This window comes from Petromyzon marinus, chromosome 8 (genome assembly GCF_048934315.1).
Source record: "Petromyzon marinus isolate PM22_M1 ecotype Great Lakes invasive population chromosome 8, UKy_Petmar_22M1.pri1.0, whole genome shotgun sequence".
Lineage (NCBI taxonomy): Eukaryota > Metazoa > Chordata > Hyperoartia > Petromyzontiformes > Petromyzontidae > Petromyzon > Petromyzon marinus.
The window spans coordinates 1,432,492-1,504,580 of NC_133674.1; the positions used below are offsets into that span (position 1 = coordinate 1,432,492).

At 45.8% G+C, this 72,089-nt stretch overlaps 1 protein-coding gene across 1 annotated transcript; it reads left to right on the forward strand.

Annotated features, from left to right (window-relative positions):
- The first annotated feature begins 10,905 nt into the window (after positions 1-10,905).
- LOC142924053 (fructosamine-3-kinase-like) lies at positions 10,906-54,535 on the forward strand. The gene is made up of 8 exons (XM_076065500.1): positions 10,906-10,911; positions 32,207-32,354; positions 42,654-42,745; positions 45,853-45,975; positions 46,833-46,990; positions 47,731-47,919; positions 50,685-50,813; positions 53,132-54,535. Exons 1-6 carry the CDS (start codon positions 10,906-10,908, stop codon positions 47,747-47,749), a joined length of 546 nt encoding a protein of 181 aa, XP_075921615.1. The 3' UTR covers positions 47,750-47,919; positions 50,685-50,813; positions 53,132-54,535.
- Positions 54,536-72,089: the final 17,554 nt, after the last annotated feature.

Below are 72,089 nucleotides of genomic sequence, written 5' to 3' on the forward strand. Positions count from 1 at the left end.
TGAGTTCACTGGTAATGTGTTCCTGGTCGGAAATGCATTGGGCTCTATGGTATAGAGTCTTGATGAGGGAGTTCTTCTGGGATGGATGGTGGTGGGAATCCGGTTTCAAGTAAGCATCTGTATGGGTAGCTTTCCTGTAGACAGAGTGGCTCATTGAACCATCATGTCTTCTTTTAATTAAGACATCCAAAAAGGGTAGGACGCACTCTTCTGCCGTGGCAGATCACTGTTATAATTCAGTGGGCTCACATGACATTGACTTCTCCAAGACGGAGGTTCTTTGCAAACCAACCGGCTACCATGAGAGATTCGTTCATGAGGCCATTCACATATACAAGCACAGAGACAATTTCAACCGAGAAGATGGATTCAGGCTTAGTAACCACTGGAAAGATGTTTTAAATCATTTCTGTTCTTAATTAATTGTATTTTTACGATGACCTTCAGACCGCAGCTCTTTCGCCAGCATTGCCTCTTAATACCTCTCACACCACGGTTAATGGTATAGTTTTACAACATGGAGCATACTAGGGCCTCGCAGCTGTCTCTCTCCCCCTCCTCTGTTCCGACCATGGACGAACTCGTCCGTCTGAACGGGGCCCGTAGCTATCTGTGGTGCTGAAATTTGAGGGTGCTTAGTTCCTCTCACACAGCTTAAAGGCCATATCTGAACGTGGCTCTTTCACTCCAGCGCTGTCCTACCAGACAGTCTCGCCCCCTTCACCTGATGAAGGCCGCTTGTGTTGTGGCCGAAACGTCGTGAGAATATTATTGTGTTATTTTATTTTATCAATTTATTATTTTATTATCATTCTACGTGACTTTACCGAAAGAACCAAAGAAGATACATAACATGGTTGAGCAATAGGGAGCCATCCCTTGACCGCACCCGGGCATCGATCAGCCTCCCATTATATCTGTACCATATGGAGATTCCCCCGGTACAGCTATTGAAGGCTTCACGAACTACGTGGTCAAAATAGATGTTAAATAATGTGGGAGCTAGAGGACATCCCTGTCGTACCCCAAGGTATACAGGGAATGGCTCGGACTCCCGGCCACGTAGTTTTACCCGGGCCCGCTCACCCTCATGAAGGTCCTTAATGATCGTGAGCAAAGGGTCAGGTACTCCAAAAGCATGAAGAACAAACCAGAGCCCAGGCCTACTGATGGTATCATAGGCCTTGACCAGGTCAATAAAGCAGAGATGTAGGTCTTGCTGGAATTCCCTACACCTCTGCTGTAGCAGACGGACAGAAAATATGGCATCTGTGCAGGACCGCCCTTTCCTGAAACCGCATTGGGGCTCCGCAAGCCTCTCCTCAGCGTGCCTGGAAAGGCGATGTTGAATAATCCTTGCCAGGACCTTTCCCGGCACACTGAGGAGTGAGATGCCCCTGTAGTTGTTACAGTCTGTGCGGTCTCCCTTCTTAAAGAGGGGGACCACCAGGGCATCCTTCCAATCCTGCGTAACCTGTCAAGTGGTCCTGACTGTTGTTATGATGTCATATAGGGCAGTCTGTGCACCAACGCCACCCTCAACCAGCATTTCGCTTGGGAGATCATCTTTGCCCGCTGCCTTTCCTGGTCTCAGACTCCGGATTGCCTTCAGTACTTCCTCAACAGATGGCACTTCAGCCAGCCACTCACAGGCGGTGACTTCTTCCAATATTTGAGGCACCGCAGCCTCAGCAGAGTCATCCTCACTTTGTGCCACGATTTTTTCCTGGCTGAGGGATTTTCCCTCCCCCAGGACCTCACAGAAATGCTCAGCAGATCTGCAAACCTGTTTCACCGGGGGGTCAGAGATTGGATCACCGTTTTTTCCCCTAATGATGGTAATAGGTGTGGCGCTGCAGGTTACTTTTTTGATGGAGTTAAATAGAGATTTGTGATCGTGGGCCACTGAGGCAGACTCCATCTCCTCAGCAACCCGCGACCACCACCCATCCTTGCAGCGCCTCACGGCTCTCCGAACCTCCGAGCGAAGGCTGCGGTAAGCCTCCTCATTCTCTGACGTGGGATTCTGTAGCCAATGACAGTGGGCCTGTCGCTTTTTCTCAACCATCTTGAACGCCTCCTCTGTCAACCAGGGTCTCTGGGGAGGTCTGGACCGCGTACCCAAAAGCAGCCATTGCAGCTGCATGAGTCACAGTCCTAAACCTCGCCCATTTACCCTCGACATCAGGAGGAGTGGGGGACGATGCCAACCCCAGCCGCAGGCGATGATGAAATTCTCAGTAGATATATGGGCCCTGCTTCACCCACCCACCCATTCACTCCCTCATCCATCCACTCACCTACTCACCCATGCACTCACTTACTCAATGAGCCGCTCACCTTCTCACCCAGTACTTACACATTAACTGACCCTGCCACCCACTCAATTTCTAACCCACCCACTCAATTTCTAACCCACTCACTCACTCAACCAGCTGCCCACTCCCTCAGCCACTCACCTACTTACCCACCCACTTACACATCCACTTACCATGCAACCCACTCAATTTCTAACCCACCCACTCACCCAACCACCCGCCCACTCATCTGCTTACCCATTACCACGGAATTATTCACCCACTCACCCATCAGTGAACCACCCAATAATTCAACCACTCACAAGCTAAATCACCTATTAATTAAACCACCCACTAACTCAACCACCCACTAACTCGACCACCCACTAACTCAACCACCGATCCACTCACCCACTCAGCAAGCCACCCACTACTATATCTCTAACCCACTATTTCACTCACACACCGACTCACTCACCTATCCACTTATGCACTCACGCACCCACCTCCCACTCACCTACACACTAAACTAAATCTAAATTATGTTTATTTTACCAGGTAAGGCACACTGAGCTATATAGCTCGTTTTCAAAAAAAACCTTCACCACAAATGATAGCTCAACAATTTGGCGTATCACGGATACATTTATAGCAGACAACTCCTCTAAATGCATGTTTCTAAATGTTTAGGGAAATAGAGACGCAACAAGGTAGGGATTGAACCTAGAAGCTCCTGGATACCAGGCAAGATAGTATCTCGTCACCATGGCGCTTCGCTCTTGGACTCTCTCACCCACTCAAACACCTACCCACTAACTTAACCACTCACTAACTCAACCAGCCACTTGCTCAACCACCCACAAACTCAACCACCGAGCCATTCACACACGCACCCACTCACCATGCCACCCACTGTTGTTATTCTGTCTCTCACTGTTCAAATAAACCTACCATTAAAATTATAGACTGATCATTTTTTTTGTCAGTGGGCAAACGTACAAAATCAGCAGGGGATCAAATACTTTTTTCCCTCACTGTATATGTGATAAACCACTTTTTTCCTGTCATTTGTAACAAGGTCGCTTTTGAAAAAGATCTATATATCTCTGTGGGCCTTAGCTAGTACGATGAAAAATAGTTCAGTTTTAGTTTATTGAGTGGGTAGGTGTGTGATTGAATCATGGGTGGTTGGGTAGGTGGGTGAGTAGGTAAGTGGCTGGGTGAGCGGGCGTGTGAGTGTGTGAGTTAGAGAGTGGGTGGGTGGATGGGTGGGTTTGTGAGTGGGGGAGTGAATAGGTGAGTGGGTGGGTGAGTGGAGTCTTGAGTGAGTGGGTCAGTGATTGAGTGAGTCGGTTGGTGGGTGGGTCGTAGAGTTAATGAGTGGGTGTGTAGGTGGGTGCACAGGTAAGTTTTTGAGTGGCTGGCTGTGTCCATGAGCGAGTGGGTTGGCGGCTGAGTGGGTGGCAGGGTGACTGGATTTGTGAGTGAGTTTGTGAGTAAGTGTGTGGGTGGCTTTAGTAGTTGACTGGGTGGTGAGTCAGATAATGAGGCGCCACAGTGGCGAGATGTTAACTCCCTCGCTTGGTATATTGGACATTGTAAGAAATAAAATAAAACCCCTCTTATGGATGATATTGGTCGCGAAAGTTGACGTGTTAAACTGGTATATTGGAATTCATAGGTTTGACCCCAACCCTGATGGCTGTATATTTGGAGTTTGCATGTTCTCCCTGTGGTCGTGGGCATTTTTCTCTGGGTTCTCTGGGTTTTCCCTCCACATTTACAAACATGCCTTTATAGGAAATTAGCTGCTATACATTTCTATGTGCTAACCCACTTGGTTGAGCCATCATTTGTGGCCACGTCGCTGCTGAAAAAGATCTATATAACTAACTTGTAGTTTTTGTTTATTGAGTGAGTGAGTGGGTTCCTGGGTGGTTGGGTGGGTGGGTTTGTGGGTGTTTGAGTGAGTGAGTCATTGTGTGAGTGGATAGGTTAATATGTGAGTGGTGAGTAGGTGAATGTGTGGGTGGTTGAGTGAGTGGGTGTTTGGATAAATGGTTGGGTGACTGGTGGGTGGGTAATTTAGTGTGGGAGGTTGAGTGGGTGAGTTAGTGTGTGAGTGGGTGGTTGAGTCAGAAAATGGGTCACTACGGTGTTGAGATGTTAACTACCTCGCCCAGTATACAGGAAGTCATCAATCCCAACCCTGAGCCTGTATATTTGGAGTTTGCATCTTCTCCCGTGGTTGCGTCGATTTTTCTCTGATTCCTTCGGGTTTGTTTAACACGTAGACTTTCATGACCAATATCATCCATAAGAGGTTTCTTTGGGGGTTAGATCGCGTAAATCTATAAATGTGTCGTTAAAACCCACCACCACCCGACACAGCCAACTAGTAAGGGTTGTCACGTAAACAGAACATTCCAATTTGTAACTAGTACAGCACACCGGTGTGTTGGAGAGTCAAGCCACAACATTTACAATCTGAGTACGACGTTTCGCCAGTAATTACAACTAGCTTCAGCAGGCGACTGCCAGATTTGTGGAGGCGTTCACCCTGTTTCGTTCCTTATATAGAGACGTAGATGTCGTGCCCGTCTTTATCATTTGCCTGTTATCAATTTAAAAGTAGAAATAGTTGTTATTATTGTTGTAATCACGTTATAAGGAGAAAAAATTGTGATTATTTCGTTAAAAGAAGAAATAAATATTGTTATCAAGTTGTAAGTGGAAATAATATTATTGGTATCATTCGCCTGTTCTTACCATTCGTCTGTTCTCATTCGCCTGTTGTTCTCATTCGCCTGTTGTTATCAAGTTATAAGTAGAAAGTTATTATTGTTATCATTCGCCTGGTGTTGGTAGCGCACGTCTCTAATCCAGCACTGTGGAAGGTAGCGAGGGTTGGCGAATCACCGCACAATGATGTTGTCAAATCCCCTTCCCGTGGGCGTCAAGGTGCTATAACCTGACTCGCCAGGAGAACGCAGTAGAGCAAGTGGACTAATCACCATCTTCACCTTGTTGTATATCTGTACAGGGATAGAGTGTTTCACCCTCGCACGCATGGGTTTTCTATGGGTACTCCGGTTTCCCCCACGTGTATAAACACTCGTAATTAATTGGCGCATAATGCCTCCATAGAGGACTGCAGAGCTTGGACAATCGTTGGTACTGGCTCACCACGTGGCTTCCTTCCTGCACGTTTGTGGTTCCTCATGCCTCTGAGTCGTTCTTGTGCGCGCTAATAAACTTTAAATAATTACTATTATTCACCAGGCGGTCGTGTTGCAAGCCTGTAATCCAGCAGTGGAAGGCAGCAAAGGTTAGTTGACCACACAGTGAATGTTGTGAAACCCCCTTCCCGTGGGCGTCGAGGTGCCTTCTCCTGGCTGGCTGGCCAGGAGAAGACGGTACAGAAATTGGGATAATCGCCATCTTTGCCTGTACGGTTTAAAGTGCTGCCCCCTCGTATGCGTGGGTTTTCTCCAGGTGCTTTGGTTTCACCCACTTGTGTAAGCACTCATCATTCATTATAGCTTCAACCGAGAGGATGGTTTAAAATTAAGCAACCACTGGAAGGACGTTTTAAATCATACCAAAAGTCAACTAATTTCTAACAGCAATTTCAAGTAGTGGTATACCAAGCATATTCCTTCCGAACTTTCTATTTCCCTTTTTCATACTTCCCCCTTACATCACTTTCTTGCCGATCTTTAATTTTTATATATTTTTTCCGTTTCTATTGCACACACACAGTGACCCATCCCACGCACCCTCTACACAACAAAAGACGGATTAACTCAGCCCCGCACCCCACCAAGGTCCCCCTACATGGCTCCTCCCCCGCCCCTTAACCTGCATTTAAGCTGTTCTATTTCCACGGTTTTCTACTCCGCACCTTACAGCACATTCTTGCCGATCTTTAATTTTTTCTATTGTTCCTTTTCTATTGCACACACACAGTGACCCACCCCCTCACCCTCTACACAGCAAAAGACGGATTAACTCAGCCCCTCACCCCACCAAGGTCCCCCTACATGGCTCCCCCCCCCCTCCCTTAACCTGTATTTAAGCCAGAGGTTCCCAGAGCCTCGCCACTTGGTGCAGCAATTTTTTGCTGTGACTGTTTCCACCTGAAGACGGAAGCTTGTGTTGCCTCCGAAACGTCGTTTTAATTTTTTCTTTTATTTAATTTTAATTTGTTTTTTACCTACGTGACTTAACCGAATAAAACCAAAGAGTATGAATTCTTGCAGTCACGAAAGCTTCAAATCTAGAATTAACAACTTCTACGGGGAAGATTTTCACCTATCTGTCAGAGCTTTTAACAGACAACGAGACAAGAAGTCACAGCTCATCGAGACGCTGACCTTCCTCAAAAAATGCCGCGACCAGAAGGTAATACCCATCACTTTCACTCTCACATCTGCAGCTGTATCTTCACCGAACTCTAAACAGATTCTATTTAAGGCAAGTCTATCATTAATCTCAGAGAGGATTAGGTTAATTCTAGATTTAAAGCTTTCGTGACTGCAAGGATCCATACTCTTTGGTTCTATTCGGTAAAGTCACGTAGGTAAAAAATAAAACAGCAAAAATCACGACGTTTCGGCCACAACACAAGCGGCCTTCATCAGGTGAAGGAACCAGGCTGTCTCGAGGACAGCGCTGGAGTGAAACACAGCCACGCTCAGACCGCGACATTTAAGCTGTGTGCGAGGAAACAAGATGCCTTGACAAAGGAATTAGCATAAAAATAGCATTTGATTGGCCCACTTAGCATGATGAACGGTGTACATGCGGGTGCACATGCCGGTTGGCGCGGGGGGGGAGGGGGAGTTTACCTATTGATGGTGTGAAAAGGGAATTTTTAAGAGCTGCGAAAGTTTGGGGTACCACTACTTGAAAAATATACTGTACCATTGAAAATTAGTTTAATGTTTGGTTCGATTAAGAACATCTTTCCAATGGTTGCTTAATTTGAAACCATCTTCTCGGTTGAAATTGTGTCTGTGTTTGTAGATCTGAATTGCCTCGTGAACAAATCTCTGATAAAAACCCGTGGGTTTGCAAAGAACCTTGGTATCGGAGAAAATTATATCATGATCAATCACAGCGTTGTAACAGTGATCAGCTACGGCAGAAGAATTCGTTCTGCCGTGTTTCAAATCTGATTTGTGCTCGCGAATTCGGCCAGAGACATGTCGCTTTGTCTCCCCGATATAGCAATCACCGCAGGTACAACTCAATTTGTAAACCCCGGGGTACTGTAAGTCAGGAATGACATCCTTCATGGATGTGATCAGATCACGAATTTTGTCTACTGCATTGAACCGGACCTGGATCTTGTGTTTGTTTAGAATTTTGGAAATCTTTTTGTAACGCCTGCTATATATGGTAATGTGATGGTTTTGACCGGAGTATCAAGTGGTTGTTTCTGTATGGAGGGAGAAACAGCTTGGCGGATGGTACGGTCAGGGTATCCATTCCTTTTGAGGGCCAGTTGTACATGTTTTTCATTCACTGGTCAGGTGGTGTTGGTCCGAAATGCAATGAACCCTATGGTATAAAGTTTTGTTGAGATAATTCTTTTGGGCTGGGTGGTGGTGGGAATCAGGTTTCAAGTAGGAATCTGTGTGGGTGGGTTTCCTGTAGACAAAATGCCCCAATGAGCCATCAGGTCTCCTCTCAAACAGAACATCTAAGAATGGTAGCTTGCCATCTTTCTCCACTTCCATGGTGAATTTGATGACGGGATGTCTGGAATTGATGTGGTGTAGGAAAAGGTTCAGAGCTGGGAGGCCATGTGGCCAAATGACGAAAGTGTCATCCACATATCTCTTCCAAAATGGAAGGTCTGAGGGTGGAAGTCTGGATGGCATCTGATTCAAATTTCTCCATGAAAATATTGGCTATCACTGGTGACAAGGGGGATCCCATGGGGGTACCCTTATTTTGTTTGTAGAAGGAGCCATTCCAAGTAAAGTAGGTATTGGTGAGGCAGTGCCTAACCAGTGCAGGTGTATCGGGGTCTAGTCCATGTTGGACCAAATTTTCAATTATTTCAATGGTATCAGGTACTGGGACCTTGGTGAACAAAGAGACCACATCGAAGCTGACAAGAATATCATCAGGGGACAGTACAACGTCTTTGACCATAGAGACCAATTGGGCTGAGTTAAGTACTGCTGAGGCGGTCTTGCCAGTGAAAGGCAGCAAGGTATCTGACAGAAAATGGGCTAGTCTATAGGTAGGGCAGTTGATCGTGGATACGATGGGTCGTAGTGGGGTGCCTTCTTTATGAATCTTGGGAAGACCATAGAATCTAGGAGTTCTTGCAGTAGAAGGTTTTAGGGAGGGACATTTAGTTGGGTCGATTAGGGAGGTCGAACTTGTGATGATCTTGTTGGTTTTCATCGCTAGGCTATTGGTAGGGTCATTTTTTTATTTTTGAGTAACTTCCATCGTTGAGCAGATTCTGAATTTTGTTGTTGTATGAATCTTTATCCATAATTACAGTAGCGTTGCCTTTATAGGCTGAGAGGATGACTATATCACTTCTGTTTTTTAAATTCGCAAGTTCATGACATTCAGTTTTGCTGATGTTACTAATGGGTTTCTTAGCATTCTTAAGAAAAGTGGCTATTTCAGCTCTCGCAACGTCTGCTTGGATGTGTCCTACGCCTTTGAGGGCGACATCGACCTGAGAGATGATATCATCTACTGGTATGTGTTTTGAGGTGACAGCAAAATTCAGTCTTCTAGCCAGTACTGTTTCCAGATTATCCGAAATTGGGGTGCTACTCTGATTAATGACGATTTTGTTGACGTCTAGTTTTGTTATATGTGGAACTGGGTTCTTCTTTGATAGGTGGTTGAATTTAGAAATCAGGTTAGCTTTACATTTGACTGACAGTGAATCAGCAGAAGAAGCAGTCATGTTGTCTACGTGATTCCAATCCGCACCAACCGGCATGTGCACAGGCATGTACACCACCTCTACACCGTTCATCATGCTAAGTCGGCCAATCAAATGCTATTTTTTATGCTAATTCCTTTGTCAAGGCACCTTGTTTCCTCGCACATAGCTTAAAGGTCGCGGTCTGAGCGTGGCTGTGTTTCACTCCAGCGCTGTCTTCGAGACAGCCTGGTTCCTTCACCTGATGAAGGCCGCTTGTGTTGTGGCCGAAACGTCGTGATTTTTGTTGTTTTATTATTTACCTACGTGACTTTACCGAATAGAACCAAAGAGTATGGATCCTTGCAGTCACGAAAGCTTTAAATCTAGAATTGATAACCTCTACGGGGAGGGCTTTCACCTATCTGTTAGAGCTTTTAACAGACTACGGGACAAGAAGTCACAGCTCATCGAGACGCTGACCTTCCTCAAAAGATGCCGCAATCACAAGGTAATACCTATCGCTTTCACACTCATTTCTTCTGCTGTATCTTCTCCGAATTCTAAACAGATTCTGTTTAAGGCCAGCCTATCTTTAATCTCAGAGAGGATAAGGCTACTCCGATTTGAACTCGATACTTTAGACAGGACTCTCCTACAAGCTCATTTAATGTTAACACAAAAAATGTCACCTTCTGATTGGAATCACATAGACAACATGACTGCTTCTTCTGCTGATTCACTGTCAGTCAAATGTAAAGCTAACTTGATTTCCAAATTCAACCACCTATCAAAGAAGAACCCAGTTCCACATATAACAAAACTCGACATCAACAAAATCGTCATTAATCAGAGTAGCACCCCGATTTCGGACAATCTGAAAAAGTACTGGCTAGGGGACTGAATTTTGCTGTCACCCCAAAAAACATACCAGTAGATGATATCATCTCTCAGGTCGATGTAGCCTTCAAAGGCGTGGGACACATCCAAGCAGACGTTGCGAGAGCTGAAATAGCCACTATTCTTAAGAATGCTAAGAAACCCATTAGTAACATCAGCAAAAATGAACGCTCTGAACTCGCGAATTAAAAAAAAACAAAAGTGATATAGTCATCCTCTCAGCCGATAAAGGCAACGCTACTGTTATTATGGATAAAGATTCATACAACAACAAAATCCAGAATCTGCTCAACGATGGAAGTTACTCAAAAATTAAAAATGACCCTACCAATAGCCTAGCGATGAAAACCAACAAGATCATCACAAGTTCGACCTCCCTAATCGACCCAACTAAACGTCCCTCCCTAAATCCTTCTGCTGCAAGAACTCCTAGATTCTATGGTCTTTCCAAGATTCATAAAGAAGGCACCCCACTACGACCCATCGTATCCACGATCAACTCCCCTACCTATAGACTAGCCCGTTTTCTGTCAGATACCTTGCTGCCTTTCACTGGCAAGACCGCCTCAGCAGTACTTAACTCAGCCCAATTGGTCTCTATGGTCAAAGACGTTGTACTGTCCCCTGACGATATCCTTGTCAGCTTCGATGTGGTCTCTTTGTTCACCAAGGTCCCAGTACCTGATACCATTGAAACAATTGAAAATTTGGTCGAACATGGACTAGACGCCGATACACCTGTACCGGTTAGGCACTGCCTCAACAATACCTACTTTACTTGGAATGGCTCCTTCTACAAAAGATATGAGGGTACCCCCTGCGATCCCCCTTGTCACCAGTGATAGCCAATATTTTCATGGAGAAATTTGAATCAGACGCCATCCAGACTTCCACCCTCAGACCTTCCCTGTGGAAGAGATATGTGGATGACACTTTCGTCATTTGGCCACATGGCCTCCCACCTCTGAACCTTTTTCTACACCACATAAATTCCAGACATCCCGCCATCAAATTCACCATGGAAGTGGAGAAAGATGGCAAGCTACCATTCTTAGATGTTCTGTTTGAGAGGAGACCTGATGGCTCATTGGGGCATTCTGTCTACAGGAAACGCACCCACACAGATTCCTACTTGAAACCTGATTCCCACTACCACCCAGCCCAAAAGAATTCTCTCATCATAACTTTATACCATAGGGTTCATTGCACTTCGGACCAACATCACCTGACCAGTGAATTAAAACATGTACACCTGGCCCTCAAAAGGAATGGATTCTCTGACCGTACCATCCGCCAAGCTGTTTCTCCCTCCATACAGAAACAACCACTTGATACTCCGGTCAAAACCATCACACTACCATATATAGCAGGCGTTACTAAAAAGATTTCCAATATTCTAAACAAACACAAGATCTAGGTCCGGTTCAATACAGTACACAAAATTCGTGATCTTATGTCATTCCTGACTTACAGTACCCCGGGGTTTACAAATTGAGTTGTACCTGCGGTGATTGCTATATCGGGGAGACAAAGCGACATGTCTCTGGCCGAATTCGCGAGCACAAATCAGATTTGAAACACGGCAGAACGAATTATTCTGCCGTAGCTGATCACTGTTACAACGCTCTGGGTGATCACGATATAATTTTCTCCGATACCAAAGTTCTTTGCAAACCCACGGGTTTTTATCAGAGATTTGTTCACGAGGCAATTCAGATCTACAAACACAGACACAATTTCAACCGAGAAGATGGTTTCAAATTAAGCAACCATTGGAAAGATGTTCTAAATCGAACCAAACATTAAACAAATTTTCAATGGTATAGAATATTTTTTAAGTAGTGGTACCCCAACTTTCGCAGCTCTTAAAAATTCCCTTTTCACACCATCAATAGGTAAACTCCCCCCCCCCCCGCGCCAACCGGCATGTGCACCCGCATGTACACCACCTCTACACCGTTCATCATGCTAAGTCGGCCAATCAAATGCTAATTTTTATGCTACTTCCTTTGTCAAGGCACCTTGTTTCCTCGCACACAGCTTAAAGGTCGGGGTCTGAGCGTGGCTGTGTTTCACTCCAGCGCTGTCCTCGAGACAGCCTGGTTCCTTCACCTGATGAAGGCCGCTTGTGTTGTGGCCGAAACGTCGTGATTTTTGTTGTTTTATTTTTTACCTACGTGATGTTACCGAATAGAACCAATGGATTAGGTTACTCTGATTTGAACTCGGTAGTTTAGACAGGACTTTCCTACAATCTCATTTAATGCTAACACAAAAAATAACACTTTATGATTGGAACCACTTTGATAATATGACTGTTTCTTCTGCTGATTCACTATCAGTCAAATGCAAGGCTAACCTAATTGCTAAATTCAACCACCTATCAAAGAAAAACCCAGTTCCACAGATCACAAAACTAGACGTGAACAAAATTGTTATCAATTAGAGTTGCACCCCGATTTCGGACAATCTGAAAACTGTATTGGCTAAAGGGCTAAATTTTGCTGTCACCCCAAAATATATACCAATAGATGATATCATTTGTCAGGTCGATGTAGCTCTCAAAGGTATAGGACACATCCAAGCAGACGTCACGAGAGCTGAAATAGCCACTATTCTTAAGAGTGCTAAGAAACCCGTTAGCAACATCAGCAAACATGAACGCTCTGAACTCGCTAAATTAAAAGAGAGAGATGATATAGTCATCCTCTCAGCCGATAAGGGCAATGCCACTGTAATTATGGATGAAGACTCATACAACAATAAAATTCAGGACCTACTCAATGATGGGAGTTATTCAAAAATTAAAAATGTCCCTACTAACAGCCTAACGATTAAAACCAACAAGATCATCACAAATTCGACCTCCCTAATTGAATCAACCAAAATTCCCTCCCTAAAACCCTCTGCTGCGAGACCTCCTAGATTCTATGGTCTTCCCAAGATCCATAAAGAAGGTACCCCACTATGACCCATCGTGTCCACGATCAACTCCCCTACCCACAAACTGGCCCGTTTTCTGTCAGATACTCTGCTTCCTTTTACTGGCAAGACCTCCTCAGCAGTACTTAACTCATCCCAATTGGTCTCTATGGTCAAAGACATTGCACTGGCCCCTGACGATATCCTCGTCAGCTTTGATGTGGTTTCTCTGTTCATCAAGGTCCCAATACCTGACACCATTAAAATAATTGTGGATCTGGTCCAACACGGACTAAACCCCGAGGTACCCACGTTGGTTAGGCACTGCCTCATCAACACCTACTTTACTTGGAATGGTACCTTATACAAGCAAAATGAGGGTACTCCCATGGGTCCCCCCTTGTCACAAGTGATAGCCAATGTTTTCATGGAGAAATTTGAATCGGACGCCATCCAGACATCCACCCTCAGTCCTTCCCTGTGGAAGAGATATGTGGATGACACTTTCGTCATTTGGCAACATGGCCTCCCAGCTTTGAACCTTTTCCTGGACCACATCAATTCCAGACACCCTTCCATCAAATTCACCATGGAAGTAGAGAAAAATGGCAAACTGCCATTCTTGGATGTTCTGTTTGAGAGGAGGTTTGATGGCTCGTTGGGACATTCTGTTTACAGAAAGCCCACCCACACAGATTCCTACTTGAAACCGGATTCCCACCACCACCACCCGGCTCAAAAGAATGCTCTCATCAAAACGTTACACCATAGGGCTCATTGCATCTCGGACCAACACCACTTGACCAGTGAATTAAAATTGGTACGGCTGGCCCTCAAGAGGAACGGATACTCTGACCGTACCATCCGCCAAGCTGTTTCTCCTACCACACAGAAACAACCACTTGATACTCTGATCAAAACCATCACACTACCATACATAGCAGGCGTTACAAAAAGATTTCCAAAATTCTAAACAAACACAAGATCCAAGTCGGGTTCAATACAGTACACAAAATTCGTGATCTGATCCCATCTGTAAAGGATGTCATCCCTGACTTACAGTACCCCGGAGTTTACAAATCGAGTTGTACCTGCGGTGATTGCTATATCGGGGAGGCGAAACGACATATCTCTGACCGAATTCGCGAGCACAAATCGGATCTGAAACACGGCAGAACGAATTCATCTGCTGTGGCAGATCATTGTTGCAACGCTATGGGTGATCATGAGATTGTCTTCTCCGATACCAAGGTTCTCTGTAAACCTCTAGGTTATCACCAGAGATGTGTTCACCAAGCCATTCAGATATACAAATACAGGCATACCTTCAACCGAGAGGATAGTTTCAAATTAAGCAACCAATGGAAGGACGTTTAAAATCATACCAAACGTCAACTAATTTCTAACAGCAATTTCAAGTAGTGGTGTACCAAGCATATTCCTTCTGAACTTTCAATTTCCCTTTTTTCTACTTCCCCCTGACAGCACATTCTTGCCGATCTTAAATTTTTCTATTTTTTTCCGTTTCTATTGCACACACACAGTGACCCATCCCCCGCACCCTCTACACAACAAAAGACGGATTAACTCAGCCCCGCACCCCACCAAGGTCCCCCTACATGGCTCCTCCCACCCGCCCCCCCCCCTTAACCTGCATTTAAGCTTTTCTATTTCCACGGTTTTCTACTCCGCATCTTACAGCACATTCTTGCCGATCTTTAATTTTTCCGTTTCTATTGCACACACACAGTGACCCACCCCCCACACCCTCTACACAACAAAAGACGGATTAACTCAGCCCCTCACCCCACCAAGGTCCCCCTACATGGCTCCTCCCCCCCCTCCCTTAACCTTTATTTAAGCCAGAGGTTTCCAGAGCCTCGCCACTTGGTGCAGCGATTTTTTGCTGTGACTGTTTCCACCTGAAGACGGAAGCTTGTGTTGCCTTCGAAACGTCGTGTTTAATTTTTTTATTTAATTTTAATTTATTTTTTACCTACGTGTCTTAACAGAATAAAACCAAAGATTATAAAATAAAACCCCAATTCAGGACCCTACTGTGACTCAGTGTGGATTTCTTGGAGTAAGTCTTTTATTATTATAAAGAATTACAGGGGCTGTTTGATGACACGACTAGGGAGCTGGCTTGCAATGCGGAGAACTTAATATTCAACTTGGATTCTGCAACCCTCAATGGCCTTTTTAAGTTCCATTTGTGCATGTAAAACTCGCACAAACAACCATACCCAGAAACCCATAGACTCCAACAGAGACCCACACATTCCTACAGACACTCAGACTCACACGGCAACCCCATAGACTCACACAGAGTCATTTTGACATGCACAGAGACCAATAGCCTCACACAGAGATCCATACACTCAAGAGACCCAAAAACTCACACAGAAATCCATAGATTCGCACAGAGGTCAATAGAATTTTAATCTGAATATTTATTTATACTGGATGAATCTGATGAGCTATAACGATCTGTTTTCACAGACGTCCAATCGGGCGGGTCAGAACATAACAAAAATACAATACAAAAACACGACAGGAAAGGTAAACAAATTGTTTAAATATATACAAATTAAACTGAACTGTTTTTATCTTACCATAGACTAAAATAAACCTGTTGGACTCGCACAGAGACCTTAACCACTAAACCTCGAACAAATAAAACCCTCTAAACCTCTAAACCCCATAACTATCTAAATCCCTAACCATTTAAACCCATAACCATCTAAACCGCTAATCCTCTCAAACCCTTTACCCTTAACCCTAACCCTCCAAAAACCCCTCACTCTCCAAACCCCTTAGTCTTTTAACCCTAACCTTCAAAGCCATTAAAAACCAAACCCTCAACCCTCTGAATCCCTAACCCTCTAAACCTTGAAACTCTATCCTTCTAAAACCCTAAATCCCTAATATTCAAAATACCAACCAATCTAAACCACAACCCTCTAATGAACTAACCCTCTAGACCCCTAACCCTCTGAACTCACAACCTTCTAAATCCTCAACTTCTAAAACCCTAACCCTCAAAACCCTAACGTTCTAAAACCCTAAATCCCTAATCTAATCCCAACACATTTAAACCCCAACCCTCTAAATAACTAACCCTCTAGATGCCTAACCCTTAAAACACCTATACCCCTAAAATGCTAACCCTCTAAACACATAACCCACTAAACCCCTAACCCTCTAAACCCATAAATGTTTTTTGGGGGTTAGCTTGTGTAACTATAAATGTGTCGTTAAACCAGCCACCACCCGACACAGCCAATTAGGAAAATTTGTCACATCAACAAAAAGTGCCATTTAGTGTTGGAGACTAACCCAATATTAGTTGTGAAAGTCTAGGTGTTAAACCCTCAACTCTCAAACCACTAAACCCCTAACACTCTAAATCCCTAACCCTTGAAACCCCTATACCTCTAAATCCCTAAACACATACCCTTATAACCTCCTCAACTCCTAACCATCTAAACCATTCAACCTCTAACAATCGAAACCCATAAACCTCTAAACACGTAACTCTCTAAACCCTCTAAACTCAAAACGTTCTAAACTCTAACGCTCTAAACACCAAATTCTCTAAAGGACTTTACCCTGAAGACTCCAACCGTCTAAACACCTCACCCTTTAGAACCCTAACCCATAAACCCCAAAAACTCTTAACTGTCTAAACCCTTAACCTTCTAAACCAGACATGGGCAAAGTACGGCCCGTTGGGCTTTTTAATCCGGCCCGCCGAACGTGTACAAATATTATTATTAAATTAAATTTTACCTTTCTCCTGTAATGCCCCCATTTCCCCATTAGATGGTGCACTTTGACCGGGAGTTACGACATGTTTTTGTATTGTTCATGTTGGTGCAATTTGTTAAATTGCCTTGCAAATAAATGCTTTGCTACCTGTTAAAGGCCAAATCCTTTCATGTTATTATTTTTACATGACATTTATATTAGTTCACACAAACACTCCATCCATCTGTTCCTGGCCCGGCCCCTCTGTCAAATTTTAGAACCCATTGTGGCCCGCGAGTCAAAAAATTTGCCCACCCCTGTTCTAAACCCTTACACCCCAAATTGTCTAAACCCATAAACCTGTAAAACCATAACCCTTTAAACCCCTCACCTTATAAGCCTCTAATCCCGGAAACACCGAAACCTCTAAACCCATAACCTTCTCAAACTCGTAACCTTGTAAACCAAAACACCGAGCAATCAAAACCCATAAACCCCATAAACCTCTAAACACCGACAGTAACTCTAAACCCTTAACCCTCTAAACACATAACCTTCTAAACTCTACCAAATAAAGACCTCAACCCCTTCACCCTTAAAACCCTATCTGTCTAAACTCCTCACCCTTTGAAATCCTAACCCAAATACCCCAAAAACCCCAACCCTCTAAACCCCTCACCCTCTAATCCCCTAACCCTCTACACCCTTAACCCACTAAAACCCTAACCCTCAAAACCCCTAATACGGTCAAACCCTAAACATCATAACCCTTAAAACCCCCCAAACCTCTAAACTGCTTACCCCCTAACAACCCCAAAACCTCTAAACCCCTAAGCCCATAACCTTATAAACTCCTAACCCTCTAAACCACTAACCCTTTAACAATCAAACCCCATAAACCCTCTAAACACCTAATTCTCTAAACCGAGAACCCTTTAAAACCATAACCTTCTAAACTGTAACCCTCTAAAACTCAACCCTCAAAACCTCTTTACCCTTAAAACCATAACGGTCTAAACCCATCACGCACTAAAATCCTAACCCATAAACCCCCAAACCTCTAACCTACTGAACCCCTAACCTAAACCCTTAAACACAAAATCTTTAAACCCAAAACCCTCTAAATCCTAACCCTCTTAACCCCTCTACCCTTAAAACCATAACCCTCTGAACCCCTAAACCCCTAACTCTTTAAACCCCTATACCCCTAATAGCCTAATCCTCTAAACACCTAACCCTTTAAACCCCTTTACCCTTAAAACCCTAACCCTCTAAACCCCTAACTCTAGAATCCCCTAAACCCCTAACACTCTCAACCCCTAAACCCTATAACCCTCGAAATACCTAAACATATAAACCCCTTATCCCCAAAATACCCCAAAACCTCTAAACCCATAACTTTATAAACCCCTAACCCTCTAAACCCCTAGCCCTTTGTGTAGTGTGTGGTGGGTGTCATGGGGTTGGTGGGTGCAGGGTGTGTGTGGTGGGTGGTGGGTATCACAGGGGGGTGTATGTGTGGAGTGTGCATGTGGTGGGTGTGGTGATAGTGGTCGTGGTTCACAACGATCCATGACCACCACCTCTACTGTGTGGTGGACCGGCCACCACACAGCAGCGCGCGTCGGAGGAGTGAACGGATGGTTCTCCCTATGCGGGCCAGGCCCCCTCGCTTCCTCTTCTCCTCCTGCATCACCATCGCCTGATCCTCTTTCCTTGTCATCTCCTTCTCCTCCACCACTATCTCCTGCACCACCATCTCCTCCTCCTGCTCCTTCTTCATCTCCACCTCCTCTGTCTCCCCCTCCATCTCCTCTTCGTCCTGCACCACCAGCTCCTCCATCAAGGTCTCCTCCTCCTGCACCACCAGCTCCTCCACCAGACTCTTCTCCTGCACCACCAGCTCCTCCACCAGGGTCTCCTCCCCCTCCTGCACCACCAGCTCCTCCACCAGTGTCTCCTCCTGCACCACCAGCTCCTCCACCAGGGTGTCCTCCTCCTCCTGCACCACCAGCTCCTCCACAACGGTCTCCTCCTCCTGCACCACCAGCTCCTCCACAAGGGTCTCCTCCTCCTGCACCACCAGCTCCTCCACAAGGGTCTCCTCCTCCTGCACCACCAGCTCCTCCACTAGGGTCTCCTCCTCCTCCTGCACCACCAGCTCCTCCACCAGGGTCTCCTCTTCCACCACAAACGTCAGCATCCATTTAGAGGCCAGGGCAAGCGCGGAGGATGGGGGCAGCGCCGGCTCCGCTCTGTAAAGAGATGCGCACGACACCGTTCCAACTTCCTGCTACAGCAGAGATCACAGCCCCCCCACCATCGTCCGCGTACGGACTAACTGTGTGCAGAGATAGATTAACCAGGCTAATAACGATGCTGCAATAATGCAGCATACCTTTGCCCATCGTGGGTCTGGTTACAGAATGGGCATTAGTCTTACGATATCACAAAGGATGAAGGGCTACATGGCAAAGATATGGCTGTCTCATTATTTGTCCTCACCCAGGAACCAATTATAAAAATACATCCGTATATAACCGAATGTATACGTGGGGTTTGAACTGTACATGTGTTCGTTTGCAGGCGGCAGGGCTGGAACTCATTCAAAGAGGGACCTGGGTTTGATTCCCATACTTGGGCCACTTTCTCCGTATGGAATGTGGAGTGTGTTCTACCCCCTCCCCCCCCCCCCCCGTTTTGTCCTGCATTGGTTTCCAAAATCAGAATACATTATTTAGACTGGATGAAGAGGAATCCGATAAGCTATGAAGCTCTTCTTTCACAGATATGCAGTCGAGGCACACGGTCAGCAAGTTACAACAACAAACAAAAGGAGTGCAACGTGTAAAAATGTAAGCAAGTCACAAAAAATTGAGCACATAAGCACAAAGTACATAAAATCCTGCCAGATTTTCAACACTAAATGTAAACTTGGGCAAGGCAGCAAAACATCAACAAAAACAGCCCCAGACCCCTCCAAGACAACACACAGTCCCTCAATAAAATTGTACATTAAAATGTAACTTTCATTCCTTTGGGTTTGGCATTTTCCTCCACGTAACTGAACCCTGACACACGCCACGCAACCAGTGTTGGATGGACATCCTCGCCAGTGTTAGAAATTGAACCTCCAAATCATTCAATCGGGATCGCATAGCAGCAGTAGCAAAAGCAAATTTGTTCTGTACTGCAAACAACTTGGCAGGACTCTACTGAAAAAGAGTCTTGAGACTGAGTGAGGCTCATGCTGGCTAAATAAGGGTAGTAGTAATAAATATAAATACATTAACAGGAGCAGAGCCGTCCCCCGGGTACGGTGTACTGGGGAAACCGCCCCAGGCACCGTGCTTTTGGCGGCCCTGTGCTTCGATGTCACGGTGTCAGACGTCAAATGTCTTTTTAACACGTAGGTTTTCGCACCAGATTGGCTCACAAATGATGACATCACATTCACATTTATCACTATTTACGACCGAAACAGGAGTATTTCTCCACAATTCTGGCCGTCACCTTATGAGGCTGGTTGCAATCCCCGGCAAAATGTCGAAATCGAATAGTAAATGTGGTGGGTTTACTTTCCAACACTGGTGTGCTGATCTAGTAACTAATTGGCACATTTTGTTTACATGATACACCTTACTAATTGGCTGTGTTGGGTGGTGGTGAGTTTAACAACACATGTATATCTATGCGATCTAACCGAAAAAACCCCTGTATTGTTGCTAATACTTTCGATTTAATTGTGACTTGCCCCGGGCCCCACACCTCCCTATGGACTGCCTTGAACATTGGACAAGCAGCTCGTGGCTTACCGTCGCTCAGCAGCTCCAAAACACTGTACCCTGCCAGGAGCAGCAATGGTGGTGGCGGTGGCGTTGCTGTTGGTGCTGGTGGCCACGGTCCGGAGCCAGCTGTGACCCAGCGCCTGCGCTGGCGTCATACGACAATCCGGATCCCATCTGTTGAGAGACGCACGGGGGTCACACGCAGCGCACATGGTGAGAGAGGCGTGGTGAGAGGATTGACGTTCCTTCCCTTCTCCCACGAGGTCCAGGAATGCACGGCAGCAGCGGTAGTCTTGGTAGCAGCGTCAATCCTTCAATACGCAGTACTCTAAAAATGCCCTGAGCCTCGCACTGCCGAGGAGCATCTTTAACGGACCTCCAAAGAGGGCGATCTTAACACCGGTGGTACTGGTCATCGGCAGGTTAACTCAGCTCCACATCTTCCTGGTTATCGGTGGAGAGCGATCGTTGATCACCTTGGTGGGGGAAATCCTCATGGGGAGGGGGGAGGGAGTGGGGGATGATTCTTACCGCAGGCAGGAGCTGACAAAGTCAACAAACTCCGGGTCGTGGCTTCTGAGTGCCCTCTGAAGTGACAAGCTCCCTGGCACCCTTCTCTTGACTGGGCAGAACATCATGCCCAAACGATCTGCAGGAGACATGCACAGCAGGAGAAACACACAGTCACCAACCACCACTTTGCCCACCTACCCACTCGCCCACGCCCCTATTTACCCACCCACTCACCCAAGGAATTGAAAATACAAAGAGACCCCCCCCCCCATGGCCACCCCCCCAAAAAAACTACAACAGCTCCAGGCCACACCCTAACACTGAATCCGGTCGGATGCTCGCCCCACCCTTCAACTCACCAAAGTAGTGCATTCCGTCAGGAGCTGCATCCATCATGCATTTTGGAGGCAACCCGAGGATCTGCACATGGTTGAGATAAAGGCAAAAGTCACCCATGTAGCCGCAGCAGACTGTAGGGGCAAGTGTTTTTAGTAGTGAGTAGAAACAGCAGCAGCAACAGTAGCGGCACTTGTTGAGGGCTAGGACTGTGGCACACACAGAGAGGGGATGGTTGGCCATATTGAAGCAGGTACACACGGCACCAGGTACTCATTTGAGGCTGATTTGTACTAGGGGATGCCCAGTACCGGTTCAGATAATCCTCACTGATGTTGGCCGTGAATTGGAATCAAACTCGCATTAGCAGGTTTGTAGCTGAGCACGCTAACCGCTACACCACTGCTCCCCCCACACGTACAAGACACACACGTGTACACACATAAAACATACGATGGCTGCCATTCGCCAGATCACCAAGTAGCCAATCGCCCCCCCTCTCCTGGCTCCCCCCCATAGCCTACAACTTCAAGAAAGGAGGGGGGAATCACGAGCGGGTGAACGCCCAGTTGGAAATACCTCCATGCAGCACGGGAGGTGGTCGTCGCAGCTGTCCGACTGGAATAAATTCCTGCCGGTCGCCAACTTCGCCACTGTGCAGCCCAGTGCCCACATGTCCACTGCACACGTTAATCTGTAGCCCAGCAATACCTCCGGAGAGAGGTATTGCAGGGTCCCACCCACATGCAGAGCTGCACAACAACAACAAATATATATGTAGGTGTGTGTGTATACTCACTGTGTCATGAACAGCATCGTTATCACACACTGTCACATGTACAGACACTAAGAGACTTGCACACACACACACACTGGAACACAGACACACCCACAGGCAGAAACTCACACCCAGGTGAGGTTACTCACGTTGCCTTTTCACAAAAAAGCTGGTGCCAAAGTCCGTGACCCTGACGGTGCCGGTTACGGGATCCTTGAGTAGAACATTTTCCTAAAGGAAGAAAGGCAGAAGGAATTCACACTCGGAGGTTACGCCGATAGCATTCAGCCAGCAGTGGATCAATCACGTACCACGGTACAAGCTAAACAGGGGAACTAGGTGAGGCGTAGCGCCGTCATCAACCTTGAGTCCAGTGCAACATTCGCTGTTTTCTGACAGCTGCCACTGGGGGTGCCCCTTTCAAATGCGTCAAGATGAGCGATGTTAGTCGAGGCTCTATAGACAACTTATCCTAGTTGCTCAGCTGCCCGATAACGAGTTACGGACCAAAAACCACGCTCGAGGGCGCATGGATTTCGTGACGCCTTCCACCGCGCGTTTGTCTTGGGAAGTTTTCCATTCACAGCATGGAAGCTGACAACGGGCAGCTGTCAGTTCAAACGCGTGTTTGGCACGTTTTGAAAATCATTCTTTTCAGCTCCGGTTTGTGTTTCCCAAAGTTTGGGGCAACGCTGTGATCTACATTGCTAGTTTTATCTGTGGTGAGTCCCCCAATAGCGACACGACTCTACACGACAGTTTAATTCATACCAGATCATCACCAGAGGTAACGTGACCCTGCTTCCTTCCAGATAGACGGACAGAGCTAACACATCGACCCTGTGACCAACGTGGTTAGTTTTCTCTATGGACCGAGTCCCCAATAATGACACAACTCCGGAACAAAGTCACGCTGAATGCTGTGTCCACTCACTGGCTTGATGTCCGCATGGATGATGCTCCTGGCCTTGGTGTGGCAAAGGAACTTGAGGATGCCCCTGGTGTAAGTTTTCACCATCCCCATGTGCAATTTCCGGAACCCCGCTTCCGTAATCACATCATAGAGGCTCTCCCTGTGAAAGAGGCAGCAGCAGCAACAACAATGACAACAACGAAGCAGCGTCAGTGTCATACCCTGCAATACTGCGTGGATTCTGATAACGACAATATTAATATTATATTTGCACATTCACGACTAATATGATTCATAGCTCAGTGTGGGTTTAGGTCATCGGTTTGCTGATGAACCAAATCAGTTAGCAGATCTGTCCACTTGCTTTCATTGGCTCTGTTTCCGGGTGGTGGAATTATCCATTAGGAGATACAAACTCCACGCAGAAAGGCGTCCGAGTTGAGAATCGAACTCAGGGATTTTCACCGAGGGGCACAAGCGTCACCACTGCGCTGCAGCCAACCTGCTGATCGAGTGGAGGCGTGGCTATATAAAAGTGGGCAGGGCTGATTGAGAAAAGAGGAGTGGCCTCGTGCACCCGGGACACATGACAGCTCCACAGTACCGCAATGCGTGGGTGGCACAGGAATCCCAAAAGTAACATCTAGCCCCGGTGGTGTGACGTTACCACCCTCCCCTGGTGTGGAAGAGATCGGGGCTTTGATCCCGACCGTGACGCATGTATATTTTGAGTTTGCATGTTATACCCCTGGTCACGTGGATTTTTCTCCGGGTTCTCTGGTTTGTCCCTCCACATTTAGAAACTTGTGTTTAGAGTATTTGGCTGCTATACATTTCCACATAAGCCACTTTTTTTAGCTATAATTTGTAACCAGGCCGCTTGTGAAAAATAACTGATAGGGCAGTGGGCTTTACCTGTTAAATAAAAGTTTTAGTTTAGCTAATGTAGTTAACCACGCTATGGGGGGTGGGGGGGCGGTGGGAACACATGGTACGTACTTCAACAGCTCCAGGACAATGCAGTGGTGTCCTCTGAAGTCAAAATGGTTCAGGACTTTGATAACGTTGTACTCCTCATCACTGCCCTCGCCCTGAAGTTCCAGAGCCATCTGGAGCTCCTTTCTCTGAAATTTATCATCCTTGGAGCTGTGCAGAGAAAATCCACAAATGAATCATGACTTAGACTTGCTAAAGGAATGACCAGAAACAAATTCTATTCCGAATTAAATAAATAAATATGCGTTCCCCAAGTGTAATGGCATTGTGAGTTCCGATAGCGCGCTCATGGAAGGTTCCAGAAAGGATCGGGAAGAGGATCAAATAAGCAAGGGATAGAAGGGGGTTTGGGGTGTTGCCTGAACGTAGTGATTCCCTAATGTGTGAATTGAGCCGACTCCGAGCATGGCCCCAGCCACACTCAGGATTCCCAGAAGCTGAGCCAAGCCACGGCTGAGCCACTCATGTATCTTTAACAGCAGCTGAGCGGCTCAAGCCTGAGCCAAACCACGGCTGAGCGAGAGCTGAGCCTGAGTTTTAGAGACTGAGCCACAGCTGAGTCGTGACTGAATGTGGCTCTCACAGAGCAAGGCATTATAACGTGGAATATCATGGGACCTCCTTTGCCAGTACCAAAATATCAGAATAGATTTTCCATTTTTTTCTGGCAACAAAACAGGTGTTAAGATGTTAAAACACCAAACTGAAACCTTTTACAAGGAATCATGTCTGCATTAACCATAATACTTGTGGTCAGAATGCAAACAAAAACATACTCTGATAATATATGCATTGTCTTTGAAACTGATTGGTCCACACCAGAGACAGCTTTCTTTTGAGCCTCATCTCAAAAACGATGTTAGACCAGAGGACGCCAAAAGGCGTACAGCACAAAGACAAGCGTTATCAGAGTAATGAGAGCTCAGGGTGAACGGCTACATCATGGACCTTCTTTGGGAGTATATTTTGGTATTGGCAAAGGAGGTCCCATGATGTAGCTGCTATAACGCAGAACGCACACGTTATAACACGGAACACGCCCGTTATGACATGGGACAACCCCATTACAGCGTGGAACACGCCTTTTATAGCGTGGAACGTGCCCATGATAACATGGAAGGCTCCCGTTATAACACGGACCGCACCCATTATAATCCGGAATGCTTCTGTTCTAATGCAGGAAAGCGCCCATTATAACGTGGAATGTGCCCGCTATAAAATTGCAAAGCTGAGCGGTATGACACAGTAGGCGGAATGCGGAATGATCACGTGACGTGACAGCATGCCCTCCGTTATTGATCTCTTTACATCACTGTGTGCGTGTATTTTATCTTGCAAAACTTTATCGTTACATTATATATGGGGATATTATGTTTGCTTAATGTGCTTTCCCTTAATGCGGCACTTTTCAGGAATGCATCTACCGGGTTAAATGAAGACTTAATGTAATGTAAGAGTGAACTGATCCAGAACAGGGGGAGAACATACAAACTCCACACAGGAGGACACCCGAGTCAGGAGTCGAACCGGGGACCCTCTACGTGAGGCACGACTTGTCACCACCTCATCACACGGCCGCCCACAGCACTTGACGTAACAACAACGTCGTCCTTGTGACGACACCACTCTGAATTCTTACCTCAATGGTGATCTCAAGATCTTCACTGCCACCAGGGTGTTCATCTTGTGGTCAAGGCACCGGATCACCTGGCCTTGAGCTCCATCCCCAATCTTCTTCAGCACCTCATAGCGGTAGTGAAGGTGCTCATGGTGGACCTGCACAAAATTACACAAATTTAGACTGACTATATTTTGAAAATCACAACATGTGAGCATTATTTTACGAAATAATTGCTTTTATTAAGTATTTGGTTTTCTTAAATCTGTAATTGTGGAATGCTCTGATGTCTGCTGGCCGAGTCACCCTAAAAAAAGCTCTTTAGCTCAATGGGCTTAACTTGGGAAATAAACTTCTGATTGTGAAGTGTGTGGGAGAGTGCATGTGTGCTTTCTCTGGTTGGTTGCTGCTTAAATTGCAATGACAAGAAGCCACGAACCCCGCGACCGCTGCGCCCTGTGACCGCCCCCACGGCGGGGGCTTTGTGGCGAGTCTCACCGGAATGTAATGATGTTCGTGGTCGTCGTATCCATCGTTGTTGTGTCCCCGGGATCTGTTACGGAGCGCAAAGTACCATACTTCCTGTATGGCGACAAGCTCCAGCTTCTCCCGGTGGGTCATTTGTGGGCCAAAGAGAGCCAGGATTGCTGCAGGCAAGAGAATAACAACAGCTGTCGGTGATCTTTCATTTAAGCAGCACTGCCTCAAAAAGTCTCAAGATTCCTTTTCAGGAGGTTCCTGCAGATGCTTTACAGAGAATGGGGGCGACGCTGCTGCCATTACGTCTGCTGTGTGATCCCAATTTGAGGAATTTGCAGGGAATTTGGATGTTTTGGCCAATACCAGTTATGTCCGTATGTTAAACCGTGCTTCGGCAGCCCTGCTAATCAGAAGTGAGGGGGAAAGGCAACAAACTAACAAGTTCGCAAAAATTATTGATTTAAAAGTGCATCGCTCCAGTGGCTGCCTAATGTCGGAAGAGCATTCCAGATGACTGCAGAAGCACATCTGAAAGCGTGCCATGCAGTGATCATCTTTGTTCGATGTCCAGCTATATGCAGCTCTGAGGACATCTTAGGTTGCTTGGGTTTGAAAACGGGGTTAACGAATTAGATAAATATAACACAGGTATGCCAAGAAGGATTTTATGAAATAAGAATAGCTTTTACCATTTCTGGCACAAAAACAGGTGTTAATATGTTCAAACACCAAATAGATACCTTTTGCAAGGCATCAAGTCTGCATTTACCACACGTACTTGTTGAAAAATATGCAAACAAACATGCTCCGATAATATATGGGCATTGTCTTTGAAACTGACTGGCCCGCACCAGAGACAGCCTTCTTTATGACCTTGTCTCGTCGGTGTTAGACCAGAGAACGGCAAAATTCGAACGGTACATCACCCATGCAACATGGCCACCATGAAGTCCCCCATGCATCATGGTCACTGTGACGTCCCCCTTGAAACATGACCGTCGTGATGTCCCACCATTCAGCGTGGCCATCTTGACGTCACTCATTTCTATTCTTACCTTGTGGCGATTTGCTGTGGATGGAGCCGGTGCGCGCTGAGGACAGCGCACTCCACGTGGTGCAAGACTCGCCGTTACTCCGAGCCTCTCCAGCTCGGCTGATCTACACACACAAAAACAAAGGTCCACCACATGGGCTTGATTAAGATGTTGGAGCAAGTGCAGTGGGCGAGCACTGAGCCAGCATCTCTGACATCCTGGGCTCCACATTCAGGAGGGTCCTGCCGAGATGTTGCCAGTTCTCAGCGTTGGGATATTTGGCCAATATCAGTTGCCATGCTTGGATTTACAATGAAAGACGTGTGGATTTCGAGGTCACACGCAGGTCAATGGGATCGTTCAAACTGTTAAGAGGAGTGAGTGGGACTCGGGCCGGACGAGCCATGGCTAGGAGGGACAACAATGGCTCACGGTCAAGAATAATAACGGAGCGACAACCAAGGAACAGAACACATCAGAGAGGAGAGCCGCCAGAGAGATGGTGCGACGAAATCGGCGCTTGGCGGATTATTCCATCACAGGATGTGAGGGGTAGTAGGGTCTCAGGGAGGGAGGCGTTCATCCATCAGTGGATAGATAACAGCGCTGTAGATGCTCACGCGTAGACGGGCACGTACACCAACAGGATCTCGGAGAGACACTCTGATAGACCCGCACACACTTAGGCGGGCAAGGAGAAGCACACCCAGGTATACAGGTGACAGGTAGGCATACGCAGAGGGGAGAACACACGTCCACCCATACTTCACCACACGAGTCGAGGAGCCACATGTACCTCCATGGTAGCAACTTGCAGACGAGGGTGCTCAGAGCTCACGGTGTCTCTCGCGCGGTCCGGGTCTCTGCGTGGAGAGCGGCAGACAGAGGCAAGGGACACGCAGAGTTGAAGGGGCATGACACACCCACGTCTAAACCCACGTCACGTCACAATGCGGACTCTCATCAACACGGACTCACATCCTCACCAGTCACACAATACGAAAAATACAAAAAACAACAACTGCCATTCGCCACTAAGTAGCGGTGATGTGACCACGGCGCCTGTGCCAGGCCAGGTGCACTTTGAGACCACGTGAAGTGCCGAAGGCTCACTGACAGGCGGTCGCAGGTCAGACCCAGGTGCCATGAGTTGTCTGACTGAGATGACTGTGCCAACTTGCTGCCTTTTAGATGCCCGGCTCAAAGGTTGTTGTCGTGAGCGTTGCTCCTCTGTTCGGACACCACTACTAACACTACTCCTAACACCACCAACACCACCACTACGAACACCACCACTACGAACACCACCACTACGAACACCACTACTACGAACACCACTACTAACACCACAATTAACACCACGAACAAAGATCCCCCGTATAGCCTTAACAGACTGTTGGGGTAAGTGCTGTCCGCGAGCACCTATGAAGGCCGCCACGGCACACGAGGGGGTGGGTAGCCAACACCACGCCCGGCCGCCTTTGTCTCCCCAGTGGCAATGTTTGCACCTCGCACCAGATACTCATTTAAGGCTGAGTCAATCTAGGGTGAGGCCCAGGACCAGTTCAGATAATCGTCACCAATGTTGACTGTGAGCGGGAATCAAACCCAGGTCGCCAGGTTCTTAGCGCAGCGCGCTAACTGCTACACTACCCCACTAACACCATCACTAACACCACTACTAACACCACCACCAATAATACCACCAACACTAACACCACCACTAAGACCACCACGAACACCACTACCAGCACCAATAATACCACCATCACTAACACCACCACGACTAACACCAGCAACAAAAATTCCACCATCACTAACACCAACAATAACAATCGCCATTCGCCACTAAGTGGCGGTGATGTCACCACGACGCTTGTGCCAGGCCATGTGCACCTTGAGGCCACGTGAAGTGTCGAACGCCCGCCCGCTGGCAGGAGGTCACGGGGCAGACCCAGGTGCCACAGGTCGACTGAGTGAGATGACTGGCTGATGCACCACCTGTGCCCCTTACTGTGCCAACTTGCTGTGCTTTAGCCATCCGGCGCTCTGCTCGTTGTTGTGAGCGTCGTTCCTGCGCTCTCCGTTGTTGTTGGAGGGCGACTGCCTCCAACTGCCCAGTAGCGTCCTTCACGAGCCTCTTCCACAGAGGCCGATCTTGACACAGCTGGTACCAGTTATCGGCAAGTCCACTCAGCTCCACATCCTGCTGTACCACATCATTCTATCTCTTCTCTAGCCCGTGCTGCGTCCCTTCAGCCCCCTCGATCCGGCCAAATAAAAGCTGCTTGGGCATGCGGTGATTGGGCATGCGGGCTACATGGCCCAGCCAACGCAGCCTTGCCTACCGGAGGAGCTCACTGATGAGGCTTTGTCCAGATCTTTCGAGGATTTGTGAGTTCCTCACACAATCCAGCCTGGTTAAACCCAGGATTGATCAGAGGCAGGCCAGCCTCAACGTTTCTAACCGGCAAAGATGTTCCATTAGGGGGGTCCACGTTTCACAAGCGTAGGGAAGGGAGGGAATGACTGTGGCTGAGAAGACCCGAAGCTTCGTGTGGAGCGACAGACCAGGTAGCTTCCACACAGCGTTACGCAACTGCTGAAAAGATAATGCCGCTCGACTGATTCGGAGTGAGACCTCTGCTGTTAAACCGGAGATGGTCATGAGCACACTGCCCAGGTATGGGAAACTTTCCACTCTCTCCACAACTGCCCCATTTACCGATTGGGAGTTGTGGAGGTGGAGTGCCCGATGGTACAAAATACTCAGGCAGGCGCTTCGTTTTGGTGGGGCTGATGGTAAGGCCCCACCTCTTAGTGGCACACTCCAGTTTTAGCAGCAGCGCCTCCAACTCCTCCTCTGAGTGAGCCGCAATTATCACGTCATCGGCATACATAACGTGGTTGACCAATAGGGAGCCATCCCTTGACGGCATCCGGGCATTGATCAGCCTCCCACTGTATCTGTACCAGATGGAAATTCCTCCGGTACAGCTACTGAAGGCCTCATGAACTACGTGGTCGAAATAGATGTTAAATAATGTTGGAGCCAGAGGACATCCCTGTCGCACCCCAAGGTGAACAGGGAATGGCTCCGACTCCCGGCAATGTAGTTTTACCCGGGTCCGCTCACCATAATGAAGGTCCTTAAAGATCGTGAGCAGCGGGTCAGGGACTCCGAAAGCACGAAGAACCCAGAGCCCAGGCCTACTGATGGTGTCATAGGCCTTTACCAGGTCAATAAAGCAGAGATGTAGGTCTTGTTGGAATTCCCTACACCTCTGCTTTAGCAAACGGACAGAAAATATGGCATCTGTGCAGGACCACCCTTTCCTGAAACCACATTGGGGCTCCGCAAGCCTCTCCTCAGCATGCCTGGTAAGGCAGTGTTGAATAATCCTTGCCAGGACCTTTCTCAGCACACTGAGGAGTGAGATGCCCCTGTAGTTGTTACAGTCTGTGCGGTCTCCCTTCTTAAAGATGGGGACCACCATGGCATCCAATCACCTCACTTACACCACCATCACTAATACCACCAACACCAACACCACCATCACTAACACCAGTAACACCACCACTATCACCACTACTAACAACCACAATCACTAACACCACCATCACTAACACAACTAACACCACCACCATCACGAGCACCCCCACCACTAATACCACCAACATTAACACCACCACTCCTCCCCCTGCCAGTATGGGACACCAAAGACAAAGATCCCCGTAGAGACTTAACAGGCTGTAGGGGCAAGTGCTGTTAGCCAGCAGTACGTATGAAGGCCGGCACGACACACGAGGGGGTTGGATTGCCAGCACCACGCCCGGCCGCCTTTGTCTCCCCAGTGGCGATCTTTACACACCACACCAGGTACTCATTCGAGGTTGAGTCGATCTAGGGGAGGCCCAGCACCGGTTCAGATAATCGTTACTGCTGTTGGCCTTTAGAGGGAATCCAACTCGGGGTCGCCGGGTTCATAGCGCGGCGCGCTGTCAGCTCTACGACCGTTCCACACACACACAGACTCACACAGAGACTCGCACACATACAGACTCACACACACAGAGACTCACACAGACTCTCACACACACATACAGACTCACACAGAGACTCACACACACACACAGAGACTCACACAGAGACTCACACACACACAGAGACTCACACACACACAGACACAGAGACTCACACACACACACAGAGACTCACACATACAGAGAGTCACACACACACACAGACTCACACATACAGAGAGTCACACAGAGTCACACACACAGAGACTCACACCGAGAGTCACACACACAGAGAGTCTCACACACACACAGACTCACACAGAGAGACTCACACACACACAGACTCACACAGATAGACTCACACACACACAGAGAGTCACACACACACAGACTCATATAGAAAGCCTCACACACACACACAGACTCGCACAGAGAGACTCACACCACCACCGCCACCACTCACCCACAGCCCGGTTCCACTCCTGCTCTGGGGTCGGTCCGCGTCTCTCTAACGGCCAAACTGCCAGTCGGAAGCACGTGGCGCGAGACGCGGGGGTGGTCCAAGGTAACCACGCCCCCGTGACGTCAGAGCCATGAGCTCCTCCCCCTCACACCTGAGCTCCTCCCCCCCTGCCCCCCCTCGCGACCACGCCCCATGGTCCGCCATTTCCCTCCCCCTCGCTACCCCCCTGCCCCCTGCCCCTCCTCGTGACCCCCCTTCCCCCCCCGCCCCTCCACATTCGCAACCCCCCATGCCCCCTCACAACCCCCCATGCCCCCTCACAACCCCCCATGCCCCCTCACAACCCCCCATGCCCCCCCTTTTTCTCCACCTAACGAACCCCCTCTATGCTCCCCCTCACCCCCCCCCTTGCCCCCCCTGCCCCCCCCCTCGTGACCCGCCCCCTCACCCCCCATGTCCCGCCCCCCTCCCCCGCTGCTACTTCCGCTTAGGCCGGGGCCGAGTGGAGGCGGCGCGCGCTGTGGATTGTGGGTGGCGAGCGGCTGATTTGGATTCCCGCTCACGGCCACCGTCAGTGGCTCGCGAAAGCTTCTGAAGCGGCGGCTCGCTGGGCCTCCTCTACGTCGACTCAGCCTGAAGGTGAGAACCTCGCGCGGTGTGCACACATCAGCAGTGGCGGCGGTGGTGGGGGGAGACAGAGGAGGCGCCTGGCCCACAGCCGTCACGTTCTGCTGAGTTCACGGCGCTGCTTCAAGCAGAGCTCGGCCCTGCTGCTGCTGCTGTTGAGAGGCACTCCCAGAGGGCCGTGTGGCTGATGGGAATTATAATTGTGGTTAAATTATAGTTGTGGTTACAGTTGTTGGTCGTGGTTATTGTTGTGTGGTTGTTATTGTGGTGGTTGTGCAGGTGGTGGCACACGAGTTAACCCATAGCACCAGGGTCTAGCCCTCCTCTTGTACCTAGCCAGGCAGAGCAGTCAACCCACGGCACCTGAGTCTGGCCCGTGGCCTCCTCCTGCACTTAGCCTGGCACAGCCGTCAAACCTTGGCACCTGAGTTATTGTGGGGACATCACCGCCACGTAGTGGTGAATGGCGACTGTTGATGTGTGTGGGCTTGTGTGTGAGTATGATGGTGAATGCGTGAGTATCATGGTGAGTATCATGGTGAGTGTATCATGGTTAGTTAGTAATACTGAGTGTGAGTTTGACTAATTCTCCCTCTCGCTGTCTCGGCTTTCCCCCCTAACTACCTCGCCTGGTGTACAGGAGGTTGTGGGTTCGACCCCGACGCTGATGCCTGCTGTATATTTGGAGTTTGCGTGTCTCTGTCTCTCCCCGTGGTCGTGTGGACTTTTTCTCCGGGTCCTCCGGTTTTTCCCTCCACATTTAGAAACATTCGTTTAAAGTTTTGACTTAAAACTTTAGTGACTGTGATGATGAGCCACTTCGTTAAGCTATCATTGGTGCCAAGTCGCTTCTGAAAAAGAGATGTTTAGCTGAGTGGACCTTAGTCTAGTTTTCTCTCTCCTTCCCGAGCACAAGAACAAGCAGGAGCAGGGGTAGGAGCATTCTCCACTTAGTGGTGGTGACGACACCACGGCGCTTGTGCCAGGATATGTGCACCACAGATATCCATCACATAGAGACCCATAGAGTCATCACACATAGACCTATACACTCACCACGCACATACCCTCAGACTTGCACAGAGAACCATAGACTCACCACAGAGACCCATAGACTAATCAGACAGAGAACCACAGACTCAAACAGATCCACAGACTCGCACAGAGCCTTATAGACTCACCAAACAGAGACATAAACTCACCAGACAGATACCCATAGACTCAATCGTACCCATACTCACACAGAGACCCATAGACTCACCACAGAAACCCATAGACTCAGAGAGAGACCCATAGACTCACCATACAGACCCATAGAATCACCACATAGAGACCCATAGAGTCATACAAAAACGCATAGACTCACCACACAGAGAACCACCGAATCAAACAGACTCGCACAGAGCCCTATAGACTCATAAAACAGAGACACATAAACTCACCACACAGAGACCCACGGACTCTCACAGAAACCCATAGACTCACCACACACAGATCCATCGACTCACAGAGAGACCCAAGGGCTCGCGTGTGTGGTTATTTAGTTGAAGGTGGAGGGGGATTACCAGCCCCTTGCACCCATCCAGAACTCCCTGTTGCCACTGTGTGGCTGCGAGGCGACGTGAGGTTTACAGCTGGTCAGGTTTGGCGCCCCCCCCCCCCCCCCCCAAAATAGCATTTCTCACAACCACCACTGCGTTATCGACCGTCGCCATTCGCCAATAAGTGACAGTGACGTCACCACGGCGCCTGTGCCAGGCCAGGTGCACTTTGAAGCCACGTGAAGTGTCGAAGGCTCGCTGACCGGAGGTCCTGGAACAGACCCAGGTGCCATGGGTTGGCTGACTGAGATGACTGGCAGATGCACCACCTGTTCCCTGTACTGTGCCAAATTGCTGCATATTTATCATCCGGTGTTCCGCTCGTTGTTGTGAGCGTCACTCCTCTGTTGTTGGTGGAGGGCGACTGTCTCCAACTGCCCAGTAGAAGCGTCCTTCACGAGCCTCCCTCGCAGAGGCCGATCCCGACACCGCTGGTACCAGTCGTCGGCAAAGCCCACTCAGCTCCACATCCTCCCGTACCGCATCAGTCCACCTCCACTCCAGCCCATGGCGTGCCCGCCCATCTACTCTCAACCACTTACACCACATATTCGTTAACGATGCGCACCCTAATCTGCCACTACAGTTGTGTGCAGGGTGTTGTGATGTCACGTAGTTAGACGTTTCTCCTGGTCCCCCCCCTCCGTTATAACGCGCCGTCTATCTATGGCCTCGTCGCATTGGCCTTCATGGACGAGTGGTGATGGTGAAAGATGATTCAGCGGTGGACACTGAATTACCGGGGCCCCATTTAACGTTCAGGTGACACGGGGCACGGTACGTGAAGAACCTCTTATCTGTCCTGTAAGCAGACTCCTCTGCGTGGGATATTTAACACCTCTTAATGCACAGACAACAGCCAACTCAGCCTTGCCTGCCGGAGGAGCTCGCTGATGATCGGACAGTGTCCAGATCTCTCAAGGATCTGTGAGCTACTCGCACACAAAGATCCCCCGTGTAGCCTTTAACAGACTGTTGGGGCAAGTGCTTTATAACATCATCAAAGGGGCGCTGCAATATGATGCAATCAAAATCACCGATCAGAGATTTTCCTATATATTGTCTTTGTTGATCGTGAATCGAGACTAATTGTATTGATTCCACTCAATCGATCTGGCAGCAAGCTCAAAATGTCCGATTTTATCTGCAATATTCTGCATTTCACAGATCATTCAAAGCAACGGTATTGATGCCCGATTTGTATGAGTGGGTGGGTGGCAGGGTGAGTGGGTTTGTGAGTGGGTGAGTGAGTGTGTGGGTGGCTTTAGTAGTTGAGCGGGTGGGTGAGTCAGATAATGAGGCACCGCAGTGGTGAGATGTTAACTCCCTCGCCCAGAATGCAGGATGTAATCAATTCGATCCCGACCCTGAAGCTGTATATTTGGAGTTTTCATCTTCTTCCGTGGTCGCGTCGATTTTTTTGATTCCTTGGGGTTTGTTTTACACGTAGGCTTTCGCGACCAATATTATCCATAATAGAGGTTTTTTTTTTGGGTTAGATCGCGTAAATATATAAATGTGTCGTTAAAACCCACCACCACCCGACACAGCCAACTAGTAAGGGTTGTCACGTAATCAGAACATGCCAATTTATCACTAGTACAGCACACCGGTGTGTTGGAGAGTCAAGCCACAACATTTACAATCTGAGTACAACGTTTCGCCAGTAATTACAACTAGCTTCATCAGGCGACAGCCAGATTTGTGGAGAAGTTAGTCTGTTTCGTTCCTTATAAAGAGGCATAGATGTGGTGACCAAACTTTGGCGCTCTTGATGCAAAGTGGGGAGGGGGGGGGAGATTAATGAGTCAACGTACATTATGCATGCGCATTATGCGAACCCTTTGCGCTTGTCCTTCCGGTCCATTGTGTGCATTAAAATAGCCGGGTTTTCCCTCCGCATTTAAAATCAACATGCGTTTAAAGGCTTTGAATGCAATAAATGTTTACGTGATAAGCCACTTCGTCGACCTATTATTTGTAATCAGGTCACTTGATATACCTCTGTGGGCCTTACCTGGTAAAATAAAAAAAATTGTTTAGTTTCAGTTTATTGGATGGTTGAGTGGGTAGGTGGGATTTTGAGTGCGTGGGTGTGTCAGTTGGAGATTGAGTGGGTGTCAGGGTGAGTGGGTGGGTAAATTGGTGAGTGAGTGAGTGTGTTTGAGATCCAGTGGGTGGGTTTGTGTGAGTGGGTGGGTGAGTAGGTGGCTGAGCCGGAGAGTGGAGTGCCATGGTGGCGAGATGTTAACTGCCTCGTCTTTTATAAACTAGGTCATGGGTTCGATCCCGACCCTGACGTCTGTATATTTAGAGTGAGTGGGTGTGTAGGTGGGTGCATAGGTAAGTTCTTGAGTGAGTGGCTTGGTGTGTTGATGAGTCAGTGGGTTAGTGAGTGAGTGAGTGGGTTTGTGAGTGGGTGAGTGAGTGTGTGGGTGGCTTTAGTAGTTGAGTTGGTGGGTGAGTCAGATAATGAGGCGCCACAGTGGCGAGATGTTAACTCCCTCGCTTGGTATATTGGAGTTCGTAGGTTCCCCCCAACCCTAAAGCCTGTATACATTTGGAGTTTGCATCTTCTCCCCATGGTCGGGTGGAATTTTCTCCGGGTTCTCCGGGTTGTCCCTCCGTATTTAGAAACATGCATTTATAGAATTTGGCTGCTATAACGTTCTACGTGAAAAGCCACTTCATTGAACTGTTATTTGTGGTCACGTGGCTTCTGAAAAATATCTATTTTGCTGTGGGCCTGACCTGGTAAAATAAAAAAATATTTTTAAAATGTAGTTTAGTGTGTGGATAATTGGGTGGGTGGGTGAGTGGGCAAGTGCATGGGTGAGTGCCTGGGTGGGTTTATGGGTACTGAGTGGCTGGGTGAGTCAGTGCCTGGATGCATGTGACGGTGGGTGTTTAAGTGAGTGGGTGACTGTGTGGGTTAGTGGGTGGGAGAGTCATATAGTGGGGGGTCACAGTGGCGATATGTTAACTACCTCGCCTCGTATACAGAAGGTTGTGGGTTCGATCCTGACCCTAATGCCTGTATATTTCCCTCCACATTTAGAAACATGTATTTAGAGGAGTTAGTTGCTATAAATGTATACATGATAAGCCTCTTTTTTGAGCTATAATTTTTGGCGATGGTGCTTCTGAAAACAATATTCATAGCTCAGTGGGCCTTACCTGGTAAAATAAACCTGGTTGAGTTAGTGGGTGGTTGAGTTAATGGGTAGTTTAATTATTGGGTGGCTTTATTATTGTTTGGTTGAGTGATGGGTGGGTGGATGATTAGTTATTTGGGTAGTGGGTGATTTGGTGAGTCGGTGAGTGGCTGAGGGAGTGGGAGGTGGTTGGGTGAGTGTGTGGGTTAGAAATGGAGTGGGTGGCAGGGTGAGTGGATGTGTAAGTGGGTGAGTGAGTAGGTGAGTGGCTGGGTAATTAGGTGAGTGGCTCGGTAAATAATTGAGCAGCTGGGCGAGTAGGTGAGTGTATGGGTGAGTGTGGGTGGGTATGTGGTTGGGTGAATGAGTGTGTGGGAAGGAGGTTAGGTGGGTAGTGGGTGGGTTATACATTGAGTGAGTGCGTTAGTGACTGGGTGAGTGAGTGGGTGGGTTAGCGATTGAGTGGCTCGGTGAGTGAGTGCTGGGTCGGTGAGTGGGTGAGTAGGTGAGTGTGTGGGTGTTAGTGGGTGGGTGATTGATGGGGTGGGTGTGTGAGTGAGGAGATGGGTGGGTGGGTTGGTGAGTGCATGAGGGAGTAAGTGGGTGGTTGGGCGTGTGCATAAGTGAGTGGGTCAGTGAGTGGGTGTGTGGGTGTGTGTAGATTAGTTTGGTATGAGATTGAGTGGGATGCTGGGTGAGTGGTTGAGAAGATAGGTGGGCAAGTTAATGAGTGAGTGGGTGGGTGAGCGGAGGGGTGAGTGACGGGTTGGGTGAGTGAATGGGTGAGTGACGGCTGGGTGGGTAATTTAACATGGGAAGTTGAGTGGGTAAGTTAGCGTGTAAGTGAGTGGATGGTTGAGTCAGAGAGTGAGGCGCCAAGGTGGTGAGATGTTCACTATTTTGCCTAGTATACAGGAGGTGGTGGATTCGATCCCGACCCTGTCGCCTGTATATTTGGAGTTTGTAAGTTCTCACCCGTGGTCGCCTGGATTTTGTTCTAGATCCTCAGGGTTTTCCCTCTGCATTTAGAAGCAACATGCGTTTAGAGGATTTGGCTGCAATAAATGTATCTGTGATAAGCCACTCGTATATCTATCATTTGTAGCCAGGTCTATTCTGAAAAGGATCTATATAGCTCAATGGGTCTTGCCTGGTGAAATAAAAAGTAAATTTCGGTTTAAAGCTTTCATGACTGCAAGGATTCATCTTCTTGGTTCTTTCGGTAAAGTCACGTAGAATGGTAATAAAATAATAAAATAAAATAAGACAATAAAATTCTCACGACGTTTTGGCCACAACACAAGTGGCCTTCTTCAAGTGAAGAGACAGGTCTGTCCGGAAGACAGAGCTTGAATGAACGCTGACATGCAAGGACCGCGTCTATTAAGCTGTGTGGGCGGAGTTAATATATGAATTTGCATGTTACCTGCATCACCTCCGGAGAGGAGGAGGGAGGGGGCTGGGAACACAGGCAGAGAGGAAACAAGAAAAGGGGCAAGTGCAACAGCCAAGGTGCGCTGTTGTGTCCTGAGTTGCCTTATGACTATGCTGTAAACTGGACTACTATATAATACAATATTATACCTTCCAATCTAAACTACATGGTATAACATCATATCATAGACAAATTCCACTTTTGAATTATGCAATACGTTACTTTACACTACCCTATACTTTAGATTATAAACTATTAGACTTGTGATATTACATTATGTCTTATTCTTTGAACCCAACTATATACCACACTGATGTATATTCATTATGCAATTACGATGCTATATATTGCCTTATGAGTTATGTTAAACATTACAATGTTATACTATTAATTATTATACTACATGTTGTAAACCATACCATTGACCGTGGTGTAAGAAGTATTAAGAGGCAGTGCCAGCGAAAGGGCTGCGGTCTGAAAATCACCATAAAATACAATCAATTAAGAACCGAAATGGTTTAAAACATCTTTCCAATGGTTACTAAGCCAGAATCCATCTTCTCGGTTGAAATTGTCTCTGTGCTTGTATATGTGGATGGCCTCATGAACGAATCTCTCATGGTAGCCAGTTGGCTTGCAAAGAACCTCTGTCTTGGAGAAGTCAATGTCATGTGAGCCCACTGAATTATAACAGTGATCTGCCACGGCAGAGGCGTTCGTCCTACCGTGTTTCATGTCTGCTTTATGTTCGCGGATGGGGTCCGATATATGTCGTATGGTTTCTCCAATGTAGCTGCTACCACAGAGGCACTTTAGTTTGTAAACGCCCGGGTACTGTATGTCTGGAACCACATCCTTTACAGATGGAACCAGATCACGGATTTTTTGTACTGTGTTGAATCGGACCTGGATCTTGTGTTTATTCAGGATTTTGGAGATATTTTTGTGACCCCCGCAATGTACAGTGAGGGAAAAAAGTATTTGATCCTCTGCTGATTTTGTACGTTTGCCCACTGACAAAGAAATTATCAGTCTATAATTTTAATGGTCGGTTTATTTGTGGTGAAGGTTGTTTTGAAAACGAGCTATGTAGCTCATTGGGCCTCACCTGGTAAAATAAACATAATTCATTGTGTAGGTGAGTGAGCAGTGTGTGAGTGAGTGCATACGTGTGTAGGTGAGTGGGCGGTGGGTGAGTGAGATATTGGGTTAGAGATATAGTAGTGGGTGGCTTGCTGAGTGGGTGAGTGGCTCGGTGGTTAAGTTAGTGGGTGGTTTAATTAATAGGTGATTTAGTTTGTGAGTGGTTGAATTATTGGGTGGTTGACTGATGGGTGGGTGAATAATTCCGTGGTAATGGGTGAGTAGATGAGTGGGCGGGTGGTTGGGTGAGTGGGGGATTAGAAATTGAGTGGATTGCAGGGTAAGTGGATGTGTAAGTGGGGTGGGTAAGTAGATGAGTGGCTGAGGGAGTGGGCAGCTGGTTGGGTGAGTGGGTGGGTTAGAAATTGAGTGGGTGGCAGGGTCAGTTGATGTGTAAGTACTGGGTGAGAAGGTGAGTGGCTCATTGAGTAAGTGAGTGGATGGGCGAGTAGGTGAGTGGATGGATGAGGGAGTGAGTGGGTGGGTGAATTAGTGGGTGGGTGAGTGGATGTTTGGGTGGGTGGATGAGTGAGTGTGTGGGTAGGTGGTTAGGTGGTTAGTGTGTGCGTTAGAAGTTGAGTGGGTTAGTACCTGAGTGAGTGAGTCGGCGGGTGGGTTGGTGAGTTCGTTGTTGGATGAGTGGGTGAGTATTAGTGGGTAGGTATGTAGGTGAGTGATTGACTGTATGGGTGGGTGAGTGAGTGAAGAGATGGGTAGGTGGGTTGGTTGGTGGGTGCGTGAGTGAGTGAGTAAGTGGGTGCGTGAGTGCATAAATGGCTAGGTGAGTGAGTTTGTGGGTATGAGATTGCGTGGGTGGTTGGGTGAGTGGTTGAGAATTAATTTTGATGAGTTAGTGGGTGGGTGAGTTGGTGAGTGAGTGGTTGGGTTAGCGTATGGGTAAGTGAGCAAGTGGTTGGGTGAGTGTGTGGGGTAGTGAGTGATTGAATAAGTGGGTGAGTGAGGGGCTGGGTGGTTGGCTTGGGTAGTGAGATTGTGGGTGGGTAAGTGAGTGGGTGAATGGGTGTATTGGTCGGTGAGTGTGTGAGTAAGTTAGTCGGCACATGATTGAGCGGGTGGCTGGCTGAGTGCGGGAGAAGATGGGTGGGTGAGTTAGTGGGTAGGTGAGTTGGTGCGTGGTTGGGTGAGTGAGGGAGTGACTGGTGGGTGGGTAAGTTAATGTGGGAGGTTGAGTGGGTGAGTTAGTGTGTAATTGGGTGAGCGGGTCAGAGAGAGGGGTGCCACTATGGTGAGATATTAACTACCTCACTGAGTATACAGGAAATCGTGTATTCGATTCTGACCCTGCTGCCTGTATATTATGAGTTTTAATGTTTTGCCTGTGTCCTCGTGGATCTTTCTCCGGGTCCTCCAGATTTATCCCTCCACATTTAGAGTCAAGATTTGTTTAGACGATTTGGCTGCACTAAATGTCAGCTTGATAAGCCACTTCGTTCACGTATCAGTTGTAGCCAGATCACTTCTAAAATGTTTTATATAGCTCTGTGGTGCTTACCTGTTAAAATACAAAATAGTTTAGTTGTAGTTTATTGGATGGGTGATTGGGTAGGTGGGTAGTTCGGTGCGTGGGTGGGTTAGAGGTTGGGTAGGTGGCAGGATGAGTGGGTGGGTGAGTAGATAAGTGGCTGGTGAGCAGGTGGGTGGGTGAGTGCATGAGTTATAGATTAAGTGGGTGGATGGGTCAGTGTGTGATTTGGGGCATGAATAGGTGAGTGGGTGGGTTAGTGGAGTGTTGAGTGAGTGGGTCGTTGAGTTAGTGAGTGGGGGGTATGCAGGTGGGTTCGTAGGTAAGTGGTTAAGTGAGTGGCTGGGTGTGTTGATGAGTGAGTGGGTTTCGCGATTGAGTGGGTGCCAGGGTGATTGGGTTCATGAGTGCTTTGGCTGGGTGTTTGAGTGGTTGGGTGGGAGGCTGAGTCAGAGTGGAGCGCCAGGGTATCAGAATGTTAACTCCCTCGCCATTTGTATAGGACATCGTGGGTTCGATCCCGATCGTGACGCCTGTATATTTGGAGTTTGCATGTTCTCCCTGTGGTTGCATGGATTTTTCTCTGGGACCTCAGAGTTTTTCATGTATATTTAGAAATATACATTTAGAGGCTTTGGCTGCTATAAATGTCCACGTGATAAGCCACTTCTTTGAGCTATCATTTGTTTGCCATGTCATTTCCGACAAGGATCTGTATAGCTCAGTGGGCCTTACCTGGTGAATTTAAAATAATTCAATTGTAGTTGAACTATTTTAAGTGAATAGGTGGATGAGTGGGTCGGTGGGTTGGTGAGTAGCTGGTTTAGTAAGTGAGAGGTTGGATGAGTGGGTGGGTGGTTGAGTTGTTGGTTTAGAGATTCGGTACGTGGCAGGGTGAGTGAGTGGGTGGGTGGCTTTACGAGTGGGTGGGTGGGTGGATAAGTCAGAGAATGGGGCGCCATGGTGGCTAGGAGATGTTAACTACCTCGCCTGGTATATTGAACTTCGTAGGTTCGATCCCGACCTTGACGCCTGCTGTATATTTGAAGTTTGCATGTTTTCCCCGTGGTCGTGCAGGTTTTTCTCCAGTTTCTCCAGTTTTTCCCTGCACATTTAGAAACATGAGTATTTTGAGCATTTGGCTGCTATAAATTTCCATGTGATAAGCCACTTCGTTAGGCTATCATTTGTGGCCAGGTCGGTTCTGAAAAATAGCTCTGGTAAAATAAAAAATGGTTTCATTTATAGTCTACATAGGATTGACTTCCCAGGAAGTAACACTCATTGTATAAACCCCAGAAGAATATTGTTTTGAGTCACCCAAACCAGAATGTGAACTGATATATTCGTATTTTCAAGCGAGGTTCTCGGCCACAGACCACCTGGACAAATATGATGTAGTTTAGTTTGCATATGAATTATTACTTGGGGTTTGTTGACATGATAAAGTTAATGTTTTCTTTGACATGTCTATTGTGTTGTACACTCTGACAGGGGCTCAGGCTTGTTGGGGCAGCATCTGGCTGAAATGCACCTTCACAACAGGAAGATTGGAGAGAGGCTTCACAAGGAAGAGAAAACTATCGGTATTGAATCATGAAAATGTAAAACATGTGGAAAACTAGGCCCACCGATCCAACCCTAGCATCATGTCAACTATGTATTATGTTGACATTCCTTCGCACTGAGAGTAGGCATGCTAATCGGATCTAATGAATATGTGTAAACAGGCGATTTGTGTGTAAACAAACACACATTTCATACAGCTGTTTATTAATCGTAAAAATCAAGCGATTGAGCTAGTGAATGAGATAGACACATGCTGTCATTATTTCATACATGAACACAACTAGCCAGCCAGCAGTCATGCTTTTCCACACCTAATCACATTCATCTCTTTGTTTTAGCCATCTTTGTGATGAAGGGAACTGTATTGTTCATGTGTGTGCAATGTACTTTTCAGAATATGAATTATGTTGGGTAATATATGAATTATGGCTATTAAAAGTATCTGTATTTAAGTCCATCAGGGCAAACTCTTCTGCAAAGGAGACTTAGAGCATTCAACATTGCGTCCCTTGATATTTTTGCTAATCGCAATATTTTTCGATTTAAAGCTTTCGTGACTGCAGGGATTCATATGCTTGGTTCTTTCGGTAAAGTCACGTGGAAGGGAAATAATAAAATAATACAAATAAAACATTATATAATAAAATTTTCACGAAGTTTCGACCACAACGCAAGCAGACGTCCTCAGATGAAGAAACAGAGCTGTCGGAAAGACAGCGTCTTAATGAACACTGGGCAGTGAACACTGGGCAGTGTTCATTAAGACGCTGTCTTTCCGACAGCTCTGTTTCTTCACCTGAGGACGGCTGCTTGCGTTGTGGCTGAAATGTCGTGAGAATTTTATTATATTATGTTTTATTTGTATTATTTCCCTTCTACGTGACTTTGCCGAAAGAACCAAGAATATAATCGCAATATGTTCAGGAGATAAATGTCAAGGTCTGCTAGCCAAAAGAAGGCTTTAGGAGAGAGTTCATGTAGTTTTGCTATTCATTCATTAAAGGGCAATAGAGTAAATGCTAAAATAAATGTTTCCAGCTAATTTTTTTATATACGCTAGATTTACAAGTCTATAATGTACAGAAAATACCATGGTTGGCCAGACCATCGCTCGGCATCTGCATGTGGCTCCTGGGCAGTTCAAGTGTGGCTCTGCAGAGGCGCTGCTAATTTGTAACTCTTCAATTTAACTTTATATGAAGTGAGAACAATCTGGTATCGGAGGCAGGCCATGAGTACTCCCAGGGCACTGAGATTTCTAAACTCAAAATTCCACAGCCAGTCAACACGAGTCAACTTCTGTATGGCTAATCTTTATCTCTTGTGGCTCCCGTGGCCATCTAAAGATTATGGTATGCTGCTGGTAGGGTCAGGAAAGTTGGTCACCCTTGGTATATGCGTTGATGATTTTGTGCAATGTTCAGCTGCTCCGTCACGACAGGGGTCCCAGTCAGTTTGAGACTGCTAAATTAAGGTTCTCATGTGCTTTACAGATTTTGATACAAATTTCAGTCTTGAATTTCTCCCAACAGGTATGGACCCTGGGCAGGAGGATGTAGAGTATGTGGGTTTCATACGGCTATATGCTGTGGTTACATCCCACATGTGATCTCCGCTTTAAAGTCATGAAACTGGTTGTAGCCCATTTAAATTTTAATATACCCGTTTAACACGTAGGCTTTCGCGGCCAATATCCATAATATCGGTTTTTTTGGGTTGGATCGTTGAAATAGAAATTTGTCGTTATACCCGCCACCGACACAGCCAATTCGTAAGGTTTGTCACATAAACAGAACATTCCAATTCGTGAAGGGCTCACAAGTGACGTCATCACATCTATCCCTCCAAGGAATGAAACAGGAGGATTTCTCTACGAATTTGGCTGTCCACCTAATGATGATAGTTGTAAATACTGGCGAAACGTCATACTCAGATTGTAAATGTTGTGGATTTTCTCTCCAACACTTCGGTTTGCTGTACTAGTAGCGGATTGTCATGTTCCGTTTACGTGACAACCTTACAAATTGGCTGTTAGGTGGTGGTAGGTTTAACGGCTCATTTATTTTTACGCGATCTAACCCAGAAAAAAGCATATTATAGATTTAATATACCCTTTTGTTGAAGGACAGCCTGGGTGACCAAAGTTTTATAGGAGCGGCAATAATGTTTACTTGATTAAATTAGTTTTATCATGGAGCGGTAAAATCAGCTGTTGTTCAGATGTCAGTCTAATTAGTATTACATCGTAGAAATATGAGAGTCCTTTGTGTAATAGTCTATTAACCACTGATGATGGTAACATTGGTTTAAGGTTACATTTTAAGAACTAGATTGACGTACATTTTTTCTTGCATAAGTACACAAATTTATAAAACAGTATATTTGATGAAAAAATGCATATATTTTCTTCAATTGCACAGAGTTGTACCTTTGATAACAGGGCACACAGTTACAACTGACATCACCAGATGTCACTCAAGTTCCCTCAGAGATCGATCTTGCATAACCAGTGTTCACGTAATCAGTTATGTTTTCGCTAATTACCAATTACACTCAGCCGGGTTTGACAGACTTGTATGAATGTATGTTGCACTTCCTTTCCACCGTACATAGCCAACCGTGCTAAACGGAGGTGCGGGAATTAAGCGCAGAACCTATCGTTAGGATCAATGCTGTTGTAATTTTTTATGAGGATATCAATTGGTGGCTAGAATGAGATGTTCAAAGACTACAGCATGATAATCGGTACATAACATGAGTGTCGAATTATGTCTTAAGAATTACCCAGCCATTTGTACATAAAATTCAACGTTTCTGGGTGACCGTGTTCTTCATTGCAAGGCCCGCGGGCCGGTGGCAGTCCCTGGTGTCCTTTTTACTGCGACCCCTGACGTGCAGTCCTCGACAATACACACAAGTGAAAACACCCCATCATGCTGTCAAACCCCCCAATGGTTTCAAATGTGAGATGGCTCTTTCACTGATAATGTCTTATTCGCGAAAGTGGCCCGCCTCCGAAAATGAGTGAATATCACTGTTTTAGGTCAAGGATTGGCCAAATAAAGTAGGTATTATTTGCTTATGTTTTTAAATGTCTGTAATAAAACTATATTTATGCCACCAGCTGAATGAGTGGCAGGAGGACTGGGTGACGTTCTTCTCACGGCAGCGACTGCAGCTTCAGCTGGACATGATAGAGAAGGACTACGGTGAACGGGAAACCCGCGAGCTCTGGTCTCGGCTTCAGGTTCGTAAGCCGTTTCACTCTCGCCCTTAACCCTTTCCTGTTCCGAGACGACTGCTCATTTCAGGATGGGTCTCGTTCACCACCGAATCTCGGAACGCGCAAGTGGTTCAGCGGTAATTTTTTTTAGAGAGGCATAGCGCCGTTGTTTTTAAAGACATTGTACTCGCCGCAGAGCACCGTAGCGACAGGACAGCACTCTATTATAGCTGGTACCAAACTGTGCTACACACCTTCCCGCACGGCCTTGTGGGATCCTCGGTACCGATAAAGTTATTTAATATTTACTTCCTATTACGTTCCGATGACGTACACGAGATTCAGCGGTGAACGGGATGCACCCCGCAACTTGCAGTCATCTCGGAGCAGGAAAGAGTTAATACATGCAGCAGTGTAGCTCATCATGTGCACAGCCATATGGGAAACCCATTTGATCGCAGTGGGTTTTCGAGGTGACTTTAAAGGTAAAGTGGTGTTTCACACGCAGGCTTTCGCGACCAATATTATTCATGATAAAGTTTTTTTTGGCTTAGATAGCGTAAGTGTAAATGCGTCGTACACCCACATCCACCCAACACAGCCCATTAGTAATGTTTCTGACATGAACAGAACGTGCCATTTATGTTATTGCTCGGCACTCTGGTGTGTTAGAGAGGAAACGCAGAACATTTTCAAACGAGTACGACCTTTCGCTGGTGATTACACCCAGCATCATCAAGCAATTGCCAGAAGCGTTCTGGCTTCTGGCAATTGCCTAATGGCAATTGGAGTGGGTGTACGACGCATGTAAATTTATGCGATCTAACTCTAAAAAAACGTTATCATGAATAAAGTGGTGTTGTTTTTTGCGTGGTGTGCAGCTTCGGTTGGGGGAATTTTTCCGGGACGTAGAGGTGGTTCCGGCACTGCTCCACGGTGACCTATGGACTGGGAACGCTGCAGAGATTAATGAAGGGCCCGTCATCTTTGACCCAGCCTCCTTCTATAGGCACTCGGAGTACGAGCTTGCCATCGCTGGGTAAGAAAAAACTACAAACAACCAAAACAATTGCAGCAACTGCCGTTCACTGCCCTGTCTATGGCATGCAAGGTTCATTCGTATAACCTCAGTGTGGCAAGGGCTGGCTCATTAAATAAATAACAGAGACCAGGTAGAGTTGTGGTTGAGATGTCTACATGCTTAGGTCTCCACCCTCTCTATTTGCTAACTTACAAAGACTCATCCTTCCTTGCTAAGGCTTTTTGGGCAAATCCTGTTAAAGCTGATACGGTGCACAAAACACTAGTGGAACGATAAAACTCTTACTTATCCACGGCACTTGAGGATGCTTGAATGTTCCAGAAACACAGTTTGTCGAACAAGGAAGACAAGTTGCCACTGATGTGCTTTACCAGAAATCCAAGCTGAAGATAATTCATTACACGTCAAATGGAATTCAAACCCTCAGAGCTGGGATATGCTTCAGTGAACAAAAACACATTTGACATGATGTTTACTGTGCAGCCATTGGTGACTAAGTTGAGACCACAGCATTCCTGCCCTCAATTGGCAGGAACGTTTGTTGATAGATGGCTCACTGAATTTTGAACGGAGGACCTCAATGGCATTGGCTCGGTGCTCTGACATTGAAATTAACCTCGAGCCACTCAATTTCCTGCATTACGTTGAATTTGTGAAAATGTTGTTCATTGTTATGTTGTTCATACTGGAACAGCAGCATTGTAAGATTTGGAATGTTTGGTGTTGTTTGGGTACAGGATGTTCCAGGAGCTTTAGCTCCACGCTTCACTCATCCTACCACGCTCTCATCCCAAAGTCACAAGGCTTCGGCAAGAGCCAGAAGCTCTAGCAACTCTTCCACTACCTGAACCACTGGAATCACTTTGGGACAGGATACCGAGGGTCATCCATCTCCACCATGCGCAGTCTTCTCAAGTGAATGAACGGTGCAGGAAATCGTGGGCTATGGTGTATGACTATAAAAATTATTATCGGCCATGATATACATTGTTGAATAAAGGCCTTCCCTAAGCCACCACTCAATCTCACAAAACTAGTCCATTTAAATGCTGTGCAATGCCCTAGGCATTCCACGTGAGTGTGACCGGGGGTCCCTTTGTTCCACATCCTGGCCGTGATCTCCACGCGAAAACTGGGTCAGTTAATGTCCGAATCAGAATCTTTAATTAGGCTGGACGAATCTGATGAGCTATGAAGCTCTTTTTTTCACAGATGTCCAGTCGGGGCGAGTCAGAAAGTTACAACAACAAACAACAGTACAAACAGATAGGAGGGCAAAGTAAAGGAACGCGAAGCAAATTTTGACTTAAAACTTTCGTGACTGCAGGAATTCATATTCTTGGTTCTTTCGGTAAAGTCACGTAAATAGAAAACAAAAAACAATAAAATAAAGACCGCTTGTGTTGCGATTGAAACGTCCTGGGTTTTTTGCTTTTATTATTTTCAATTTATTTTTTATTTGTTTTATGTATTTAATTATTTAATTTGAATTTGATTTCTTGTTTTCTATTTACGTGACTTTATTTACGTGACTTTACCAAGAATATGAACGCTAAGCAAGTCATGAAATAAAAATATGTAAGAGTTCAAATTGCATTAGTGCATCAATTCCTGCCAAATTTTTTTATCACCAAATGCCATTTTGGGCAATGCAGTATAACAAAAACAATCCCAGATGTTTGGCTAGTACCAGTTACAGTGTATGTTTTTGTTGTTGTTTTGCTATGGGAGTAAACCCATGCAGAGAAAGGGACCAGAATTAGGAAAGCGAAACCAGGCACTCCTTCAGAAGATGCCATGCACGGGCGTGACCACTGCACCACCCTGACGCCCAAACAAATGTAATTCAAATAATCTACAATACTGGCAAATAAACCCTATTAGTGTCAACCGAATATCCGGACAATCTGGCCTGTGTATAGCTGCATCGGTGTTTCTATAAGTCGTATTCAAATTGCCTGCTATGAATAATATTTTAAAGTACAGGTTGCCCACCTCTGGTTTTATTTAACTTACCAGTTGTACTCATTCTGTTTGTCACAGGTAATATGGCAAGGAAAATATTTCGCAGCACGATTAGGACAATTATGGTGACACATGTGACCCCCTCTACACAAGTAACAGTTGAGAGTCAATGCTGTGATGTTGTGCGATTGGTGCAAGCGACCCCATCGTTGTGTTTTAATGTTGAGCAGTTAAACTTGCACTGTTGTGGGGTGAGGTCAAGGCCGATGTCTGCTTGCAGCGGTGTCAAGATGAGCGTTTTGAAGAGGCTCGCGAAGGATGATACTTGGCAGTTGGGTGCAGTCTCCCTCCATTAACAACAGAGGGCAGAGGAGCGACACTCACAACAATTGGCTGAGCACTGGGCGTATACAACGCATGAAGTCGGCAGCAAGTTTATCTCAGGGAGTTGACCCGCACACGACAACTGGGTCTGTCCCGCGTGTTCACGCTATAACGCGGTTGCCTTCATTTAGGGAACGCGCACCGCCATAAGGCGACTTGTGAGCGGTCGACGCCGAACTACTTTCTTGAGCTGCGCGGTTGAGCGAGACGAGACGGTAACGCGGCGGCGTCCCCTCAAGTTGTTTGTAACCCAATTCTGACTGCGCAGTAAGAGGCGGTGGGGGGGTCACCAAGTGACACGCAGCTTGACCGTGGAGTAGACCGCGAGGACGCCAGCGTCGCCTAGGCAACGCCGCCCCCCCCCCTCTGGCTCTGCCTGCCTCGCTCTGTGCACGTGAGGTGTCAACCACGTGACGCGGGCCACTGCGCGCGTTGCGTCACCGCTCACCGTGGGGGCCCCTCCGCTACGTCCACATCGTACAGTCGCACATTCATTAATAGTCACACTCTTAATCATGTTTATGGTCATCGTCATTAAAGGTGAGTTTAATAATACTACTACACAATGTGTGCATTAATATATACGGCATGAATAAAACGCACCTGTAAATATCCTAAGTAAGTTTGACCTGACATTATTGCACAACAATTGCCCAGCCACCGTGGGATGTTTATCCTCCAATGTGTATCTGGCTCTGACCTGACTTATATAAAAGTGCAGCTCTGCAATTGCTTGGTCACACCACCGCTGGTGAAAAGACCTTCATGAGAGCAAACTCTTTACGAGTATTTGGTCTACTTTTCCATATAACAATAGGTTTTACCCTTTCTGGCAATACAACAGGTGTCAAGATGTTAAAACACCAAACAGAATCCTCATTCAAGGAATCCTGTCTGCATTAACCACACGTACTTGTGGTGAACATTCTTTGAAACTGATTAGTCCACACCAGGAAGGTCCCATATTCTACTTTTCCACGTTGACCAGATGTGTTGGAAGAGCCGGCTGAAAGCCACACTTTGCTGCATCACACACGACTTGCCGATCAGCTGTGGTGTGCCCATTTAGCGACCTCTGGTCTGTGAGTTCAGTTTACTAACCATTAACAGCATGGCAGCTTTCTAATTGGCTTGTGTGACAATTCACCTGTGTCATTATCTCTTGCACTGCCTGAAATAAGTTTTGGCGTAAGGGAGGGAAATTATGACTCACCCACCTGCACCTGCCTTGTGCTCCCAGACACCTAAGGACCTTACTACCGCTGTGAGAAATTGACGGGCGTAGACTGCTGTATGGCGATGATGTATTCACGTCGTTCCTGCTGTTTTCCTCTTTTGCTAGGTGATGCAATTGGTGTGCCAACACCTCCAGATGCAGTTCCTGAAGGACCTGGGCATTCGGGACATGTTCGTTTTGCCTGTGATGAATGAGTTTGTCCGAACACACAGGGAAGTCAGCCTGTTCATCGAGGTGCGTTTCCCATGTTTATTTCACTCGATTGGTCGTCTGTTTGCAAGGTCATGCTCTGCCCAGAGGTCACCCACTGAGATTTTTTTTACCGTAACATTACCGTCACTTGGGTTTGGTGATCGATTCAACGGGGCAAAAATATTTGTAAGAAGCGTAAACATGGCAACGTGATCATTGTCAGACCACGGAGAACCTTCAGAATGCCGAGTATGATCTTTAAATTGATCCTGGACTCGTTCGGGGGATATTTGAACAATTTGAATATTGGGGCGATATTGTCTTGCTACGGGTCTGAGTGAGAAGTCTCCCAGCGGTTTTTTGAGTCCATAATCGAGATTTTTGGGTTAGAGCACGTAAACATGCACTCAATGATACACTAAATATGCACTATTTATTTATATATATGCTAAATTATTTTGTTGATATGTAAACTCTGACTTTAACATAGCCACTTCCATGACCAGTTACATGCTAATTCCTCACATTAACATTATGTTAATCTCCCATTTACATGCTAATTTCTGACTTTAACATCCTGCTAATATATCACATTAGCATAGCTACTTCAATGCTAAATCGTTCTGTTGATATGTAAACTCCTTTGTCAAGGTGCTCCGCTCCTCCCACCCAGCTTAAAATACGCTGCCAAGCTTAGCAGTGTTCATTGGAGCGCTGTCTTTCCGACAGCTCTGTTTCTTCACCTGAGGACGGCTGCTTGTGTTGTGGCCGAAACGTCGTGATAATTTTATTTAATAGTTTTTATTTTATTATTTTATTATTTCCCTTCTACTTGACTTTACCGAAAAAACCAAGAAGATGAATCCCTGCAGTCACGAAAGCTTTAAATCGAAAATCAACACACGTGGTACGAAACAAGTATCATATGTTATAAGAATAATATAAACATGCAATATTCACGGCAATGGCAGTGTTGTTCAGCGTGCCCTGCTGTGGAAGCCAGCCACATGAGTTTGATAACCAGTCATGGCTAGTATCAGTGGAAAGCAAAATCTGAACTGGTTCAATGCTTTGCTGACCCAGACTGAGCAGTATGGAGTGCTAATAAGTTAACCGGATGATACATTATTATTTGGCAATGCTGCTGCTGCGTTGGCAGTGGTGCCCAAGAACAATTAACTAAAAAACTCAACACATTAGTCAGTAATGTTGTGGCCTCAATAGACACAACATTATATGCAACGTTTCGGGCCATGGTCCTTCTCCCATTTGTACAATGAAAAAGGGCCATTGCCCAAAAGTCTACATTTTTTCATTTTTATTTAATTTTAAGGTCATTGTTATTGACGAACGTGTTGAGTTACCATGATAATTAAGAACAGATTTTGGTAGAAAGGTCCTGTTACTATGATGAATGTATCCTCTAGACAAACATACAAATTCATCACAGGGTTGCCTAAAGCTTGCCAATAGAAAATAATGCCGATTAAGTTGTGGGCACCCGACATTCACTTGCCCTGCGGCCACTCCCTCAACGACACGAGTCGCATTGACTCAGGGTCCCGCGGGTAGTTCCATGACTCGGTGGTCCAGGAGAGTGGCACGAGCGATGCGGGCATCAGCTGGGCGCCACAAGGGCAGCCATGCTTCGAGTCACTCGCACAGCTCCCTGTTCAGCACGACGTGAACGCATTCCCAGCCTTCTGATCTATGTGGCTTTTCCGAATCAAGCAAATTGTCACTGATAATTTAGCACATTTGCTATGCTATTTAAAAAATATCTAGCGATTCATTTTATATAGCGTCGTTCATGATTATTGCATCTCAGAATTTCTGAGGAGCCAAAGACCAAGCTGGAATATTGCAAGGGAGGTGAGCCTGCACCAACAATTGCCCTGCATTTCTATATATGTTCAGATGTTGCCAGCCAATTAGTGAGTGTGTATATATGTGGAAGGAAACTGGAGCACACAGATAAGTCACTGCTGAGTGCATTAATCACCCTTTGTGAGATTTGACGCAGCATGTAATTAAAATATATTTCCAATTTGTCTTCGGGTGATTTTGTAGGTGTTTGTTTTAAGCAAGAGGAGAGTGGAGTTTTAATGCCATGTCCTGAATGGGCCTTCCATTACAAAGTCCTCATTCAGGATCCCAGTCCCACAACATTTCAAGCCTCCCTCTCAGTTCTACTGCTCTTTGCACTGAACATTTAAACCTACTTATTGGGCCTTCTGATATGCCCTCTTTGGTATCATGACATGCCATTTCCTATACTGGATCATTGTAATCATCGCTCCATCATGCCTCCTTGTCAGTCAGTAAACTTCTAACATTGGTGTCGTGTGTGTCTGTTGCAGGGATACTCTGGGGGGCCCTTTCTTTGCCAGGACTCAAACGGCCGCTGGTTGCTTTCTGGAATCACCAGCTGGGGTGTTGGCTGTGCACGGGCATACCAGCCAGGTGTCTAGCGCACAGTCGCCAAGTTCATGGACTGGATTCACCAGAACATGCAGTAGTCTCTTATACATTTCTGCACAAGCAGAATACTATAGATCAGGGATATAAATATTATGGGAACTAAACATCAAAATAATTAATTAAGGCAATAAATATATTTTTCTAAAACTGATTTAAAGTTAATGTTAAAAGGTTAATTTAATGAGCTGAATGCTATATTTTAACTGCACCATAATGCAAAAAAAAATTCCAAGTGAACACAGATTTTGGGTCAAATCAGAAAAGTATTTTTTTTACATGCGTTGTCAATAGCGTTTTTATCTTTTGGGTTTGCCACACATGTCAACGGGCCTGGCAAAGCAAACATGAGCATGATGTTGGCATTGGCAGGAGATGAAGACAGAGCTTGCTATTTTTCAATGTTGCTTAATTCTTTCAAAACTGACACAATGGACAATGAATGCACTGTCTAAATATTTGGCCCAACCTGATTATACATGCTAGCAAAGTGAGTGTTGTCCAAACTACGTATGATACATTTATATTCTTGTTATATTTTGACCTGGGTCATCAACTCGCATCTCCCATACATTAATTGCCATGGATGTTGAGCAGTAGGGGTACTCAGAGGGGGTCTATTGGCCTTCTAGGGGACCACTGCAATGATCGGGGCATCCAGAAGGGATGATGAGTTCCACAGGGAGAACGTTCTTCATTGCCTTTGAGTGTCCATGGCAAGGTTATTGGTGATTACCTTCACCTCCCCCGGTCAACACAGTCCATGAGTTTGTGAGTTTTGCTTTACTAACGACATGAAAACAAGACTTGTTTGCACAAGGAGCCTGCAAAAATTTTATTTAGAAAACCTCATGAAACGTGATGCATGGCACTTATCTGAGACGCCCCTTATCTGAGACGCCCCTGTGTAAATGGCGTGATATCAAGACCATTATTATCATAGTGAACTACATGACGTGTGTAAGAAAACTATATAAACATCTATTGGAAACATTTCATGAAAATATGTACAAAAATGAACACTTTAATAGTGTTTCATGGTATTCCAAAAATTTAGACATTTGATTGGTTAAGATGGTTTACTCGTTGGGATGATAAATGGCAATGATCCTTCATCATGTAAAAGACTGTAAGCTGCTTTCAAAAATATATATTTTTTGAAGATCGTATTCACACTCTGCAACAGTCTATTTTCCACATCAAACCATAACGTGTCTGTCGACTGCAATTGAAAATTGATGCATGCTTAGTAGCGATCGGGTGAATAAACATTGCAATGTGTCACATGTTCGTGTCTGGGTGGCTTTTGCTTGAGATTAGGGATCTTGTGAAAAAAGTTATAAGACTTTATATGAAAACCTCCACAGAGGCCGATTTTGACACTTGGTACAAGTCATCAGAAAGTCCAATTAGCTCCATCCACATCCTTCTGAACCGCATAATTCCATCTCTCTTCTAGCCTATGACACATCCATTTAGCCCCATCCAGCCAAACAAGCTGTATCATGGGACCTTTTTCCAGAATCAAAGTGTGAAAAATAATAAAAGGTTTTATCCTTTCTGGCAGTAAAGCAGGAAGTGGTGTTAAAATGTTCAAACAACCAATTAGAAACCTGTTGCAAGGAATCAACTTACTGCATTAACCACACACGTGACTTGTGGTCAATATGCAAACAAACATGCTCTGATAATATTTGAATTGTCTTTGAAACTGATTGGCCTACACCAGAGACAGCCTTCTTTATGACCTAGTCTCACCACCAGTGTCAGATCAGAGATCGCCAAAAGGGGAACAGTGCAAAGGCAATGCCACACGTATCGGAGCATTTATAGCTAACCACTGCCCACAGCTCCCCAATCACTCGGTGTGCTCACCGTGGTGCCACCACTCCCCCCTCACAATGTGCAAACCACTACGCCACCAATCTCCACATTCTCACAGTGCGCTCACCGCTGCGCCACCGGTCCCCACTCACAGCTAGAATATGAATTAAATGTCCACAGTCATCGTTTTCTGATTTCCGAAATAATACGAGTTGCATTTCATTCAACATTGGGGAGGGGTCTGCCCTTCATTTAAGGCCCTGGCTGCTTACAGAATTGTCACAGACTGTTTTGCCTCAGCAGCTTTCCTCTTTTCTCCTGATGATGATCGAAACGTCGTAGTTTTTTGTTATTTTTAAAAATTATTTTCTCTCAACTTATCTACGTGACTACCGAAAGACCCAAAGAATATGATTTCATGGATGTTTATGAGGTCTGTTGCTGAGGGTTTCAAAGAAGTGGAGGCCTCTCTCAGTACATAAGAGTGAGGGGTTGTAGGTTTCGGCTTGGGTCATGGGTACGGGTTATTTTTTGGCATATTTTATTTTAAAAAAATCGAATTCCAACGTCGTGGATATTGTGATGTTTGGATTATTGACGGTAGAATTAATATTATTGCGAATATTTCTTATATTCTCGTTTTATGCCACTGATTATTGATGTAAAAAATAGGTTCAAATTTAAACGGCATGCAAAGAAGGTTTCAGTTAATTATGAAACAATTCGCAACTGTTGATTTATGTGTTGTAGTGTATGATTGTCTGCTCGACTCAATTTCTGAGGATCTCACGTTTATTTCTATATTATTGTACATTTTACAGTAGTGCTATAAAAATGAAATGAAAAAAATGTTAGCTTTTCACCACAAACAAGGCTACAATGGTTATGATATTGTGATAATTAGATTTTCACCACAAACTAGGCTACAATGGTTATGATGTGATAATTTGATTTTCACCACAAACAAGGCTACAATGGTTATGATATTGTGATAATTAGATTTTCACCACAAAATAGGCTACAATGGTTATGATATTGTGATAATTAAATTTTCACCACAAACTAGGCTACAATGGTTATGATAGTGATAATTAGATTTTCACCACAAACTAGGCTACAATGGTTATGATAGTGATAATTAGATTTTCACCACAAACTAGGCTACAATGGTTATGATATTGTGATAATTTGATTTTCACCACAAACAAGGCTACAATGCTTATGATATTGTGATAATTAGATTTTCATCACAAACAAGGCTACAATGGTTATGATATTGTGATAATTTGATTTTCACCACAAACTAGGCTATAATGGTTATGATATTGTGATAATTTGATTTTCACCACAAACTAGGCTACAATGGTTATGATATTGTGATAATTTGATTTTCTGCCACCAATTTACAATTAGATTCGTTGCTTCGCATATTCCCTGATATTTTGTTTAGACCGCAAGCGTGTATCCATTTAAACTTTTGCTAACTAGCTTGTTTATGTCATCTAGAATATGAATACAATTTTCACCATCATCGTTTTCTTATTTCTGGGACAATTGTGCCCTAAATAATAGGAGTTGCATTACATTCAGATCTTGGCTGATGACGTAGATGAATCCAGTCTGTGATGTCACAGTCATGTGGGAGGTACCTTTGACATCATGATGTCTATGACGTCATGCACCACGTGTCATTCATATTGGAAGAACTGCGTTTATTGGTGGCTGTGTTTCTTGTCTTAGCTAAAATAAGCGTGATATTATTTAGCCTCGTGGTTATTAAAGCCTCCACTACTGTTGATGAAACTGAAATTATCTCAGCAGTTGTCAGCCTGCACATCATTTAACCGGTGAGCCTGAAAGGGGTGGTTTAAGGATTGTTTGCGTGTTAATGGGGTTTATTATTGAGGCTTTCAAGGGTGTGGGGGTCTCACTCACTACATGAGCATGAGGGGTTTGGGGGTTTCGCTCAGCTTATGGTAACGTGTTGTAACAAATACGTTTAAATATATAATTTTAGTAAATGTTATTAGAAAATCAAACTGAAAGGGGTGGTTTAAGGATTGTTTGCGTGTTAATCGGGTTTATTATTGAAGCTTTCAAGGGTGTGGGGGTCTCACTCACTACATGAGCATGAGGGGTTTGGGGGTTTAGCTTAGCTTAAGGTAACGTGTTGTAACAAATACTTTTGAATATACAATTTTAGCATATGTTATCAGAAAATCAAACTGCAATGTCGTGGATATTGTCATTCTTGGATTCTTGACGGTAGAATTAATATTGATGTGGATATTTCTGACATTGTCGTTTTATGTGACTGATTATTGATGTAAAAATTAGTTTCAAATAGAAACGGCATGCAAAAAAGGTGAACATTAATCATTAAACAATTCCCAATTGTTAATTTGTGTTGCAGTGTATGATCATCTGCTTGACACAATTTATGATTTTCTCTTTTATTTCTATAATATTGTAAATGTTACAATAGTTTTTTTTCATAAGATGCCATTTTAAAAATATAATTTTACATTGTCACCTCAAACTAGACTCAAATATTCATAATATTGTGGTAATTGGATTGTCTGCCATCAAATTAAGACAATTAGATTCATAACTTGGAATATCACTTCATATATTGCTGTTTCTAACATTGTTGAGACCGTAACCGTGTAACCTTTCAAAACGTTGATAACGAGCCTGTTTAAGTCATCTAGATTACGAATAAAATGTACACAATCATCATTTTCTTATTACTGGGACAATTGTGCCCGAAATAATCTGAGTTACATTACATTTAACATTGCGAAGGGGTCTGCTGTTCAGGTCAGATCCTGGCTGATGACGTAGTTGTCTCCAGTCTGTGATGTCACAGTCATGTGGGTGGTACCTTTGACATCATGATATCTATGACGTCATGCACCACGTGTCATTCATATTGGAAGAGCTGTGTTAATTGGTCGCTGTGTTTCTTGTCTCAGCTAAAATAAGCGTGAGATTATTTTGCCTCGTGGTTATTAAAGCCTCCACTATTGTTGATGAAACTGAAATTAATCTCAGCAGTTGTCAGCCTGCACATCATTTAACCGGTGAGCCTGAAAGGGGTGGTTTAAGGATTGTTTGCGTGTTAATGGGGTTTTCATTGAGGCTTTCAAGGGTGTGGGGGTCTCACTCACTACATGAGCATGAGGGGTTTGGGGGTTTAGCTCAGCTTATGGTAACGTGCTGTAACAAATACGTTTAAATATATAATTTTAGCAAATGTTATTATAAAATCAAACTACAATGTCGTGGATATTGTGATTTTTGGATTCTTGACGGTAGAATTAATATTGATGTAGATATTTCTTACATTGTTGTGAGAATTAGTTTCAAATAGAAACGGCATGCAAAAGAGGTGAACATTCATCATTAAACAATTCCCAATTGTTAATTTACGTGTTGCAGTGTATGATCGTCTGCTTGACACAATTTATTATTTTCTCTCTTTTTTCTATAATATTGTAAATGTTACAATAGTTTTTTCATAATAATGCAGATACTCCTGCATTTTGTCTTGTTATTCAACAATTATTTAATTGATGGAAAACATTGTTTGTAAAGCAAAATTATGTAAATGCATTTACAATTAAATAATGTGCAACTGGACGCGATAATTTCGCATTCTAGTTTTTAAAAGATGCACAACCGGTGATAAAAGTAAAGTTAATCTCGTCAGTTGTGAGCCTGGTCTTCATCACATCTGAAAAGTGAGCCCGACACGGGCGTTTTAAAAATGATCAGGGATCGTTGTTAATAATTAGGGGTGAAAAGTTGTGGTTATGGGCTACAGGCTGAGTTTTAGTGTTTGGGGATAGAGTGAAGGGTTAGAGTTCACAGTTATAATTAGAGGTTGGAGTTTGCCATACGGGCAAGTGTGATACATATTCTTAGTTTTTTCGGTAAAGTCACGTTGAAGGGAAACAACTAAATAACAAAATATATATAAAACAATAAAAAATTCTCACGACGTTTCGACCATAACTCAAACGGTCATCATCAGTTATGGTCGAAACGTCGTGAGAATTTTTTTATTGTTTTATATATATTTTGTTATTTAGTTGTTTCCCTTCAACGTGACTTTATCGAAAAAACTAAGAATATGAATTACTGCAGTCACGAAAGCTTTAAATCAAAAGTGTGATACAGTTACGGTTTAGAACTTAGAGTTACGGTTGTGTATTAGGGTTTGTGTATTAAGGGTTAGTGTTCGGTATGACGGGTTAGGGTTGCCTATCAGGTGTTCGGGTTATGCTTGAGTAATAGTATTTTGATGTTTGGGCGAGGGATATTGCTCAGGTAATTCGATTGGTTGACCTCTGATTAGATTACCCGTTATGTTCCTAATTTCATCAGGTCTCAGAAGCTAAGCAGGGTCTAGCTTGGGGAGTGATTGGATGTCCTAGCATTGGGTGGCCACCACGTGCTATAAATGGTGTAATAGCCATTGTGAGCATTGGAGGGCAGTGCAGAAATATATTTTCTTTTGCAGTCTCCCCGACCTTCACCAACCCACACTGACCAGCGTTTTTAAGTATGGTTACATAACCCTCATCATCCATGAGGCATTGAGAGGCGTTTATCAACCAGTGGATTAATACAAATGGGTTCTACATGAACAGGGTTAAGTCTGACGATTATGTTCAATGGAATAGTGGATTGGAATAAACATGTGTGAGTGGGTGAGTGAATGAGTGAGTGAGCGGGTGCACAAGTGAGTGAGTTGGCGGTAAGCAAGTAAATGAAGGGGCTTGTAAATCAACATGCACAAGAGTGAGTGAACTGGTACTGTGAGTGGAAAATGGTAATTATTGAGAGGATGAGTGATTAATTGAGTTGATAAATTTGATCCTTGTTCTAACCCCTCCAGGCCACCAACATCAAACAGACACAACACCTACAACATGGACAGACAACTTAAGTGGGCTGATATCTTGGAGCACTATGAGAGTAAGTTACATATACCTACATAAAATAGTTTGTTAGAATCAGAATATTTATATATTCTGGAGAATTCTGATGAGCTATAAACTTACTTTTCACAAATTACTAGGAAATGCAGAGGAGAACTCCATAATAATGGCATTCAGCAGAACTGGCTTGGTGGGTAAGGGATTAGACACTGATCCAGCATGGCAGAGAACGTTTATTAAGCTCTGGGTTTCAGCAACCTATAATTAAACTAGGGTCTCAAGTTTATGGAATGAATGATCTCAACATGCTCACAAAAATATGACATGTAAAGTGTTAATGCCATGTGATGAATATTTCTCAATAGCAGGGCCTGTAGTGTGATAAGAGGTAACTAGAGGGATCTCAGAATGAGTTCTGTGAAATCTCCATGTGCTTCATTCTCTAACCCATCACTCATCCTTTGAATGAAATGTCTGTGCTCCGTAGTCCGGAAGTCGCAGCTCCAAACGACCACGTGGGGGGACATTATGGACAGAGTTGACCCTTTCCCGAACCAAGGTGACAAGAATTGCGACCAAAAGGTGTGTATGTGGTCGGTGAGGGTCAAGGACACCGTCTGTACACGATAGTACAGCATGCCACCACACGATTAAACTACAACATGACTACACATCACATCACCAAACCATCTCTCCACACCACCTTTCCCATCATACCACCCCATCATCCAGTCAATAACCCATCACAGAACCTCACCATGTGTCTACACCATCACACGACACGATCTCTCCATAACATTCCAACACATCACATCTAAATACCACCACATCATCTCCCGACATCACCCCATCTTGCCACCATGTCACGCCATATCCCACTCGTGCATGCACATAAATTGGCCTTTTTTTCAGGCAGTGACGCGACCTCTGTCTGTGAGCTCATTGGAAGGTGCTATTCCAGTTGCCCACGATGAGCGCTGCTGTTAGATTTTTCCAGATTATGGGCAGCTAGATCCTTACAATGGAACATTCTGTGGCACCTATTGCCCGTGATGAATGTTAATAACAATCGCCATTAAATTATCGCAGTTGATCAAGGCCTCAATGGGGTTCATGAGGTCTGTGGGGTCGATAGGTGTCTGTGGGAATATATGAGGGTGTAACATGTATCATTAGTTTGTAGGGTTTAGGCGAATTAGTGGTTAGGGATACATTAATGCTTTGTTCAAAAGTACTGATTGGTAAAGGTTTGTTTTAACATCGGGTGATTGTGTATATGTATGTGTGTGCTCAGCATATTTGGATGAGCCAATATACATGTTTGCCTCCATGCATAGGTGTGTGAGTATGCATTTGTGTATGGGTGGAAATGCATGTTTGCGTGCGTGTGGGTATTATTTTGTGCATGTGTGTGCATGTTTGAATGTTCCTGTGCTTATCGTTGCGCATATGCACGAATAGAAGCAGCTCAAGTGTAGGCGCCCCAAGAACCAGAGGAGCATTCGGGAGATGAATAACCTCGGCGAGGTGAAGCCTCTCGAGGAGGAGAAGCGCTTCACCAAATTGAAGCACCACTGCCTCCGGACCACGGCCACCAGCACCACCACCAGCACCACCACCAGCACCACCGCCAGCACCACCACCAGCACCACCGCCAGCACCACCACCAGCACCACCACCAGCACCACCACCAGCACCACCGCCACCTCCTCCGCTACCGCTACAACCACCACTACCACTCCTATACAGGGCCCAATCACACTGCACATTGGAGAAGATGTCTTTAGAGAAGGAGCCGCTGAGCCAGGGTAAGCAACTCTGCGTGTGTCCTGTGTGTATTTATTATGATTGTTTACGCAGGATAAGCATCAGTGAGTCTCAAGACCTTTTTTCAGCAGGGTCCTGCCAAGTTTTGTTAGTAATCGGGAACAAAATGACTGTTGTTTGCGATCCTAATTGAGTGATATGCATTGCTTATGTGGGTTCAGTTATGGGGAGAAAGCTGCAGAGCCCACCCAGAACAGGGGGAGAGAACAAACTCCACACAGAGAAAGTGGCCCAGTTGGGAATCGAACCTAGATCCCTCTAGTTATGAGGCAAAGATGTTCCAGCTCTGCCACCCGCACAAACACACAGACAATGCAAACCCCACATGTACATTCGGCGATAGAAATGTTCTCCATAATTGCTTTCTGGGTGAGACCACGTAACAATTCGGTAATATATTCACCATGTAACCCTACATCCACTATATTGTTGCCAGACTAATGCCCGTTTCCTGGCCAACTACCAAGTGTATTTTTACTGCACAAGGATAGCTGCCATTGGGAGGAGGGGGGTGCCCCCTTTCAAATGCATTAAGACGAGAAATGCAAGATGTGAGTGGCTCATCACGTGTAAAGCGCTCTGAGATGCCATCAAAGTCAAAGGGGGCAACTTAGTCGACCACGAATCACCATAGATATTTTTCCACAATCGTGCATGGGTGAAGCGGGCCAGCGATAGCGGGTTCATCACTCACTGCTTACAGTTCAGCTCTGGCGTCCTGCCCTGGGTATTAGTGCTGCTGCGTAAACCACAAAGACACGCACACCCTCTCCTTCATAGCACACGTTAAAAATCTCCCCTGATGTCATTGGAAATGAGTATGCCATTGTGTGCCAGGGATCAATTATAGTACACATATACAAATGTCACTGCAAGTTATTCCATTGGATTTACACAGCAATTCCAGCCACTACTGTGAAACTACAGCAGTCTGTGTTAGATTCAGCAGCACCTTTCTTCGTGCTAGCCTTGCATTGAGAGAATGACAGCTGCAATGCCAAGCGTACTCACTGATTGTGATGTTTTCTGTGGTTATTAAATTCGAATTAATCCGCCACACAGTCCACCTACAGATTGTAAGGAGACGACTGCGATGTCTGCCATAGCAAGAAGGTTGAACGGTGTCATGCGCGTCTCTTCACAGAGCGGAGTCAGCGCAGCAATCCTCGCAGGCCGTTGAAGAGAAGAGAGAGGTTGTGGAGAAGAAGATGAAAGAGGAAGTGAAGGAGGAGGTGAAAGAGGAAATGGAGAAGGTGGAGAGGGAGTTGGAGAAGACAAATGAGGAGATAGCGGTGGAGGACGAAGAGGACGACAAGGAGATGGAGGAGAAGATGGCTGTGGAGGAGGAAAAGGAGAAGATGGTGGTGGTGGTGGTGGAAGAGATGGTGATGCAGGAGGTCGAAAAGACGGAGAAAGAGAAGACGGAGGAGACAGAGGAGGCGACGGGGAAGGAGACAGAGGAGGAGACAGAGGAGGAGACAGAGTGGCAGGAGGCGGTGGTAGTGCAGGAACGAAAGGGCCTGGCTCGTGTGGCGAACGCGATCCATGCGCTCTTCCGCAGCATGATGCTGTTTGGTTGCGGCCGGTCGACCGCACAGTTGGGGTGATGGAGGTGCCACTGGGACCGCAGCCGGGGAAGGAAACTGAGCAGCAGATGCCAGGACTGTACTGGACACTGACTGCTGCCAACAGACTAACTCTGTTAAGAGTTAGCATCAATCCAATGCATTATGTAATAATTATCATTGTTGTTTTTATTATAAACTTTATGACATAAACCTATGAGGAAACAATGTAACTTTGCATTGCTTGTGAGCGCTGCCTGGGTTGGTTCAATGTGCCTTGGCTCGTGTGCAGTGTCCCGGCTGTGTGTGCGGCAGTACAATGACAACTATGTCATGAGAGAAGTTTCAGGCAATGGCCCTTCTTCAGAACGTGTACAAGCAGTGGTGGGAAAAGATCATCAGGCGATTCGTCTGACACATCCACCCCTTCACTGCCCCACTGCCCCTCTGCCAAGCTGCTTCCGCTGTCCTGCTGCCCCTCTGCCCACTGCCCCATTGCCTCACTGCCCCTCTGCTCCGCTGCCCCACTGCTTTGATGCCACTCTGCCCTAATGCCCCGCTGTTCCATTGCTCCACTTTCCCACTGCCATCACATCCATCACGAAGCAGCGAGACGTCCATACCACCTCATTCAATATTACCCTGATGTGCACGCAGAGAGAGAGACCCTCGTTTAGCATTGCATACTGGAGGGGGCTGCTGTGATGCAATGGCTCGTAAACTTCACTGGCAATAGAGAGATTGCTGGTTCCACCTTCTGGCACAGCAGTTGCAACAAATGGTCGAGTATCTGAAGTTCCCCTGCCTCTGTCCGCCAAACAGTACAACTGGGTACACCAAAATCGAGTGGCAAGTTGCGTGTGGTGGGTAAAAGTGTGGGTACTCCTTCCTCTTCAAAATAATCTGACGAGTATGGAAGAATAGACCAAAATATCGTTCAAACGCCTTTCTAGAGGTCTCTCTTGTGGAAATTCTTCCTGCCAGCAGAGGCATGAGAAAGCAATTGCAGGACTGCTCCACAATATCAATTGTGTTGGCAAAGTATTCCAATAATGCTGCGTTCTAAACAGGCTGCATATGTATTTAACATGGGGGGAGGTGTTGATTGTTTAGAGATGGTCCAGTGGCTCAGAGGTCAGAGCACTAAAATGGGGTTGAATCCAGGCATTCACCTACGATTAAAGCAGGTTCTCAAGTCTGGTGAATTAATGGTCTCAGCGCGGTTGCCATTGACTGCACATTATAAACCATCACATTACTGCTTGGGTGAGTGGGAAATTGAGTAAGTGGGTGGGTAGGTGGTGGATGAATGAGTGCATCGGTGTGTGGATATGTGGGTGAGTGGATGGGTAATTGGATCAGTTGGTGCCTGGTTGAGTGGATGGTTGGTGGTTGAATGGGTGGATGGGTAATTGAATGAGTTGGTTAGTGTGTAAATTGGTGGATGTGTGAATGTGTTAATGAGTAAGTGGATGGTTGAGTTGGTGAATTATTAGGTGGGTGGATGAGTGAGTGGGTGGGTCAGTGAGTTAGTTTGAATGAATCAGTGGTTGAGTGGCTAATTAAATGAATGGGGAGCTGAATACATGATTTGGTGCTTGGGTGGGTCAGTGGGTAATTGAGCGAGTGGGTGAATGAGTATAGGGGTGAGTGGATTTTTGAATGAGTGATTGGGTGAATGGGTGAGTTCGTGAGTCTGTGTGTGAGAGGGTAATGGAGTGGTTGGATGTGTGAGTGGGTAAATTAGTGGGTGAATGAGTGGTGGGTGAGTGGGGAGGTGATTGAGTGAGTGGGTGAGTTAGCTGGTGGGCAAGTGGGTGCGTGGGTGGGTGGGAGAGCGGGTGGGTGAGTTAGTAGGTGGGTGAGTGAGTGAGCGGGTCAGTGAGTGAGTGAGTGGGTGGCTGGGTGAGTGGGTGGTTGAATGGGTGGGTGGGTGAGTGGGTGGGTGAGTGGGTGAGTGGGTGGGTGAGTAGTTGAGTGGGTGGGTGAGTGGGTAATTGAGTGAGTGGGTGAATAAGTACGTGGGTAAGTGGTATTTGAATGATTGAGTGATTGGGTGAGTTGGTGAGTGTGTGTATGAGTGAGTGAGTGGGTGGGTGAGTGAGAGTGGGTGGGTGGGTGAGTCAGAGTGGATGGGTGAGTAGGTGGGTGGATGGGTGGGTGAGGGTGAGTGGGTGGGTGGGAGATTGAGTGAGTGGATGAGTGGGTGGGTGAGTGAGTGTGTCGATATGTGGTGAGTCTGTCCCTGGTGAGTGTCTCTGGTGAGTCTGAGAACCAGACACTGTTCTGACCATTCCGTCCCCTTCGAGCGCCTTGCTGGCCTTCATCGGGGCTCACTACCAACACGAGCTGCCCCAGATATGTATATAAGAATCAAAATCTGAATATGTAATCATACTGGAGGAATCCGATGAGCTATAAAGCTTTTTTCAGAGATGTCCAGTAGGGACGGCTTTGTACGTTACATCAACAAACAATACAAAGAAAACGATCGGAGTGCAAGGTATAGGAAATGTAAACAAATCACTAAAAAAAGAATAAACTAAGCAATTTTTAAAAATATTATCAGGTAAAGTCCAATGAGGTATTAGCTTATTTTTCAGAAGCCACTTGACCACAAATGATAACTCATGTCTGGGGGCAGCTATTGAAGGCTGAATTTCTTTCGCACCGTACATAGCCAACCGTGCTAATCGGAGGTGCCGGGGAAGGACACCAAAAGTATTAGGTTAGGGTCAGGGCTATAGGGTCAGGGCTATAGGGTCAGGGCTATAGGGTCAGGGCTATAGGGTCAGGGCTATGGGGTCAGGGCTATAGGGTCAGGGCTATAGGGTCAGGGCTATAGGGTTAGGGCTACAGGATGTAGGGGCACTGCAGGTTCTCCACAAGGCACGTGCTGCCCTCTAGTGGACAAACGCATAACTACAGCTGCTGCTGCAGCTCAAGGAACAAGATATCCGAGCTGTACAGCCTCCACATCGCCACTTCTCCACGCACACAATGCGAGTGGTGCTACTCTGCCGCACAAGCTTCTAAGAGTGCATCTCATCATCAACATTAACTCAACACAAGCAGCACCCTGAAACAGGCTTCGTCTCTCAGTGTCTCATCAGCAGTCAGGCTCGCTTGAACTGGTGAACTGCCAGATGTTACTGAGATGGGGGGGGGGGTTCCATGTGGAGGACGTAACCTGTTCATGATTATTGAGGGCGGCTGTTCGATGTGGAGTGACGTCACTTGTTCATGATTATTAGTGAGGGGGGGAGTACTGCATCTTGAGTGACGTCACCCGCTTATGATTATGAATGAGGGGTGGGGGTGTGTCCATTTGGAGGACGTCACCTTCTCATGAATATTAATGAGGGGGGCTGGTCGATGTGGAGTGACGTCACGAACGTTAAGGACATACATTCCTGGGTGATTACAGTAGATATATAACAACAACCGCCATTCGCCACTAAGTGGCGGTGACGTCACCACGACGCTTGTGCCAGGCCATGTGCACCTTGAGGCCACGTGAAGTGTCGAACGCCCGCTGGCAGGAGGTCACGGGGCAGACCCAGGTGCCACGGGTCGACTGACTGAGATGACTAAGATGACTGGCTGATGCACCACCTGTGCCCCCTATTGTGCCAACCTGCTGTGCCCTAGCCACCCGGCGCTCCCCTCATTGTTGTGAGCGTCGCTCCTCTGCCCTCCATTGTTGTTGGAGGGCGACTACCTCCAAATGCCCAGTAGCGTCCTTCATGAGCCTCCTCCACAGAGGCCGATTTTGACACTGCTGGTACCAGTCATCGGCAACTCCACTCAGCTCCACGTCCTCCTGTACCACACCACTCCATCTCCTCTCTAGCCTGTGCCGCGCCCGTTTAGCCCCCTCGATCCGGCCGAACAAAAGCTGTTTCGGCATGCGGTGGCTGGGCATGCGGGCTACATGACCCAGCCATCGCAGCCTTGCCCGCCGGAGGAGCTCACCGATGGGACCTTGCCCAGATCTTTCAAGGATTTGTGAGCTCCTCACACAATCCAGTCTGGTTAAACCCAGGATGGATCGTAGGCAGGCCTGTCTAAATGTTTCTAACCGGCGAAGATTTTCCATTAGGGGGGTCCACGTTTCGCAAGCGTAGAGAAGTGAGGAAATGACCGTGACCGAGAGGCTTTCAAGGGTGTGGGGGTCTCACTCACTACATGAGCATGAGGGGTTTGGGGGTTTCGCTCAGCTTATGGTAACGTGTTGTAACAAATACGTTTAAATATATAATTTTAGCAAATGTTATTATAAAATCAAACTGAAAGGGGTGGTTTAAGGATGGTTTGCGTGTTAATCGGGTTTATTATTGAAGCTTTCAAGGGTGTGGGGGTCTCACTCACTACATGAGCATGAGGGGTTTGGGGGTTTAGCTTAGCTTAAGGTAACGTGTTGTAACAAATACTTTTGAATATACAATTTTAGCATATGTTATCAGAAAATCAAACTGCAATGTCGTGGATATTGTGATTCTTGGATTCTTGACGGTAGAATTAATAATGATGTGGATATTTCTGACATTGTCGTTTTATGTGACTGATTCTTGATGTAAAAATTAGTTTCAAATAGAAACGGCATGCAAAAGGTGAACATTAATCATTAAACAATTCCCAATTGTTAATTTGTATTGCAGTGTATGATCATCTGCTTGACACAATTTATGATTTTCTCTTTTATTTCTATAATATTGTAAATGTTACAATAGTTTTTTTCATAAGATGCCATTTTAAAAATATAATTTTACATTGTCACCTCAAACTAGACTCAAATATTCATAATATTGTGGTAATTGGATTGTCTGCCATCAAATTAAGACAATTAGATTCGTAACTTGGAATATCACTTCATATATTGCTGTTTCTAACATTGTTTAGACCGTAACCGTGTAACCATTCAAAACGTTGATAACGAGCCTGTTTAAGTCATCTAGATTACCAATAAAATGTACACAATCATCATTTTCTTATTACTGGGACAATTGTGTCCGAAATAATCTGAGTTACATTACATTTAACATTAGGAAGGGGTCTGCTGTTCAGGTCAGATCCTGGCTGATGACGTAGTTGTCTCCAGTCTGTGATGTCACAGTCATGTGGGTGGTACCTTTGACATCATGATATCTATGACGTCATGCACCACGTGTCATTCATATTGGAAGAGCTGTGTTTATTGGTCGCCGTGTTTCTTGTCTCAGCTAAAATAAGCGTGAGATTATTTAGCCTCGTGGTTATTAAAGCCTCCACTATTGTTGATTAAACTGAAATTAATCTCAGCAGTTGTCAGCCTGCACATCATTTAACCGGTGAGCCTGAAAGGGGTGGTTTAAGGATTGTTTGCGTGTTAATGGGGTTTTTATTGAGGCTTTCAAGGGTGTGGGGGTCTCACTCACTACATGAGCATGAGGGGTTTGGGGGTTTAGCTCAGCTTATGGTAACGTGTTGTAACAAATACGTTTAAATATATAATTTTAGCAAATGTTATTATAAAATCAAACTACAATGTCGTGGATATTGTAATTTTTGGATTCTTGACGGAAGAATTAATATTGATGTAGATATTTCTTACATTGTTGTGAGAATTAGTTTCAAGTAGAAACGGCATGCAAAAGAGGTGAACATTAATCATTAAACAATTCCCAATTGTTAATTTACGTGTTGCAGTGTATGATCGTCTGCTTGACACAATTTATTATTTTCTCTCTTATTTCTATAATATTGTAAATGTTACAATAGTTTTTTCATAATAATGCAGATACTCCTGCATTTTGTCTTGTTATTCAACAATTATTTAATTGATGGAAAACATTGTTTGTAAAGCAAAATTATGTAAATGCATTTACAATTAAATAATGTGCAACTGGACGCGATTATTTCGCATTCTAGTTTTTAAAAGATGCACAACCGGTGATAAAAGTAAAGTTAATCTCGTCAGTTGTGAGCCCGGTCTTCATCACATCTGAAAAGTGAGCCCGACACGGGCGTTTTAAAAATGATCAGGGATCGTTGTTAATAATTAGGGGTGAAAAGTTGTGGTTATGGGCTACAGGCTGAGTTTTAGTGTTTGGGGATAGAGTGAAGGGTTAGAGTTCACAGTTATAATTAGAGGTTGGAGTTTGCCATACGGGCAAGTGTGATACAGTTACGGTTTAGAACTTAGAGTTACGGTTGTGTATTAGGGTTTGTGTATTAAGGGTTAGTGTTCGGTATGACGGGTTAGGGTTGCCTATCAGGTGTTCGGGTTATGCTTGAGTAATAGTATTTTGATGTTTGGGCGAGGGATATTGCTCAGGTAATTCTATTGGTTGACCTCTGATTAGATTACCCGTTATGTTCCTGATTTCATCAGGTCTCAGAAGCTAAGCAGGGTCTAGCTTGGGGAGTGATTGGATGTCCTAGCATTGGGTGGCCACCACGTGCTATAAATGGTGTAATAGCCATTGTGAGCATTGGAGGGCAGTGCAGAAATATATTTTCTTTTGCAGTCTTCCCGACCTTCACCAACCCACACTGACCAGCGTTTTTAAGTATGGTTACATAACCCTCATCATCCATGAGGCATTGAGAGGCGTTTATCAACCAGTGGATTAATACAAATGGGTTTTACATGAACATGGTTAAGTCTGACGATTATGTTCAATGGAATAGTGGATTGGAATAAACATGTGTGAGTGGCTGAGTGAATGAGTGAGTGAGCGGGTGCACAAGTGAGTGAGTTGGCGGTAAGCAAGTAAATGAAGGGGCTTGTAAATCAACATGCACAAGAGTGAGTTAACTGGTACTGTGAGTGGAAAATGGTAATTATTGAGAGGATGAGTGATTAATTGAGTTGATAAATTTGATCCTTGTTCTAACCCCTCCAGGCCACCACCATCAAACAGACACAACACCTACAACATGGACAGACAACTTAAGTGGGCTGATCTCTTGGAGCACTATGAGAGTAAGTTACATATACCTACATAAAATAGTTTGTTAGAATCAGAATATTTATATATTCTGGAGAATTCTGATGAGCTATAAACTTACTTTTCACAAATTACTAGGAAATGCAGAGGAGAACTCCATAATAATGGCATTCAGCAGAACTGGCTTGGTGGGTAAGGGATTAGACACTGATCCAGCATGGCAGAGAACGTTTATTAAGCTCTGGGTTTCAGCAACCTATAATTAAACTAGGGTCTCAAGTTTATGGAATGAATGATCTCAACATGCTCACAAAAATATGACATGTAAAGTGTTAATGCCATGTGATGAATATTTCTCAATAGCAGGGCCTGTAGTGTGATAAGAGGTAACTAGAGGGATCTCAGAATGAGTTCTGTGAAATCTCCATGTGCTTCATTCTCTAACCCATCACTCATCCTTTGAATGAAATGTCTGTGCTCCGTAGTCCGGAAGTCGCAGCTCCAAACGACCACGTGGGGGGACATTATGGACAGAGTTGACCCTTTCCCGAACCAAGGTGACAAGAATTGCGACCAAAAGGTGTGTATGTGGTCGGTGAGGGTCAAGGACACCGTCTGTACACGAAAGCACACCATGCCACCACACGATAAAACTACAACATGACTACACATCACATCACCAAACCATCTCTCCACACCACCTTTCCCATCATACCACCCCATCATCCAGTCAATAACCCATCACAGAACCTCACCATGTGTCTACACCATCACACTACACGATCTCTCCATAACATTCCAACACATCACATCTAAATACCACCACATCATCTCCCGACATCACCCCATCTTGCCACCATGTCACGCCATATCCCACTCGTGCATGCACATCAATTGGCCTTTTTTTCAGGCAGTGACGCGACCTCTGTCTGTGAGCTCATTGGAAGGTGCTATTCCAGTTGCCCACGATGAGCGCTGCTGTTAGATTTTTCCAGATTATGGGCAGCTAGATCCTTACAATGGAACATTCTGTGGCACCTATTGCCCGTGATGAATGTTAATAACAATCGCCATTAAATTATCGCAGTTGATCAAGGCCTCAATGGGGTTCATGAGGTCTGTGGGGTCGATAGGTGTCTGTGGGAATATATGAGGGTGTAACATGTATCATTAGTTTGTAGGGTTTAGGCGAATTAGTGGTTAGGGATACATTAATGTTGTGTCCAAAGTACTGATTGGTAAAGTTTTGTTTTAACATCGGGTGATTGTGTATATGTATGTGTGTGCTCAGCATATTTGGATGAGTCAATATACATGTTTGCCTCCATGCATAGGTGTGTGAGTATGCATTTGTGTATGGGTGGAAATGCATGTTTGCGTGCGTGTGGGTATTATTTTGTGCATGTGTGTGCATGTTTGAATGTTCCTGTGCTTATCGTTGTGCATATGCACGAATAGAAGCAGCTCAAGTGTAGGCGCCCCAAGAACCAGAGGAGCATTCGGGAGGTGAATAACCTCGGCGAGGTGAAGCCTCTCGAGGAGGAGAAGCGCTTCACCAAATTGAAGCACCACTGCCTCCGGACCAAGGCCACCAGCACCACCACCAGCACCACCACCAGCACCACCACCAGAACCACCGCCAGCACCACCACCAGCACCACCGCCAGCACCACCACCAACACCACCACCAGCACCACCACCAGCACCACCGCCACCTCCTCCGCTACCGCTACAACCACCACTACC

Coding starts and splice junctions, on each gene's coding strand:
- LOC142924053 (XM_076065500.1), top strand. Junction 32,355..42,653: donor TACGTCGACTCAGCCTGAAG/GTGAGAACCTCG, acceptor ACACTCTGACAG/GGGCTCAGGCTTGTTGGGGC. Junction 45,976..46,832: donor AGCTCTGGTCTCGGCTTCAG/GTTCGTAAGCCG, acceptor CGTGGTGTGCAG/CTTCGGTTGGGGGAATTTTT.